This window comes from Aedes aegypti, chromosome 1 (genome assembly GCF_002204515.2).
Source record: "Aedes aegypti strain LVP_AGWG chromosome 1, AaegL5.0 Primary Assembly, whole genome shotgun sequence".
In the NCBI taxonomy this organism is placed as follows: Eukaryota; Metazoa; Arthropoda; class Insecta; order Diptera; family Culicidae; genus Aedes; species Aedes aegypti.
In genome coordinates this window covers 13,116,477-13,188,565 of record NC_035107.1, presented here as the reverse complement: position 1 = coordinate 13,188,565, position 72,089 = coordinate 13,116,477, and the positions used below count along the sequence as shown (strand labels likewise).

Below are 72,089 nucleotides of genomic sequence, written 5' to 3'. Positions count from 1 at the left end.
AATCGTAGGGCCCGTTTTGAAGTTACGCCCTTTTGATTGTATAAATCCACAATTTCATAGGACATCTGAGATATTTGAACGGATTTCTATTCGCCATGATTATCAGAAGCAATGAACCAACAATATTTAGTTCACAATCGGTATTTCAGTTACTTGTGACCTCTGGGTGGAGTTTTGAATAAGAAGATCGTCGAAATTTTGAGTTACGCCCTTTTTGAAGTGTAATTATTAAAATCACAAATTTAAAATAGATTAATTAGGCATTCTAATACCGATAAGCATGTTCAAATGTTATGAATGACACATTGCACTTACATGCCGTCAAATTCTTTCACGATTGACTGAATTTTCATAGGCTCAAGTGGCATAAGGCATTACGGAGCCAATTTTGAATTGTTTTTATTAGTCATAAAATATTTTTTAACTCACCTAGCTGTCCGGCTGTTATGGCTAACTTTATACTGCACCAGAACTTAAACCTGAGTTGCATTATTTGTCAAACTATGGTACTCTAGACCACTATTAATACTTTTATGGTCATTTCTATAATTTTAACGGTGACTTTCCCGGTATTCTCGACCTCACAAACACGTAAGACTCCTTGATAAATACAATATTGAAAGAATTGTGTAAATCAATCAACTCATTCTCAAGCTAACTCGTGAAGAGTAAGCCTCAATACTTGAAATACATTAACAATTCAGTCGTCGCGCTGTTATATTTTGTACAAGACCGCTGAAAAACCTCGCTTTTCTTTCACAACAGCAGCGCGCTGGTTTTAACAGTGGCAAATTACGCGACGTAAGAAATATTCGGTATTGTTTGGATTCACTGATTTTAAAATCATAACACTTGCAGAGCGAAATTTGATATGTCTATATAAAAAAATTATTGAATAAAACTCAAATCAAACTTCTCTTAAAAAGATTCTGCCTGAAACCCCAGAAATTCATTTCCCCGAATGTCACTAACCCGAGAGTCATCACGCTGAACGCATCATTATGCTGAATTCTATTGTCCTGAATTTATAACAACATTAAATGGCATTGCCCGTGATAATGGAATTTGAAGTAATGCCATTCTAGGAACTGGAACTCGAAGTTATGGTCTCCAGATTCATGGCATTCGGGGCAATGGAGCTCAGAGTTAAGGGTAAAATTTAAAAAAAATACTTAGCTTTCAGTTTTTGGTACTGAAAAATCTAAAATCTTAAATTCTGTGGCCGAGTTGTTTGCCTGCTTATCTATCTACCATAACAGGTTTGAATCCTTCTTCTTCTTGGCATGACGTCCTGGGGCCTTCCTTTGCCGAGTGGTTAGAGTCCACAAAGCAAAGCCATGCTGAAGGTGTCTGGGTTCGATTCCCGGTCGGTCCAGGATTTTTTCGTAATGGAAATTTCCTTGACTTACCTGGACATAGCGTATCATCATACCTGCCACACGATAAACGAATGCGAAAATGGCAACTTTGGCAAAGAAAACTCTCAGTAAATAACTGTCGAAGTGTTCATTGAGGTATGAATCCTACACAAATTGATGATTTATATGAACACTTTCAGTTTTTTCCGTTCGCAAACTGTGCATGTGAAGTTGAGACCCACCCGCAGCTCTTATCAATCAAAACACACGAAAATAAATCATACTTTGCTAAACAAAATTTTCATAGGTGACAAAAAGACAAATATTTAAAATTGAGCTCTGTAAGTGTTACGATTTTATATTCCATTTCACAAAATAATAACGGATGTTCTATACTTTGCATTATTTTTTCCATTGCTTATCACTTCTTTCTTCATCGTTAATATCTTTTGCTACGCGTAACCGAAAATTCAAGTCCAAAAGTATTGTTCGACGTCAACTTGCGCTTCGATATGCAACGTAAATTGCATGTTGAATAATCTGAATCGTGAGTTCATTGTTTCACTAAACTATCCAGATATTTTGTTGTTTAAACACTAATTTGGCTCCGTAATGCCTTATACCACTTGAGCCTAACTGTTTTTTTCAGTTAATTGTGAAAGATTTTTGACGGCATGTAAGAGCAATGTGTGATTGATAACATTTGAACACGCTTAACGGTATTATAATGCCTAATTAATAGATTGATAAATAGTGAATTTAATAGTTATGCCTCCAAAAGGGCGTAACTCCATATTTTGTTAATCTTACCATTCAAAACTCCACCTAGCTACAAATAACTAAGAACAGCATCCGTGTGTTGAAGACGTGGTGTTAAAGTGCAGTGGTTATAAAACGAAACCACCCCCCCCCCCCTAAGCCCTTAGCAGGAGCTAAGTGGGTGCAAGGGAAGAATTTAGGCTCAGGTAAAATATAAACCCTGTACAAGAGAAACTTCTCTAATTCCCCTGTGTCCAATAAGACCTCTTGCTCTTGTTTTGTTTCGCCATTGTTTCCGTCCAACACACGGCTCGGCTTGTGAAGCCATTAGGCTTCTGGGCCTAAATATTAAGGACCCTGTCCTCTAGTAGGACCAAGAACTCGGGCCGTTGGCCGTAATCGCTAAGGAGATCCCCCTCTCGGCCGTCCAAGGTGGCCATGCCACGGCCGGCCGATTACGTCTAAGAGGGAAGACGCCTGCATCCCACCGTCCAGCAACGCCCGCTGGTCCGTCAACGGACCGGAATACCAGCCCGTACATCCGCCCGCTTCGCCATTTCGGCGAGAGTTCCGGCCGCACAGCAGGATTGGTGTCGCTGTGTCGGCCATTCGTCTATCCAACAACAAACGGCAGCGATATGTACCGGTACGAAACATTAGAATAGGACACACTTAACAAATTTAACACCAAATTGAAATACACAGAACAACACGCACACGCCACAATTAGGGATTTTTAATAAATGTCCAAGAAAAGTGAAAGTTCTTGAGTTAGTTTTTGTATTCGCGAAAAGCCCTTGATTACCCAGTAGCTAGCCGACCCTGGGATTGCCGGAGAGTCTCTTGTGTCCTGAGTTGGCCTGGCACTTTATATTTTACCGTTCAGTTTCACAATCAAAAGGGCGTAACTTCAAAACGGGCCCTACGATTTTTTTTGAAATTTTGCCCAGACATGCAGCTTAGCTATACAAATCGACTGGTGAGTACAGATTTGATGGAGATTTTTTTCTGATAATAACGGTCAGGGGAGCACCGTGTTATACCATCATGTTCTAATTGATAAATTAATAGTGCTACAGATGGACTGAAACTGTATGTTGGTCACTGAAAACATTAATAGCGTGTATAATTACCACGTGATCACTCATTCTGCAGTGGTTATGATCTAGAGTGTGATGTCGCATCACTTCTCTTGGTTGTCAGATCAAAGTGATATTGATAGTTTGCAACTGATATTGATAGTTTTAGCAGGTCCGTCACACTCGGGCTCAGATTGGGTACCACTTCTAGTATTGCATTTGGTCCCTCGGTAGTGCAAAAGGTACCCAAGTTTGACAGATCGCAGTACACTTTGAACGGCATTCTAGATTACCTTATGAGCCATAAAATTTTGAGCAACTGCAAGGGACATGGGGGTCTTTAATTTGTCTTTGGTTTTAGTACATCAGTTATCAGCTGATATTATATAACTCTGGACGTAAGTCGGCTCTTAGGATAAAAAAAAGTTGACAACAGTAGACTTGATTCCATTTGAGATAAGCTCGTCGTGATTCACCCGACTCGCAGGATTAGCATGAATGAGCAAAATTACATCAAGTAACATCAACAGCGCATCGATTTTGTGGGGGAGTTTGGGTTTTCAGCTGGAATATCACTCGTCGCATATTGAAGGCTCGAAGTTTGATCAAGAAATTATAACGAATAAAGAAACAACGCAGATTTCTTACATTATATCATTTTGTTCCAGCATCAATCACTGTGTTCTAACGTCAAAATGTCACTCTGTACAATAATCTGAAAAATTCCTATTCAACCAAAAGTCCGTTCGACAAAATGTCCATTCGACCAAACGTACTTTCGACTAAACGTCATTCGACTAAATGTCATTCGACCAAATGTCAAAGAATGCACTCGGTGACGTCACGAAAATTCTCCTTCTCTATATGTCTCTTGCATCACGCTCAACTGACGACATTCACTGCCGGAAATGTTTAGATTTTTTATATGAAGTTGACATTCACTGCGGAAGTTGTTGACATTTTTTGTATGGAGCTTAAAGGTTATGTGAGGCATGCAACTATCTATAGATTCTGTCTAGTCGACATCAATCTATATCGGGTCCTTGAATTGAAGGTACGCTCATTTACGAGAGAGTTACTCACTGTCACTATCAACGCTTGAAATTCACTGATTTATACAATTCCGACTGCGATACAATTCTTATCAATCGATATCACATAAAAATCATACTGTCTACTCCATCCACAGTGCATTGATGGCGATAGATTATGGATATCACTGATGGGTTAAGTTTACCTTTTTTAGTTAAGCAAGTAAAATGGCAATTTATCAGTACGATATTCTTGATAGTGCTGCAGATGGAGTGAAACTGTGTGTTGGTCACTGAAAAACATTAATAGCGTGGATAATTATCGCGTGATCACTCATTCTGCAGTGATTATGATTTGGAGGGCAATGTCACATCACTGCTGTTGGTTGTCAGATCAAAGTGATATTGATAGTTTTAGTACATCAGCCATCAGCTGATATGACTGCTATTGTGCAACTCTGATTTACGAGGGCCGTTCACAACAATCCCAGTAAATAATATAACCATGAGCAACCATTGTCCATATGAAAGTATCAACACATTAATAGCTTCAAAATGAATTACAATACAACTCTAGAGAACAGCTCTCGATTGAAACAAGGAAAGAACGGCGTAGCTAGTAAGAACAGGCAATGTTTATAAGAAGGTAATATTCCTAATAATCCTCACGAAAAAAAAAATCCGAAAATTTGGGAAAATCAAAACGCGAGATTGGATTTTCTTAAAATTTCCCCGGACGTCAATGTTTTATAAGCATAAGCATTGATGACCGTACAATTCGTAGTTGCTACTCCGTGATTGACCAGAATAATCGAAGTTACAGAAGGAATCAATAGATGTAGTTTGGGCGTTGCTTGCCATCTTCAATGTGCACTTTCGCACTTCAAACATTAAAAAGTCAATAACTATTAATAAAATATAACAGCAATTACGAGACGAACTAGCACTCCATATGGGCACAGCAGTTACGCACGTGGGACAGACCCCATGTCCCGGCACCGGATACCAAAGCTGCGGTATTCCTACCGGCTGACGAGTGCAGTAAGCATCCTAAATCAGGATATTTTGCCACAGTACTTGGAAGCCGTGGAGAACCTTGAGGATCTGCAGTTTATCGTGTATTCAGCTGCAATAGCTGTAGTTGAGACGTTGGGATTGTGAACGCGTCCGCAAGGAGAAGATGGCACACGCCCCAACGCACAGAAACCCGTCTGGATGCGACGACTTGAGAGCCGAATCGCAACACTGCGGTCAAAGGTTGGTTGATTAACACAGTACAAGCAGGGGAATCGATCAACGAGGCTAGTTCGTCATGTTGCTGAAATTGTTAGGCCCGCAGAGCTCCGAGATCTCAGGGAAGTCGACATTACTGAGATCCTCGACACCCATGTACAGCGGTTGAGTGCTCTTGCGAAACGATTGCGACGTTACGGAGAATGTTCGAAGCGGAAGGAACAAAACCGGATGTTCAACATAAACGAGAGGGAGTTCTACAACCGTATCCGAAATGACAAGGTCGACTTTGGCGAGGGACTTCCAGAGATTGGTGACGTTACACAATTTTGGGCCAATTTATGGGAGAACCCCACCGAACACAACGGCGATGGGATGTGGTTAGCAGAAGAAGAGAGACAATGTGATGGAATTGGAGACATGGCCGCGGTCGTGGTAACCGCTCAGGATATACGTGAAGCTACCCGGTATACCAGGACCTGATTATGTGCACAATTTTTGGTATAAAAAAACTCACAACGATCCATGGGCAGATGGCGGAATGCTTCAATACGGTACTAGGAGACCCCACGCAGCTACCGGAATCCATCACCAGGGGTGTCACATTTCTTCTGCCAAAGGACCAATACACAGCTGACCCAGCGAAGTACAGACCAATAACGTGCCTTTCAAGTCTGTATAAAGTGCTATCGTCGGTAATAGCGAGGAGGGTACAAGCCCATTGCGACGCCAACAACGTGATGACCGAGGAACAGAAAGGGTGTCGCAGAAACACGCAAGGCTGCAAAGATCAGGTCATCGTAGATGCAGTCATTGTAGGGCAAGCTACCCAAAAGCAAAGGAACTTGAGTATGGCGTACATCGACTATAAAAAGGCATACGACTCAGTACCGCGCTCGTACCTTCTCAAGGTACTGCAGTTGTATAAGGTAGACGGGAACATCATCAGGCTAATGCAACACGTGATGGGGATGTGGAGCACATCCCTACGCATTACCGACGATACAGCTGTGTTACGGTCAAGGACTCTGGAGGGGGATTTTTCAAGGCGATACCTTTAGCCCGCTATGGTTTTGCCTGGCCATGAACCCCCTCAGCAAAGCACTCAACCAATGCAAGTATGGCTACCAACTGAAAAGTGGGGAAAGGAGCACAAAAGTTACCCACACCTTCTATATGGACGACCTGAAGCTATTTGCGGAATCAGTGCAGAGGATGCATCAGCTGTTGCAGCTAGTTACGACATTCAGTAACGACATCCGGATGGAGTTTGGTATTGACAAATGCCGGTCAATTCATCTACGTCGGGGTCAAGTTATGGATGCCAGCTGTTTCCGCGTCAACGAGCAGGAGGAGATTCGTATAAATACCTCGGATTCCTGCAACTTATTAGTATTCGCCACACGATGATCAAGAAGGAGCTACAGGAAAAGTTTCTGTCTCGTGTAAACTGTATTTTGAAGAGCTTTCTGTCTGCCGGCAACAAGGTTAAGGCGATCAACACGTTTGCTGTGCCCCTGTTGACGTATAGTTTCGGGGTGGTAAAGTGGACCAAGACTGACTTGGAGGCGATAGAACGAGCAGTACGAGTGGCGTTCACCAAGCACCGAATGCGCCACCCAAAATCGTCCATTGAGAGAGTCACCCTGCCACGTGCAGCAGGAGGAAGAGGCGTCACCGATATCCAGGCACTATGTGTCTCCCAGATCCAGCAGCTGCGGGCATATTTCGTAGAAAGCCAGAACCGCCACGAAATTTACCGCACTGTATACGAAGCTGACCACGGCTTCAGCGCCCTGCATCTGGCGCAGGAGGATTACCAGCTGAACTGCGACATCAAAACCGTCGATGAGATGATCGCAATGTGGAAGCAGAAGGAGTTGCATGGAACGCACCCCCATCAACTGGAGCTCGAGCACATCGATAAGGTGGCGTCAAACACGTGGCTGGTGCGGGGTGACCTCTTCTCAGAAACAGAAGGTTTCATGGTAGCCATCCAGGATCGGGTAATTGCGACGAAAAATTATCGGCACTACATATTGCACGAAGACGTGGAGGACCGCTGTAGGAAGTGCAATTCAGTAGAGGAGACTATCGAGCATGTCGTTGCCGGCTGTTCAGTACTAGCTGGATCAGCCTACCTCGATCGTCACAACGAAGTTGCCAAGATTGTGCATCAACAGCTTGCCCTTAAGCACAACTTGGTGGATCGATTTGTGCCCTACTACAAGTACCTGCCTGACCCGGTTCTGGAAAATAGTTGCATAAAACTGTACTGGGATCGCGAGATCATAACGGACGTCCTCATCCGTGCCAACCGCCCTGACATTGTAGTCTACGACAAAAGGATGAAACGAGTTACACTCATCGACATCGCTGTACCGCTGGACCACAATGTCCAATCAACGTTCTCTAACAAGATAGCGAAGTACCACGACTTGGCGGAGGAGTTGAAGCAGATGTGGCACCTAGAGGACGTCCGTATAGTTCCGGTAGTCCTCTCAGCGACCGTAATTGTCCCGAAATCTCTCCTAACGTCCCTAGACGAGCTGGAATTGAAGAAGGACCTACACAGCATCCAAAAAGCGGTGATTCTTGGAACCTGCAGCATAGTCAGACGGTTCCTGAACCACCATGACTGAGAAGCTCATCCAGCAGACTCATTAGGATAAGTAAACCGATAAATAAGATCCACAGAGCCTAATCCCCTTTGGCATACAGATTGCCCGAGGTAGGTGAAAGTTTCCAGCATCTTTTGCTGAGAAGTGCCAAAACTCTATAATAATAAAAATAATAAAGAGTCTAGGTCGACACTTACAGTGACGAAAGTGCTTGGATCTTCGGTTGATTTTCGGTGCGCCTAATTGCTTGATACAGCTTTGATTATCCTCATTGATTTTCACCGGCAATGTTGTAACGATCTTCAAATCGTTGAACAAACGCAGTATCCAGGTGAGTTCTTTACAGCAATCTGCCATGGCTACGTATTCGGCTTCCGTACTACTGAGTGTCACATTATCTTGCTTTCTTGCATTCCATCCAATCATTCCTCCAGCATAACGAAATAGGAAACCAGATGTTGACTTGCGATCCTTGGAATCTCCTGCCCAATCAGCATCAACAAATACTTCTAGTTGTGATGAATCGATGCCCAATACTAGCCTATGATCGATGGTTCCTTTGAGATAGCGAAGTACTCGTTTTGCTTCATTCCAGTCGTCTTGACTTGGGTTACTAGTTTTTCGTCCAAGGATAGACACTGCCACAGCTATATCTGGTCTGGTATTCACGGCTATGTACAGCAATCCTCCGATCAGGCTGGCGAACTGATGATTGTTTGGTAATCTTTCTGTTTCCTCCTCCTTTGACTGTATATAGCCGGGATCAAGTGGAATCTTCGAAGATTTTGCATCTTGTAGTCCAAATCTTGTCAAAAGTTTTTGGATGTACGCCTTCTGATTCAATGACACACCATCTTGCGAACGTATTACATGGATGCCGAGAAAATGTGTTATATCTCTCAGTGATGTTACTTTGAAGTGACTATTCAAATCCTTGAAAATAGCCTCATGCTCCTTCTCGGCAAACAATGATTAGGTCGTCCACATATACAGCAATGAAAGACATCGTACCATCATCGTTGTGCTTCGAATACAAACACGGATCGCTGTCAGAGGGCTTGAATCCAAGTTTTCGTAAAACTGAATCGAGCTTCTTGTTCCAAATATTTGGGGCTTGCTTTAATCCATATAGTCCTTTCTGAAGATGACACGCCAGACTTGAATCTTCATAATCACAACCAGGAGGTAGTTTCATATAGACAGTTTCCTGGAGTTCTCCGTTTAGGTAAGCCGTCTTCACGTCCACGTGTTTGATTAGCATATTCCTTTGGTGAGCCACAGACAGCAAAGTTCTAAACGTAGTTTGCTTCACCACGGGGGCAAAAACTTCATCGTAATCTGTTCAAAATTTTTGCGTAAAGCCTTGAGCCACCAATCTTGCCTTATAACGAACAACTTTGCCAGTTTCATATATCTTCCTTTTAAAAATCCATTTACAGCCGATTGTTTTACGTCCATGTGGCAGGGATACAATATTCCAAGTGCAGTTTTCTTTGTGCGACTGCAACTCCTCCTCAACCGCAGCTCTCCGAAGTTCGCTTTACGGACTCGCTAGCGCTTCTTTGATTGTGCGTGGTTCAGGGATATTCTACTTTATCATATCAGCAACTTCACAATAACGTGTGGGTGGTATACCCTTCGTACTTCTCTCCGAACGTCTTATATTCTTGGGTGGTGTTTGCATGGTTACTAGTTCATCTTCCGTATCGATTCCTTGACTACAGTCCAGATAAAATTCATCTGACGTTGATTGATTATCTTCCGTTTCGAATTCTTGATTACCTTCATCAATACTCAGATCGTTTGAAATACTTGGCTCTAGAATTGATTCGTACTCCACTAAGATGGAAGGCTTCGAAGAAATTTTCAACGGTTTTCCTTCATTCACAAATCGTACATCTCTACTGTGATAGACTTTGTTGGTTGCCAGATCCACGAAGTGGTATGCTTTTTGATTATGGGATGGTACACAAATTATGTCACGCTAAATTTCAACTTTTTCGACACACCCCCCCCCCCCCCCCTTTGTCACACTTTTTGTATGAGTCCTCCGAAAATTTTGTAAGGCTTGTCACGCTTGGCTCGACCCCCTCTCCCCCCTTGGAGCGTGACGTAATTTGTACATGACCCCTTATCAGAATATCCTACAAACGTAAGCTTGATTCCTTTTGGCTCCAGCTTAGTCCTCTTCTGGTCAGGAATATGGACGAACGCACTGCTCCCGAATATATGTAAATGTTTCAAATCTGGTTTCTTCTTATACCAGGCTTCATATGGTGTTCTTGCAGTAGATCTAGTTGGCAACAAATTTTGGATGTGTGAGGCGGTGTTGATAGCTTCTGCCCAGTATTTATAATCCATACCAGCATCTATGAGCATACATCGCGCCATTTCGACTGGACTTCGATTCTTACGTTCCGCAACTCCATTTTGCTGAGGACTGTAGGCTGCTGTATATTGCGGAATGATTCCTGTGAAACTTCATTATTTAAGATGACAATCACCCAACATGAACTGTCCATCGCGAGCTGCCACACACGACCGGGCGTTTTCAGTGTCTCCTGGTGACTGACTGGATATAGTGGTTTTCACGTCCGATGGTATGGGTGCCCTAGTGTAGATGTGTTTGTGAACCTTAGAGGAAAACAATATGCACTCTGTCTCGAAAAACACCCAGAATCCGTGTATAAATTTTTCAAATTGGGTAATATTTCCATATGCATTTTGATGAGTCTGGAAAGCGTGTGCAAGTTTCTTTGAGGAAAACATAAACAAACTGTGTATGACGAGCGTATGCTAGTCTACGTGTGTTCAAATGTCACTAAGCTCTATGTGAGTGTGTTGAAGACATACATCAACACAGCAAGCCAAACGTGCCTTAGGCTGGTCCATGTAATAGACTGGCACACACCACACAATTCCCTTTTGGCGGTACAATCTGTCCAGGTTGCTTGATTTATATTCTCCGCCGCAATCGGATCGAATGATAGCAGGTGTTTTTCCGAAACGTGTTTCAACCATCTGGATGTATTCCTCCATCCTTTCTGTCACTTCCGATTTCTTTCGAAGAAAGTACACAGTGCAATATCGGGTAAAATCGTCTATAATCGTCATAAAATATCGGGCCTTACCCTCCAGGCAACATTCGCAGTCGGTGTCAACTTCACATTTCTGAATCTGAATACCAGTTACTAGATCATCACGTACCAGTTTACGAATGGCTCCTTCGTCTCGGTGCCCTAGGATTCGATGCCATTTATGAATACAATTTTCGGCATGCTTCGCTGACATAGCGGTTATCGATTTGCTGTTGTTCAATGTTTTCAGTTGATATAGGCCTGACTTCTTTACTGCAATAGCGGCAACGTGTCCATGTTTCAAAATTTTGCATGTTTCTCCAGTGAAAATCACCTCTGCATTCTTCTCAGTTAGCTTACCGACTGATACCAGATTTGCGTCCAACTTCGGAACGTGGAGAACATCGGTGATTGTTACTTGCGTTTCACGGTTGTCTACAGTACATTGCAGTGTTCCAGAGCCCTTTCCAGCAACACTAACTTCACTGCCATCGGCTAATGTGACGGTAATCCCTGAGCATGTCTTATATTGCTTGAAAAAACGTTTTTCTGCGCACGTGTGTGTACTTGCACCAGAATCAATGACCCAGGAGTTCATCGTAGTTGGCTTGTTACGTACCGTGAAACAGAACATTGAACTTTCTTCTTCTTTCACAGTTCTTGCTTTAAGCTAAGTATGCTGTTTTGCTCAAGAAAAGTAAAGAAATTCCTTGACTGAAAGGGTCAAGAAATTTCCTACAGAGAGCCCCCTTTGAAGTGACATTTCTTCTCAACTGCGTACTGCGATAAGAAAAAAGTGATTTTCTTGACCATTTCTTGGGAGAAATTTTCCACGCATCGAGATAGGCGATTCCTTTTCTTGTCAGTAGCAAACCGGCCTTTAGGTTTGAACTTCCGGCGGGATTCATCTACCTTTTGATAGGATTGCAGTTGACAGTCTTTCTTGACGTGACCAGGTTTTCCACAGTTATGGCAAAGAATCCCCGTGACGGATATTTTCTACGTTTCATGGATTCGTCCATCAATTTGCTCTTCACCCCATAGTTAACTCATCATCTGAGCGACTCTCAAGAGCCGTCGTGAGAGTGTCGTATGATTCTGGTAGACTTCTCAATACCATCGCGACCATCAACTGAGAATCTAGCTTCTGGCCAGCGTTTGACAGGCGGGAGAAGAGCCGTTCCATTTCTGATGATGCTTCTTCAGAACTTCCCAAGTTTCTCTCGAAGTCTTGCAATCCCGGATAATCGGAAATTGGTTGTCCACGACGAATAGAGCAATAGTCGCTCTGGCCTTATCGTCCCCTTGCTTCCATTCGCTTGTGACCGAATTAGGTATCTCCTCCGAGATGTGCTTCCACTATCCTTCACGAATCAGGAGCATTTCAATTCTGAATCTCCAAGCTTCATAATTGGCGTTATTCAGACGTTCCATCATGACCTTGCTAGCGCACGCTATGTCTGAACCAGACGATTAAAAAAATCGAATGTACATCGGATTTTTTCTCGTTAAAGTTTAGTATGTATTTGGGTTATATTTTCATAATCGGAAAGTTTTAAAATATTCCATCGGTGAAATTTTGATTTTTTTCACTTTTTAGCCATTTTTTATACTAAATCCCATGAAAATCAAGTTTTCGACGAATTTCCGCCCATACAAAATGTATGGAAAAAATTTCACCGATAGAATATTTTAAAACCTTCCGATTATGAAAATATAGACCAAATACAGATCTTTGGCGAGAAAAAATCCGATGTACATTCGATTTTTATAATCGTCTGGTTCAGACATTGCGTGTAGCGTACATCTTGAAAACAGATTCAAAACTCCGACCAATCTTTAAATTCAGAGTTCTTCAGAATTGAAAATCCAAATTTCAGTTTCTTAAAGGTCCATAACCTCTTGGTAGGTTTAGATGTCGTAGATCGAATTGAAACAACTTGTTAACTGTTCAACGGTCAAACAACGAATGAATAACTTTATTGTGCTCTCCTCTATTTATACCCATACATGACATTGTCTGTGTTAACTTGAACAACAAGACTTGGTAACTATGAACAAGTTTTTCGTCGCCTACTCAACTCCTTCTACAAACATATCCTGTTATCAGCATCAAGTTGATATCATAATTTGATATCAATTTATCATTATTTTTTTTAATATCATATTTTGATTTTGTTCTACAATCATTTTTTATTTTTATTAATGTTTTACTTTTATAAAATTATAAATTTACTCGTGATACATGTATAAGCACTATGAGAATAAACTTATAAAGCATTTATCTTGTCTCAGTTTCTATATCAAACAAAAATTTGTACATCTCAGTGAGTTCTTAATTTGCTCTGCATGATAACAGAAGCAGTCTTAAATTTGCTTAAACTGGAACATTTTTCTGCTCTTAGTTAAAAAAAAACGCTACAACGTCCAATATGACAACATATTGTCTGTTTCATTCACAACAAAACGCGCCGCCAACTTTCGAACAGACTGAAAAAAAAATCGTCGCCAGCAAACTAATCAAAGGAGGTGCTTTGCCTTTGTGTTGGCAAGACTGGTGAAACGTCAAATTCACAGCGGTTGCTAGGCCTGCGACGATTTTGGCGACGGTTTCACTGGCGACGATTACAAATCGTCGCGTCCGATAGGGTGCAAAATTTACAATACCGAGTTTTCAAACTCCGCGACATCACCATATCAAAATTAGTCAACAATATGATCTCAAGCTTTGCTCGGGTAGGGATCATTTATACCTACTGCTACAATTACCAGCTTCAAAGCTTTGGTACATTATGGCGAGTTTTAATTCCAGGTGAAGATGAATCGAAGCTATACATCAATTCTCAAGAGTACAAATCTGGAAAACCAGCTCAAGCGGAAAAGTTGAACGTTTGGTCACTCGCTGATGGCGACCAATAGATCAAATTTTCGGCTTGAACAGCTTTATCTACAGCTTAAATGCATCATGCTTAGAGGTTGAATGTTTAACTATAATTAATCGTGAAAATTGCAAATTAATTCTTCATCGAAAACTATGACAAACTGTTCGAATCACATACATTGAAATTAAACGAAGAAGTAATTTGCCTACCAAAAGTCACTTGCGCAAATCGCAAGTACTGACCTGAAGCAAACAGTGGGTGAAATGTCACTCCGGTCACCCATGTATAAGCTGAGCATCAACCAATGAATTTGATTAGCACCATTCACCTATGCAGCATCGAAAATGATGATGCTAATATACTGCTGGGGATGAAACCTGCCAACAACAAGAGAGAAGAAGATCCATTGTGAACCACCAAAGCAACCAATTCGGATCGCCCCAAAACTCGAAACGGGTTTTAACTTTCATGTGCACATTAAGGTGCACTGAAAGTAAAGAATCAAACATTTCGTGCCCATTGAATAAGTCTTCAAAACTCGTTTGCTTGGTAAATACTTATCCGGTTGGTGGCATGTGACTATAGTAATGTATACATTTCAAAATTATTCAATTATCCATTAGGTGGATCAATCAGTTTTTCCACGCATAGGGAAGACCGCATCTTCATAATCCATACGAGTGATGCAAGACGACCAAAGAGGGAGCTACTTTATTAAATTAAACTGTGTCAAATTCAAACGAGATGGGCTAAGAAGTGGTGTCCGCATCGCCTAACACATGAACCCAAAGAAAAGGATGAACCGAAAGAAAAGATCCATCCATTGGGCGGCAGGTGGCTAATGTTGCTGTTGTTGTCGTCGTCGATAGTGGTTGTCATTGGTCACGACAAATATTTGAGCATCATTACGAAATCACCATCAGCACCTCCATACCGAACGCATATCGTAAAAAGATGCTGCGGTTGGCTGTGACTGAGGATAGAATTGTAGACGCAGCAGGCGAGGCTAAGATGACACGTATGTATGTGCGAACCAAGTAGGCTTGAATGTCAAAATCTGTGCAAACGATTTAGAAAGAATGCAATTTGTTTGCAGGCAGTCAATGCCAACTGCGATGGCGAGTTCCATGGGTGGCCGCGCTTGGACGCCTTCAATGCAATGCACGCAGCATCTTTTCGCGATTCGCTAGCGGATCTTTAAGACGACCGCTTCAGCGACCTTGAAGCGAGTATCTACCGATCGGGCGCGGTAATCATTTATCTCAGCGTTCAATGCGCGCAAAAGTCGCAGACTTCCTGGGTTGGGCCTGGTGCTCAAGGATGCCTCCTTCAAGTGGTTTCTAAGAATGGAAAGTTTTTCATAAACGATGTGCTACGATGAGGCCATAGATCACTCCTGCTAGTCGCCACTTAAGTTACACGGACGTTGTATAACCCAAAACGATCATTCGATTGAAGCGTTGTTGTTTTTTTATGCCGCACTCGATCGGGCTCGCATGTCCAATTTCATCTGGTCACGAGACGAGGTAGTGGAAACGTCAGTTTAAATTCAGAGCCCGTTTTTGCATATTTGGGTAGGGTTAAGTGGAGCAGATCGTTCATGTAACGACAAAACTGAGCAGGGGAAAGTATAATTGTAATATGAAAGGTTCTGTATTTAGTCATTAATTTTAAGGAAATTTCTGCAAAATTAGTTTGTTTGATTTTGACATACCTTATTGTTAACCATGATATACATCTTACCCCTAAGCACGATCTTTGGTATGTGGTCCATTTTCGCTTCAGCAATTAGCGCATCTTGAGTACAGGTACTACACGCCTAGTAGTAGGCTGGTGAAGTATGCTAGCAACAGCTAAGGATTAAAACGAAGGCTTTGCCATGGTGACGACGAAACCTTCAATCAGCATCTAGATTGCTGTGATTGGTTCAGTTGGGTGAAGAATTCACGGCTCTGTATCGTATAATTGTGTGAATGGTTTACACAGGTTCCAAATCTATGATTATGGTGGGTGTGTATATGAATCACTTGGAGCTGAAGGCAAATCAACCGTGGGATTGCTGTAAAGATGGGATAGAAGGTATTTCCGGAGACTAAAGCTCCAAATCATACAACTTTCACTCGCAAATTTATATCGAATTAGGCAGAAATATGATAAAAATTAAATTGCGATGGCCGTAGCCACTGGAGGTTTGATATTTTTTTTGCGAAAAATGTCTGTAGCCAGGATTTGAATTCTGAGAGAATAGAGAATTTTTCTCATTTATCGCTCTCTGTTACAATCATGATCCGCAACACATCATTATAGGCTGTTTATTATCTCCGGCTACAGCTCTGACTTAATCGAGGGGATAACAGTGCATGATGAAACCCATCTAAACATTCTCCAACACTAAAATGAATTTTATTGTAGAAACTTCTGAATCCATGGTAAAATTAAGAACTGCACCAACGATTTTCAACCGATTACATTAATCTGTTAACTCTACCAAAACATAGTCAACATCACTACACAAGAAAATTTCTTCTGTTGATTTAACCAGAGTTGTAGTATTTTTGACTAGAAACATTCTTGATTTGAGAAGTTTAGCATCATACTTTTGACCACACTGTGTTGTACGGTGGGTGTCACGGATTGAAATATAATGCTTTGTAGTGGATGCTACTATGGACATAGTCAAATTTACTGCACTGCTCAGTGATTTTAACCAGATTACAGTAAACTTAACAGATTTTTGTAGTCGGTTGAAAATCGTTGGTGCAGTTCTTAATTCTACCATGGATTCGGTAGATTATACAACAAAATTTGTTTGCGTGAAACCTGTGGGCACTATTGCTATATGACGTTCAGGGATTGTTTAATGAGAACAACGGGTTTTATCATCTCTCTCTTTGGGGCTTTCGTTCGTTGTATCAAGCTTGTTACAATTTGCGAAACATTTCCGATCATGGACCGGTACAGATAGGATATTTTTTCCTCGCCAACTTTGATCGTGCTTCAACATCAAAAGAAACGAATTCGGCAATGCCTGCCTTAGAGTATCCATCTAGCATTCCTACAAATGACACTATCAGGCATTTTTTTTTTTTATATTCTTTTGAAAACTGCGTCAAGTATTCTCTGCCAATCTCTGAGTTGAATCCATAACGTCGGTAACGCTTGCCTTGCAAATCAAATGGAGCTGTCACTTTTTCGTACACGGAGAAAGTAGAAAACCCAAATTTGAGTATTTTTTAACTTAATTTTGACTTAACTTAGCCAGTAGGTTTTTTTTCGCATGGCTGCAAATGAAAACAACTTCTACCCCATCAACTCTAAATTAGGTTAACGAACGAACCTCCCGAATTGAGTGGAATGAACACACTTTTGAGTACTTCATTTTCTCTGTGTAGTGAACACCAAACACGATCAAAAGTGTCAAGGTTCAAATTTGGACCCACTTTTTAAATTTAAGTTTGATTCAAAAAAAAACAAAAAATTTAAGACCCTATTCTGCCTATAACTGCAAAACAGTCACATTCGACATTTTTGACAAAATGGAGTTAATACCATGGAGAGTCATCAAATGATAAATACTTTCGATCAACTTACTGAAAGCTGTGAGATTGTTCTAGAAAATTCGAAAAAAATACCAAGTTGTTTTGTCACATTGATAATTATAACCGCATAACAGTCACATTGAGATTACAAATGGGTCTCGTAATGTGATAGCAATGAAATTTCTATCAGAATTATTTTCTGACAATTCACCTAGTACGCGATATGAGTTGTACAAAATATCAGCCTCAAATAAGCACTTTTGAGTACCTGGTAATTTATAGAAATTTTAGTTTTCTCCCATACTGCCATAAAATGCACACTTGGTATTCCATTTACTCAATGCCTACTTTTGTCGAATGTTACAAATATGCAGTTATGGGCAGTATTGAGGGGTGGATTTTAAAAGAATTCTCAAGTATTGAATATATTTAGAAACATGTCTTCAAAGAAGCTTTCCAAGCTTCTAGTAAGGAGCTAGAAGATCTCCAGGCAAAAGATAGCAAAAGATCGCTGTCGTTCCACAGGTGATTAATTTTTATGCATATGGATTACCCAAAAGCGTAATTGAATTGCTCCTTACATTTACATAGATTGAATGCTTTAACCAATGGCAAGACGGATGGCGACTATCTCTGTGCTCCCGGTACTTTTCAACCTGCTGCAACTCGACTCTGTATGGTGAAACTGTGGAGACATGTACGAGGAAAGCGCAAGGATCAATTAGGACAATTGCAGTTGTTTAAGGTGAAGATGAATCGAAGCCAAACTTCAAATCTGGAGAACCGACCACCTGTTTGAGTAGAAACCTTAATCGATTGGTTACCACCAGTTAATGACTGATGGATTAAGTTTTCAGCTTGAACTAATGTTTGGTTCTTCAGATTTGAGCTTTTGAAAATTTGAGAATTGGCTTGGATTCATCTTCACCTAAAACTGTTCATTATTCAGTAGCTTCTCATTCCCATAGCATCTGTCTTCTAACATCAGTCAAAATTCTTAAATAGTTTTAGTAATATAATATGACGGACCAAAAGTTGAAGATAAAGCAAATAAACGTTGTTTTATTTCAATGAAAAATTGAGTACAAATTGTTTTACATATTACGCATACGTGTATCCGAGCTAATTCTGAGTGTCCATTTCCGATTCGTTCTGCCATTAGAAACGTTAAACAAACTAGCACCAACTCGGTTTGGGAGTTTTTATCCATCTCTTTTGTTTCAACGATTAGGATTTGGCTTCACTTACATCCCGCATTTCACTTTCAGGATACGAAAAGAAGTACAAAACAAAACAATCGTTTTGACACTTTGAGTACCGGTAGATTGCGCCAATAGAAAATCAAGGCTACTGTGGTTCATTCATTCCCATCAGTAGAAGCATTAGCCGTAGAAGGCTAATGTCGCGACTGTTCGTGTGACCAACATCTAGTTTACCACGCTCTGACAGCTTGAGTACCGTGTCTATAAGTGTCAAATCAATTTTTTCGACCAAAATAAAACATTCTCTACAACATGACACTAAACAAGCAGACAAAAACCTCAACAGTAAGTAATAATAAAATAATTCTATTTTGTGATAACAGCGCCACTAGCGTTCTACTACTTATATTTCTATTTTCCCATCTCAACCATCGTATGGAAGGAACAGCGCCTCTAGCGTTCTATAAGGGGAGATCCCCCAGTGCCGGACAGCACCCAATACCGGACAAAGTCGAAAAATTGAGAAATCATGGTCCAATCAAGATGGTGTATTAGTAGAAAAGAAAGCTATTATGTAGATTAATGTTCGCGTAGAATAACACATCCTTGAAATATGCATTCCTTTTTAAAAAAGTAGAAAAGTTTAAAAATCTTTAAAAAATTGACGTATTCTTTTAATTTTGAGCCTTTTAAGTAATTATTTTGAATATGAAAAAATACTTTGGATCCCGCAAGCATGATCGAACATAATCCTAATTTGATAGTATGAGTGTATTTTGTACCATAATTGAACTAAATATGGACAAATTACAATTTTCGTTAAGCACATCCTGTCCCTCAGTTTCGGACAGCTTGATTTGTTATATGATATCTTTGTAATTATTGCGTCATTGTCTCAAAATACTTTCATTTTTCATGGGTTCCGTCGATCATGGTATCAAACATGCAATAAAATTAAGAAGAATGAACATTCACAACAACATCGTAAAATGTACTATTTTCCATCATATATGGAAGAGGTTTTTGATAGGCATCTTGCAAACTAAGAAAGACTCAAATTATTCTTGTAAATGTTGCAAATGCATTGAATTGGTAATTATAAACTATTCCCATAGTGTACACATTCATTGATGTTCAAATTTGCAGAATTCGAGGCATTTCCAGATCGTGTCCGGTATTGGGTGCCGCCTTTCAAGATCGATCAATTTGGTACTAAAATACATCATCAAAATGCATTGTCAAAATTCATATTTATATTTTAAAATTTATTTTTGTACACTATAAAAAAGATAATATTTATCATAAATGGGTAACACGAGCCCATAAAATCAATAGTTTTCGAATTATGAATTTAGTGGCTTAAGTGTCCGGTACTGGGGGATCTCCCCCTATCTAATATTTCTATTGTGAAATCCCAGGCCCGTCCCTTTCCTCGTACTTTGTAGTTGTATATCTCTCATTTGCTTCTATCTTCCATTCTAAATCTATTACACTCAAACTATATCCGCTAGAACCAGAGACGGACAAGAAACCGTTTCCCTAACGCTTCCATTCTTCCACGCGCATTCCTTTCCTTACGCCTGATTCATTGGCAGTCTGCTAACCACAAAAGCAAACCTTTCTGCCATGCCTTTCCCCCAATCCAAACACTCCCGCATGAACTGGCGTAGATGCAGTGGTATATACGGTCTACGTGGGAGCCAGTATAATGCATCATCGATTCCTCCCCCTTCCCCTCATTGCTCTGCATTCTGACGTGGCAGGCACCATTGTCGTCTAAAAATAGAAGATCACCAGCACTTATACACTGAGGATGCCTGTTAGTCCCAAGCAGTCATTCGGTTGGTTCCTTGTGTAAGTGCAGCTGATCTGGCGATACTGGAGTAGCAACCACGGGCGGCCAATCAAGCTCAAGCTCAAGCTTAAACCAACGGAAATCATTTAAAAATTTAGTAGACATATGTTTCTGGCCAAAACTTAAGCGTTTGGTACTAAAATTGGGACGAGGCTTCAGGACCCTATTGTCAATTGTCCAGTAAATGATCCATACTTTCAGATGTACAATAAATTTTCTTGTTCCTTTTTGCCCCTAGAGTTGAAAATTTTATTTCCGTAATTCACCAATGAATCACCAATCCAAGTTTAGTTTAATTCATAATCAAATTTTATGTTATCACAGCCTTTTTATCTGATTGGAAGAGAAAAACAATAATTCGGACTAATTTCACAACCAATGGAGTCTTCAAACATTTTTCAATCTGTAATTGTCCAAGGTGTCAAATAAAGACCTTACTCAGCCTACAAATGCATATAGAAATTTATCTTATAATTTTCAATTTTTTTTTTTATAAACGATGGAATTATGCAAATTCAAAAAAAAACATATGATTGAAGCACGAATATATAACATCTGTCGGCCTCGAATAGCATTAGGATGACACTCATCTTAAAGCTTTTGTAAAATCGTAAAACCCTCGCGAAGCAACCTTGAGAAACCGATCAGAGCTTTACAATGTTTCTCCAAGCCAAGTCGCATATCACCATGGATACTAATCGAAGGAACCTGCTATCTGAAGACGCACCACGCTCGAGGTCATCAACTACCAGAAGACGATGTCGTGTATAAGATTTCTCTCTCCATCTTCTGCATCAAGGGGAGATGATCATCATCATCATCAGTGCCGCTTATCACACCCTACGCACCTCTACGCGCAATCCTGATCCATACCCGACCCTACTCAACCCAACCCGTTCATGGTCAACCTGGTCGGTCAACGCGCGTGTTCATCTCCATGAAGCTTGATGAGCATTTCCCCACTTTTCGCGCCCAACTCCCTGCTTCGGCTCGCGCTTATACCGTAAACTCTCGCTTTCCGTTCCCACTCTTTTGGCGGCGCGGCGCGGCGCGTCGTTCCAAACAATCACGTTTGAAAATTTTCAGACAAACTGTTCCAGTGTCGCTTGACATCAGGCTTGAGCCTTCTACAATATGAAAAAACCTGTTCGGAAAAGTACCATTATCAAATGCCTAGTGCGATGATTTTTAAACCCTTTAACGCCCAAGGTATTTCACAATTGGAATTTGTGCATTTCTGCATATTTGGAAATGAATCAACTAGGGCCAATGATTAACTTTAAGCAATGATGTTGCTTAATCGTGTGCACACTGTCAAGTCTCAAACGGAGAAGGGACTCTTTCTGTGGTGCGATGTTGGTCGCAGCCTACTTATGTGATATTTGAATATCTGTCGGTCAATGCTATCATGTGCATTGACTATGTTCGGAGGGCATGATTAATAAAGCAGAAGCCTTTATATTCGGCGGTCTATACACAGTAAAACGATCTATGTAAATGCATGCTGCACAACTCCCCTCTTCTTAAAAAAAAACCTACTAAGTTTATCTTATTCTCCTTCACTTCAAATCAATTGAAAGGATCTCTACATTTCAAAGTTCAGTACAAGCTAAAAACAGGTTGGTTTTGTTTCCGTGTTGATATCCTTTGTACTCATACACTGAGCCGAAAAATAACTTATAGGAATTTTATACATTGTGGCTTATGAACCATGAAAATTATGATTTCACTTAACCATTTCAAAAATATGATCGTAAGTTTCTATAAGTGAGATCTATGGATTCTTTATGAAACAGAATTAAAAATATTTTCAAAGAAGTCACTAGGATAACTCGTCCGTTATCAAAAATTGGTACTAGTTTGATTATTCTGGTCACATACTTGATTTTCATAGCTTTGGTTTGAGAAATTCAATTAAAAGACTTATGAAAAAAGGGGCCCAGATAGCTGTAGCGGTAAACGCGCAGCTATTCAGAATAACCATGCTGAGGGTCGTGGGTTCAAATCCCGCTGGTCGAGGATCTTTTCGTAAAGGAAATTTTCTCGATTCCCAGGGCATAGAGTATTTTCGTACCTGCCACACGATAAACACATGCAAAAATGGTCAATCGGCAAACAAAGCTCTCAGTTAATAACTGTGGAAGTGCTCATAAGAACACTTATCTGAGAAGCTGGCTTTGTCCCAGTTGGGACGTAACACCATAAAGAAGAAGAAGACTTATGGAAATAATAAAAAATCATAAGTTAATCTTACAAGCTTCAATAAACCTCTATATCGACACGAATGCCACATTAATGGTGAAGTGTCTCAAATAAATAATAATAATCATCGGAAAAGCTTACGACTTAGGCAAAAAAGGGAACAATTGTTGAATTTCACCGGGAAATCGAGTTGATTTCCAAGCGTTGTTGCAAACATGGTTTTGCAAAGAGTACAAATTCAAACGTTCAAGGAATGATCTGACCGAGATCACCTCTGCATCTGCATCGTTTTCACAGAAAGAAGTTTTGTTAGTGGAGCTACATGATCAGGATTCACCTTAGTAGGTGATGTGTTTCAAGTAATCTCAGTTTGAAAAGCTACCTATCAGTGCGTCGGCACTTTCATGACATTTTCAAGACAGTCTACTAGCGCCATCTAATGGATACATTCCAAAATCGGAATATTTTGTAGTACTACGCACATCTAGATAAAGAACTTTATCGACGATGATAAAACAAACTATTGATACCGGATGTCCCAGTTGGTTCGACCGCTTTCATACTGAACACTTTTAAATATGAACCCCTCTAATATGCACATTGTTCAAATTAAAAATTGTTCAAACGACGCTCATGGAACGCAGTGAAGCGAACTGAAAAATTGTGAAAGGGAACGCAGATTCAAAATTAAACAGCCAAAAAGGTAATCAGAAACTGGATATCATATTATTCGAAAGAAGTTCTAATTAGAAATGAGTCCCGATGGTTTCGTTCAAATTTTTAATCTTTTACAGTTTGATCATTTTAACGTCATCTAATAAAATGGTAGCCCGCAATATACAAATCTCATCTAGCACGTTGTCGGCGAGTAGGGTGTGGTCCTTCAGTACCTAATAAATAAAGCGCTCTCAGCTAAGCATGGCATATACAATAGAGATCGTTGTAGTTGGATGGGCAGACCCGGATTTGGGGGGGGTGCCAAGGGGGCAAATGCCCCGGGCCCCCCGATCAAGGGGGCCCCTCGAGGATTGAAAAAAGTGAATTACAATTGAATGAATTAGATTTTAGATTTACCAAATCAGATACGATTTTCAACAGAGATATTATGAATGAGATTAGTAAGTTAGTAGTAAATTACTACTAATTGAATTACTTTAATTGAAATCCTTCTTTTACTAACGAAAACCATTTAGGTTGTATAAAAATCTTTAAAACTCTGGGTTTCTGGTAAGATTCTGCCAAAATTATAGTGCTCTATGGCCTAGAACGATTTTGAAAAAATGTTGAAAGTTGATGAAGGTTCTGGGTAATTTACGCCTTTCATGATTTTACCATCAGGGTACTGAAACTACAATTAATCAAACGCTACATTCTACCAGAAATTTGATGTTTCCATACTCCACTGCACTTTTTTCCATTTGTAGGCCAGATTTTTTAAATTTTGTTCAAATATTTCTATGGTTTTGTTTGCATATTTCTATTTTTACTGAAAGTTTATAATTCACCATGCATTGTAGCATCATCTGCAAGTTGTTCTTTCAAACAGTTGTCCATATCTATAATAAAAATAAAAAGCAAAGGACTTGAAAATGAGCCTTGGGGAAGGTCCATATTACTGGAACTGGTTGAAGTTCACTGACAACAAATTGTACTAAGTAGTCCAATATGGCCAATACGTAGTACCTACTTCCAGCACAGCCTCCCGTATCGGTACACCTGGAGATCACCCCAACAGACTGAATCACAAATCGACCACGTTTTGATTGATGGAAGGCACTTCTCGGACATTATCGACGTCAGAACCTATCGCGGCGCAAACATCGATTCGGACCACTACCTTGTGACGGTTAAAGTGCGCCAACGACTCTCTGTTGTGAACAACATTCGGTACCGACGCCCGCCCCGGTACAATCTGGAGCGACTCAAGCAACCCGAAGTCGCAACTGAATACGCGCAAAGCCTTGAGGCAGCGTTGCCGGAAGAGGGAGAGCTCACCGAAGCCCCTCTTGAGGACTGCTGGAGTAGTCTCAAAGCAGCCATAAACAACGCAGCGGAAGGTGCCATTGGGTTCGTGGAAGCAAATCGACGGAACGGTTGGTTCGACGAGGAGTGTCAGACGGTTTTGGACGAGAAGAATGCAGCGCGGGCGATGATGCTGCAGCAAGGCACCCGTCAAAACGTGGAACGATACAAACAGAAGCGAAGACAGCAAACCCATCTATTCCGGGATAAAAAGCGCCGCCTGGAAGAGTTGGAGTGCGAAGAGATGGAGCAGCTGTATCGTTCTCAAGAAACATGAAAGTTCTACAAGAAACTAAATGCATCCCGCAAAGGCTTTGTGCCGCGAGCCGAAATGTGCCGGGATAAGGATGGAGGTATCTTGACGGACGAACGTGAGGTGATTGAAAGGTGGAAGCAGCACTACGATGAACACCTAAACGGCGCAGAGGAGGAAGATCAAGACAGCAGGAGGAATGGCTTCATCAGTACGGCGGATGAGGGAGACGTGCCAACTCCCACAATAGGTGAAGTTAAGGATGCTATCAAACAGCTCAAGAACAACAAAGCAGCTGGAAAGGATGGTATTGGAGCGGAACTTATTAAAATGGGCCTGGACAGGTTGGCCACTTGTCTGCACCGATTGATAGCCAGGATCTGGGATACAGAACAGCTACCGGAGGAGTGGAAGGAGGGAATAATATACCCAATATACAAAATGGGTGACAAGTTAGAATGTGAGAACTATCGAGCGATCACCATTCTTAATGCAGCCTATAAAGTGCTTTTCCAGATCATCTTCCGCCGTCTATCGCCACTGGCCAGCAGATTTGTTGGAAGTTATTAAGCCGGATTTGTGGACGGGCGATCGACGACAGACCAAATCTTTATGTTGCGGCAGATCCTCCAAAAGTGTCGCGAATATAAAGTCCCTACGCACCACCTATTCATCGATTTCAAAGCGGCCTATGATACCATCGACCGCGAAGAGCTATGGAAGATTATGGACGAGAACGGTTTTCCCGGGAAACTGACTAGACTGATCAAAGCTACGATGGATAGTGTACAGTGCTGTGTGAAGATATCGGGTGCTTTATCGGACCCGTTTGAAACACGCAAAGGACTTCGACAAGGCGATGGTCTTTCCTGCCTCCTGTTCAATATTGCGCTAGAAGGTGTTATGAAACGGGCGGGCTTCAACATGCGGGGCACGATCTTCAATAAATCCAGCCAGTTCATTTGTTTCGCTGACGACGTGGACATTGTCGGAAGAACGTTCCTGGTGGTTTCTGAACAGTATACCAGGCTGAAACGTGAAGCAGATCGGGTTGGATTGAAGGTAAATACGTCGAAGACGAAATATCTGCTGGCTGGAGGAACCGAGCGCGATAGAGCTCGCATAGGCAGACGCGTGACGATCGACGGGGATGAGTTCGAGGTGGTGGACGAATTCGTCTACCTCGGATCATTGATAACGTCGGATAACAACTGCAGCAGAGAAATTCGAAGACGTATCATCGCCGGAAGTCGTGCTTACTATGGACTACACAAGACCTTGCGGTCTGGTAAACTTCACTTCCGTACTAAGTGTATCATGTACAAGACGCTAATAAGACCGGTAGTTCTCTACGGGCATGAGACGTGGACAATGCTCGAAGAGGACCTGCAAGCGCTAGGAGTTTTTGAACGACGTGTGCTTAGGACGATCTTCGGCGGAGTATGTGAGAACGGCGTATGGAGGAGAAGAATGAACCACGAGCTTGCGCAACTCTACGGTGAACCCAGTATCACGAAAGTCGCCAAAGCTGGAAGGGTACGATGGGCGGGACACGTTGTGAGAATGCCGGACAACAATCCCGCAAAAATGGTGTTCAACTCAAATCCGGCCGGTACAAGACGAAGGGGAGCGCAACGAGCTAGGTGGTTTGACCAAGTGGAGCAGGATCTTGGAAGTGTGGGGCGATCGAGGAATTGGAGGTTAGCAGCCATGGACCGAGTTAGTTGGCGTAACATTGTGGCGCAGGTCATGTCTTGAAGGACGTAGAGCCAGCAAAAGTAAGTAAGTCCAATATTGTGCAGGTTTTAAGAGAATATTTGTATGAACACTGAATTGCAAATATCTCTTATATCTAAAAAATGAATATAATCGGCTATTAGTATATAAAATCGCAATTAATCATTTGGTCATGATTTTAACTTGTGCGCTTCGATTGAGAACCGTTCAATCTATATTCAAATTCATAAACTATTATGTAAGTTCAAATTCTCCCTTTCTCGATATTCTGTAACTCGATATTTCCCCTATCTCGATGGTATGCGCGGTCTCTTCAATCAAGCATGCTTTGATACCTCTGTAAGTCGCAACTCTCTATCTCGATGTTCCCTAGCTCGATGCTATCTGTTTCAGTTTCCTGTGTGAGTTTACCTCTCTAACTCGATGTTTTCATGAAAAGTTCTAAATATCCCCCAAATGTTAATGAATTTCATGAACTTGAATATTATGATTAAATTGAAAGCAAAATTAAAGTTTACAGCCCATTTAAATTTTTACAGACCATTAGAAAAGTGTCACGTTCAAATGACTATTTTCATTGTATTTTGTCAAAATAATGAATAGTTAATTATTCACGAATATTCACGATGTGATATGTGTTTTCGAGTTTAAGTACAATTACAAATTTCTGGAGCATCTAAAGATTTTTTTTTTAATAAAACTAAACTTTTCTATACATGGTGGTTTCGGCTCATTTTATACCAAGGGCCCCCTTCAAGAAATCTGACTCGGGCCCCCCTCGGCCCAAATCCGGCACTGTGGATGGGTTGAAATTAAATTCAATTTAACATCTGCGTTCATGAGTCCTGGTCATGGTGTAGGGGCAACGTGCCCTATCTAGTGAACAGGGAGTCGTGAATTCGATTCTCACCGAGAAGACGTTTAAGTTACAAGTATGTGCTCAGAAACACTACATAGCTTGCTTCGCAGTCAAATAGACGTAACACTCGATTTATTTTCATTGTACAGCAACATAGCGCTAAATTCGAAAATTTGGTAGTTGTCCGACGGCTCACCCGTGGCACTCGTATCGATTTTGTTCGAGTTTGGCGTTTGCGCGCTTGATATTTGTTGGCCAAACACAGTATTTTCGGCTTTAATGTTTATGAATGTTTTAAATTGATAATTTATCAAGGTGGCACGTCTGTTTGCCTGTGCTTGTTTGTTTCAATACTTAACGAGATGGCGTATTTTGCAAGGTTGTGTATCTTAATGATGTATAAAAGTTCCGATAATATTCTAAATTTGTAACATAAAAAATGCGAAATGACGAAAAAAAAAACTCTGAAGGTTTTCTGCTGACAAGAAAAGTAATCGACTTTCTCGATGGGTGGAAAATTTCTTTCTAGAAATGGTCAACAAAATCACATTTCTTTGATGGCAGTACGCAGTTGAGAAGAAATGTCATTTTAAATGGGGCTCTCTTTAGGAAATTTCTTGACCCATTCAATCAAGAAATTTCTTTATTTTTCTTGAGCAAAACAGCAAACTTAGCTTTCGGGGTTATTACAATGCCCGTTCGATTATGGCGCGGTTTGATTTTGGCAACAAAACCTGTCGATTTTGACAACACGGTAATGCATATAAAAATGATCTTGGGTCAGTCACCAATCCTGTTAATCTCAATGTTTTTGTGGGTCTTTTTGAGGCTTATCATGTTCATAATAGGTAAAATTAATTTGTGGTCATTATTACGATGATAAAAGTTACAATAAGAACAACCGTTCGATTTTGACACGGTTCGATTTAGGCAACATGATTTTTTTAGTATGTTGCCAAAATCGAACGGACACTTTGTCAAAAAAATGTGTTAAATCTTAAAAAGTAATGACATTATGAACCAACGGTCTCCAACAAAGTTTTTCAAAACTGAATTTTCTACAACTTATGATAAGAGACCAACTTGTATGTATATCGAAAACTACAAAAAATGTATTTCTATCTCACTTTTAGAGGGATGGATCAAAATGCCAAAAACAGAAGCGCATTTACTTATTGAAAAACCTTCTAAGTAAAAGACTCTATAACCTTTGGAAGCATAATTAAGGCGTTATTCATAAAACACTTTAAAATTACGACAATTCTCACTGTGCATTGGGCGTATATGGGTTAAAATAGAGGTGTTTCCTTCTGAGAACGTATATGTTCTTTCTGATCGCACCATACTCACGCGCTTCTCCGTGAAGCATTCCACACGTGCATGGAACAAATCATCGCACTCTCGCTTTCGTTGCGTTGCGAGAGCGAGAGTATGTCCATTCGCAAGCACGTGTTTCGATGTTTCTACGCGCGCGCACATGCGCGAAGGAATGCCGGTTCTTCGATGCTGCCGAGGCGTTGCCCAACGGAAGGTTGATCGATCGTTGATGGAAGATGCTGCTCGATGCCCAGGGCCTGCTTTGCTCTTTCTCTCTCGTGTATGTGCGCCCGAATCGGGGGCAGGTACCCTACAAGTCCCGAGCAACAATGCAGTGCACAATGCGGCTCTCCACGGACGACGGTCGTCGAGATGCCCCGTCAGATGGGGTTATACAATTTTTCGGCAGCCCCCGGTATGTTTCGTATGTCCGTGGTATAAAATCCGTTGACAGCCTGGGACCGACTATCAGTGTGACTAGATTCGTGAGACGCGCAGCACACACGTGGCAATGAAGGTTGGTTAATTGTCGTCCTGGGTCAAAGGGACATTGGGTGGTTTTTTCGAGGATCAGCAGTAGCAGCAGACAGCAGATTTTATTGGATAACTTGCGGTGTTGAAAAATTTGTGTAAACCAGAGGGACAATCGATTACGTGTTCAGAACTCCGAGTTACGACTCGAACAAAAAGAGCGATATTCAAAGGAACGTAAAAGTGATTGATGGCTTGGGTTATTGGAACATAATTCATGTGACTAATGGCATTAGTGAACATAGACGATGAAAAAAAGCAAACTATTGAACTATGATCGATGAAGAGAAGTGTGAACGCTTTTTTTTCGGACACCAAATCACGAACCGCAATCAAAGTAGCCGATGTGATGTAAATTTGAGGGACAGTCCTACTGCGTTCGGCTCCAAGTGTGTGATTATAGTGATGAATACGGAACACATTCGCCTATTGGCCATCGAAGTAGGCAACGTGATGTGAAGCATTGCCTACTGCGAAAGGAACATTCACAATTAAAGTGCGGCTTCGCACAAGAAACAGATTGATTCGTGATCATCGTCGGTGGCGGCGCGATTAGAGCTATGCAAAATTGGATCGCGATCCTTGATTGGATCCGCATCTCTGACGGTGCCCCCAAGACGGAGGAAGTGTGCAGTGCGGTTTCCAAGTGGTGGTTAAGTGCACTCCAGTGGACTTGAGAGAGGTGGACTTATTAGCGCTGGAGAACTTTGCGAACGATAATGAACTTTGTGTGCACCAAGTCGCCACCGCTGGCTGAAGGAAAAACGAACGGAAATGGACAAAAGTATGGTTATTTGTGATTATGCGCGGATTGATTTGAAATTCAATCAAACTTACTCCGGGTGAGGTCTGGCGGAGAAATGAGTGCGAAACGGAACTCGGGCGATCCAAGGGCTGCTCGGATCGTGATTCATGATTGGCATTGGTGGCAAAGTGATGCATGAAAAATAGTAGGCGTTGATTAAATTACATAAGAATTATATGGAAAATTATTTTCAATACGTGAAATTGGTAGGTATGTTCTTGATCAAACAAATGACATTCGTATTTTTTTCAATTTCAGTGGTTTTATGGTTTCCTCAAACTTGTCCCTTTTTGTCGCCTACTTGCTAATATAAAAAAAACAATTTAAATTCAGCCGAAACGTAAAATTACAAAGAAAAAATATTTTCTCTTTATATAACATTATTGTACCAATTACCTTTTATAATTCTGATCAAATGTTGTCTTATACGGTATTTTATCAAAAGGTCATTTGAATTAGATCTTCTTTATCAGCACATTTTATATACTTCATTAAAAGTCAATCCCTGTAATATTTTATCACATTTCAATTAGAAACTGCCCATTACTAGTGTTTCACACACGCAATATTATTTTTTAACTCTTCCTTTTGTTTTGAACTCCAGTGTGTCATCCCAAAAAAATGACTTTTTAGCTTTTTCAAGTATGTGCTAGAACAAAGGCGTAAATAAAATGATCGCTGTCTCTTCTGTGAATAAATTTGCATCTTGTTAGCAGTTTTTCTCCTCAGGACGCAAGATTGCGTGGCTTCCAAGCGTTCTGAAGAAAATGGATGATAAAAAAACTTGCATCTTGTCACCTTTATTCACAGAAGAGAGGAATAATGGAGAGAAATCGATCATGTCGACCATGATACTTACGTCCTTGTTCTAGCACACGCTTAGTTTTAGGACTAATTTTAGGGATGCTCAATTTTCAGTCAAAGATTAATTTTAAATATTTTTCAATCAAAATAATGATGCATTTCAAACAAGACATCCCAATTTTTGTTTATTCATCCAGTTTTGAGTTACTTCATTTTAAAAAGGCCTATTAGTGATCTGTCTTTATAAGACCAGACAAGTTTGGAAAAAATCACTGCAATGATGAAAAAGATGCGGATCGAATAGTTTTGATACGGAACAAATCTGATGAGTTTCAACATCTTTGAAAAAAAAAATATCGACAGTATGATAGCTCATGCTTTTACAACGCCAAATCCCCAGATGACTTTTTTGTATAAATCCTACTCTAGTTAAACTTCTGTAAGAGAAGTTTCTCCAAGAGACCATCCATGATCCAAAGACTGTTAAACGTCGGCCTTGAACCGACGTAACTATCACAAATTTGGTTTCTGAGTTTTATTTTCAAAAGTTATCAAGTTTTCGTTTTATACGGTAGTTTAACGTTTTTCTGAAAACAACCGAGCACTTTTCCATTTTTTAGTACCTCCAAAAGACGACTAACGAGAAACCTTAAAATCAAATTTCACCATTTGAGAGACAAATACCATAATGAGAATGAACACCAAGTTGTCTGAACGAAGTTGAATAAGCTTTTCTTTGTGATTTTTAGCTCGTCAATATCATGTTTTCTTAGTCCGATAAATTGATTTTTTTTAACCACAGACGTAAGCATTTTTTATGTTAGAGTTTCCACACGCTTCATAGAATTTTAATTCGAATTATTTTATTCAGGTGCACAACGCTTTCTCAATGAATCCTCTTGATAAGTTCCTAGTTTTGCGACAAAAATATATCCACTTGTTTTCTCTCCAATCTGGAAATATTCATACAATTCTATCTTTTTTTTTTCAATGCTATGGCAGATCATCATTTTTTCATGCTTTTCCAATGCCAATAATTGAAAAAAATATATATATGGAACTTAGGAAATTTTTGAACAAAAAAATAATGAAAACAAATCTAATTTGTGGTCTACACTGAAAAAAAATATTCTCAAAACATAAAGTAAATTTAAAAAACGACAATTTTTTACTTGTTTTTAATTATGAATCGTGGTTTACGGCCAACCAGCCGAGTGGAAGTTTAACAACTACCGAAAAGCTAAACATTACATATAATTTGCAATTGGATTAGATGGACAAATTGATGTGAAGATTTGCGAAAAAGTTACACGTCTTCTCAGTGAGAATCGAACTCACGACTCCCTGATCTCTAGTTGGGGCGCGTTAACCAACCGGTTACGGAACATGAGTCCGCCATCGCCAAATGTGCCACTTTTAAGCAACAAACAGTGTCGCTTATAAAAAAAATTTCCTGTCTTATTTTTTCAGCATGCTAGGGGAAAAGCACTAATGACTGAAGAAACTCGCTATCTTCTTCCGTTCGGGAGTTATTGTCGTTTTTCTCACAAAAACATGCCTACTTTGATTGTGAATATCTCTGATTGGGGCAAACATAAAAAATATCTTTTGACGACATTCAGAAGATAAAATAAAATTGAATATTATATCAAAAAATTAAAGATGTGTTATTTTTGTAACTCTGATGAAATGTCCTGAAAACCAAAGGATTTTTAGCAGAAAAACAACAATTATGTTTGTACTACGTCAATATTTTTGCATGTAAATTTGTGTTTTGTTAAGTTCTAAAAGTCGTTCATGGACAACTTTGACGAGAAATCTAAAATAAGAAAGATAGGGCCCTAAAACTGTTTTGATGATTTTCATAGTATGTTTTTTTTTATATTTTGCATTTTGAGCATGAAAATGAAATTTTAGACAACAATAAAATTCTACAAAATTGTTTCTAAAAATGTAAGCTTCCATACTGTGTCATTAAAAACTAGGGTGGTCCACAATATCATATTTATAATAGAATCAACTTTTTTATTTGTAAAAATACTGGTATACACTCTTGGGCAAAGTAGTAAAATTTGTAATTTTGATCAACTTTGCCAAAAAGAGTTTTTCTGTAGCTCAAAATTTGACCAATCTAGAGTATTTTTCCCCAATTATCGCAGGGTGGTCCAACAAAAATAAGTTTTTCAACTCTAAATTTTTAATAATAACTTCTCGTCAAAGTTGTCTATGAAAGACTTTTAGAGCTTAACAAAACGCAAATTTACATGCAAAATGATTGCAGATATCTATTTTAGTTCAAAAGTTATTGAAGTTTTTGTGATAAAAAGTATTTGTTTTTCAAGGCATTTTATTAGAGTTACAAAAATAACACATCTTTATTTTTTTATTATAATATACAATTTCATTTTGTCTTTCGAATGCCGTCAAAAGATATTTTTTATGTTTGTCCCAATCAGAGATATTCACAATCAAAGTGGGCATGTTTTTGTGAGAAAAACGGCAATAACTCCCAAACGGAAGGAGAAAGCGAGTTTCTTTAGTCATCAAATTACGCATTTTTCAAAGCTCTAAAAGTGTTTCATAGACTACTTTGAAAGGATTTTTGGATTGAAAACGCTAGAGCCAGAAAACCAGTTTTGTTTGGACCACCCTATGTCATCGTAGGAAAAAAAAAACTCTAAATCGGTCAATTTAAGAGATACAAAAAAACTTTTTATAACAAAGTTGCTTGAAATTGAATGGTCAACAACTTTGCTATAGCATGTATAGTATAATTTCTACAAATAAGAAAGTTAGTTGCACCATTTCTATGAAAACGTGGTCCACCCCAATTTTCAATAACACCAAACAAAGGGCCTTACAAACACAAACAACTTTGTAGAATACCGTTTTCGTCTAATGTTTCATTCTAAAGCTCAAAATGCATCTTTCCGCGTAAAACTGCTATCTGGACCATAGTGGAATGGGTCGAAAATTGGTGCTCTTCCCCTATTTTCAAACAAAATTAAACATGTTAAAGTCACAATTATCTCATAAGTCAATTAAGCACAATAAGCGAGTCAATTTGATCCAATTAGTTGACTTTGAATTATCGAGAATTCCATATAAAAATTGTCTAATTTGTGGCATACACTGAAAAAAGAACTTTTTAAAATTTAAAGTTATATTGACAAAATTTACATTTTTACTTGGATGAAATTGTTTCTCATGACAGGTAATTGTGTTAACTACCAACCGTCCGTACATTGCGAGCCGGACACTTCTAAGGAAACAAAGTTTTTCTAACAAAAACTATTCATATCTTAAATTATTTTTTTAAGGTGCCATTTTCAAACAAAACAACTGAAAGCCACAATCGTTTCAAAACTTTATGAACCTCAATAAGCGAGCCAATTATGTCTTATCAGTTAACTTTAAAATATCGAGAATTCCATATAAAAAGGGCTCATGACGCGTTTCTCGCCATGTTTTATTCGGAGTTGGCAGCACTCTCTTCGAATACAAAAAAAATGGATACAAGACCTCATCGGAAACATTATTCCTGTATTGTTTTGTAAAGTTTCTAGGGAAAATGTGGTTACATGTGAGTAAAACAACATGATTTTTCATATTTCAAATATAGGATATCATTTCGATGTATCACCGATACCGATATTGAAAATATATAATAAAATGAATTATAAAAATCATGTTTTTTTGTCTCGTGTGTATTGCCCTTCTACGCCTACTTGTCCCATAATCTATGTAAACCTTATGGACCGCGGGACAAATATGCGTAGAACGACAGTGTAATCCCTCAGTACTAGACAAAACAACAAAGGAATAGGACCTTCGATTATCGATACAAAAAAGGACACCGATTTCCATCCTAAATCCTAAAGCGAAGTATGCACTTCAACAGAAACGTAATCGCCTATCTCGATGCGTGGAAAATTTCTTGCAAGAAATGCTCAAGAAAAGCATTTTTCTTTGATCCAGTACGCAGTTGAAAAGAAATGTCAATTGAAATGGAGCTCCCTGTAGGAAATTTCTTGACCATTTCTTGGGCAGAAATTTTTACTTTTCTTGAGCGGAACAGCATACTTAGCTTAAGACAAGACGTATCAGGTCAAAGTGCAAAAACGAAACCAATTGACTGTAAAAAAAGACTACTTCTCATTGGTCGTTTCAGGCCTACTTTCACATCGCTGAGTTGGATTGAAACAGGGCACGTTGTTGCTAGACTGGCCGTGTTGCTAGTTCGTAAATTAGAGTTTCCATCAGAAGTTCGGATATTTTACATTAAATCAATTGAGAGCAATATAATGAAAATTTGATCAATTTTCTCTAAAAATATCACAGGTTTCAGATATGAATCTAATTTTAAAAAATCTAGCGTTTATAATTGCATTAAATAAATGTAGCGTGTAAAACCCAACCAAAATGAATTTGTTCATAATATGTGCTTAAAAAGGATACTGGTAGCACTGGCTTTTGTATCTCCACATTGTCACATAAATAACACGGCACCGCTCAAACGTCAATGAGTGAACGCGTGCATTGGTCCATAGGCCTTTTCATGTGACAGGTCCGTCTATGCATTTGTTTACATCGGTGGAGGACCGGTGCTAACACGGGACTGTCATTTTCAAAGAAGAACTGTCAAAGTGCTTCCGGATCAGCCGATTTGAAACGTCATGTGAAAAGGCCTATGGTGCAGTCTTAGTTGAGCTGTCACGTCCTGTCCTAGCCTTAATCATGCACAGACTTGTTTCTTAGAGTGTTCTTTAAGAGCACTGTAGGTTACAGCTGCAATTCTTCGAGATTTTCGATTATTTGTAGGTACAGTTGATTACCAGCTCAAATATGAAATTGAGTTGTTTGAATCTTGAAACGCTACAAGGTCTCGGCTTAACCAGACATTACACCAGAGCAAGTGTAGTTGATGAGTCCTCAGTAATAGTACAATATGAGAAAGTTTCACCTAAAATGAAAGAACTATCTAATCCATAAGGAAGAGTTAAGATTTATCCTATTTTCCAGGCTACCGATGCAATTAGGTCAAAAAATCATGTGGCCCGCGGGCAATGGATGGTTTGCCTAAAATCATACAAAATCATTTTAAATTATAAAAAAATGGTAGATGTAAATGCAAAATGTTGAATTCAAAGATATTTTAGCTGCAAAACAAATCAAGTGAAAATTAATGACAGTTCAATCAACAAAATTCAATCATTGCTTACTAAGACTTAAAAATAAATTCTGTAGGCAAGCAATGTCAGAATCGAATCACACCTTGTTGATTTATACCGAGCGGCGTAAAAAGCTGGATACGCATGAAGCATCATGGCGGGAAAAAGTATACGCAAAAAATATTTTTAGAGGGTACAATTTCTCGAGAAAATTAATTAGATTCCATCCCGGAAATAAGATCTTTTGGTAATATTTTTTAAGTATTTATAACGAACTTTCTTGCAAAAATTTATTGAAGTTTTGTCAGATGTCGTAGAGGCGTGCGAAACATATTTTTGCGAAAAATGTCTTTGATGTATCTTGAAAAATTTCTGGAACAGTTTGTATGGAATCAGTTTTGGTAGAATTACTGAAAAATTCGTTGATGAATTTTAAAGCTTTCGGCGAAGCTGTCAGAAGCCATAATTGAAAAACTAAATAAGGAATCCTACTAGGTGTTCCTGGTTAAGTTCCTGTCTGGCGCATTTCTAAATTTCTGAAGCAATTTCTAACGAAACTATTGAGCAAATCTCACCAAGCTTTGAGATAAAATATTTGGAGCATTATCAAATGTCTTTAATTACTTTGGTTGGAGTTGAAAAAAAAAGCTTCACACTTATCTTCTGAAAGAGTTGTACTAGGATTTCTCAAAATGACTCGTAGATTCCTTCTGACTTTCTGCCGAAGATTGCTCTAGAATTTCTGTTGAATGTTGAACTAGCGTCAAGTGATGTAACACTTATATAAAGATTCTCACGCCGAGGACCTGGGATCGAATCCCATCCCCGACATAGTCACTTATGACGTAAAAAGTTATAGTGACGACTTCCTTCGGAAGGGAAGTAAAGCCGTTGGTCCCGAGATGAACTAGCCCAGGGCTAAAAATCTCGTTAATAAAGTCAAATCAATCATCAATCAACTTATATAAAGACAAAAAAGAAGACTGCTCTAGAAAATTTGCTAGCAATTTGCTCAGCAAATCTCTCAAAAATACGTCCAGGGTGCGAAAGCGAAACTTAGTTCAAATATCTCGGCAAAAAATACAGTCCCAAAATGGTTTCTGATTATTTTTTCAGGTATTTTACCAAGAGTTTCCACATTTCAAACATTTTTCCAAATTATCCAGAAATTTCACCTCCATTTTTGATTCTTTGATTTTGAGATCAGAAAAAAAAACTTTCTTATATGAATAATTGAATTCTTTTAAACATTACTGGAAAGCTAAATCAAAGTACAGTACAATTTCGTTCGTTGCACTATCTTTAAGTGGGCTACGTTTAATTGGGCTCCCGTTAGTTGGGCTATAGGCCTTTTCATGTGACAGGTCCGTTTATGCATTTGTTTACATCGGTTGAGGACCGGTGCATACACGAGGCTGTCATTTTCATAGAAGAACTGTCAAAGAGCTTCCCGATCAGCTGTTTTGGAACGTCATGTGAATAGGCCTATAGGCCTTTTCATGTGACAGATCCGTCTGCATTTGTTTACATCGGTGGAGGACCGGTGCTAACACGGGCCTGTCATTTTCATAGAAGAAATGTCAAAGTGCTTCCCGATCAGCTGATTTGAGACGTCATGTGAATAGGCCTATAGCCTACCTAAAACGAAGGCGAACGTCATTTTCTGACATAAGACGCTATTTACCAATGTTGGTAGCTTTGTATTCCTTTTGTTCTATGTTATTTGACAACTGGAAACTCTGCCTGATTTCTTTTACTAATGGGCTACAGGTTACAGTACAACAAACGAAAGTTGACTGTATAGTTTTATTATCCTCAGATTTCGAAAATAGTGACTTTAGTGACAATTTTTGTGAAAAAGTGACTTAGTGACTTTTTATTGCGAGTACATAGTGACTTTTTAGTGACCAGGTCCAAAATAGTGACCGTGTCACTAAAGAGTGGCTTACTACCATCCCTGCAAAAAACTATTAGTTGTTTAATTTCACGCTTCACAGAAACATGCGATAAGCGCAAATGGTACCCAACTTACTGCACTTGACGAGAAAGACGTCCGTTAACCAATGTAGTGAGAAAAACAACTACAACAGTTGACTCACCCCATCTTGCTATTGAGATATAAGAAAGAACACAGAATCAGTGCAAATTTTGTTTGAGGACCATCTGGGTGACCATGAAAACGAGCTTCCTATGTGATTCAATTGCTTCCTCCATAGTAACTATGCACCTGAATAGAACAGTAATGGCCTACTTCGACGCTTGAGTTTATATACTTTTCGGATTTTGGTCAAGGAAATTTTATCTTTGTACCTAAAACGAGTATGTCAGAGGAAATGTCATTTCAAATGAAGAGTGTTATATCTAAATTCTTGTCTCAAGCAATTGATTGTTCTCATCTGAAAGACATACCCATTGGTTTAGTAACCACTATGCAGTCTTTGGAAAGGTGTTAACGGAAGGGATATTTTCCCCCAATTTACTATTGTGAAGAGCTAGGTCATCGACTACAAAAAGTTTATCTTCGTTGTAGTAATGTTCTTACAAATTTTAAATGATGTATGCTCAACCAAATCTTTCAAAAAGTTTGAAATTTTGATACGAAGTGTCGTAATCAAATCAATAACCTACCCAAATAATGAAACCCAATTGGTACTACACTCAGTGCTCAACTTTGACAGATTGCAGCATTGTAGATTTCGCTCTATTACCTCACGTATCATAAAATGTCGAGTACTTGCAAAGGGCATAAATATCTTTATTTCGTCTTTGATGTAACGATTACCTCTATCGTCATTTCGAAATCAAGACGTAAAACTATCAAATTTGGATAATACTCTTTAGGTCCATTTGTTCACGAGTAATTACGTTCCCATCTGCTCTAAACTGAATTGAACTAATGCAAATCATTATCACGATTTCCAATGTCATAACTCAATTCTTCGAATAACGTTCATAAGCCCAAACAATTACCTCGTTCAGATCAAACAGCAGGGTTACCGTCAACCAAAACAAAACCTCTGCAATCAATCGCCGCATATCTCCAAACCTCCATGCCGTCGTCAACTGAAAGCGATCCTCCGTCTCGGGCAGCGTTTTCTTTTGATCTCTAATGTCTGCCCAGCACCCGCACCATCATCAATATGACGGGCATCATCGGTTGATCGACCGATCAAAGCATGCGCGCTGAGTGTTATGCCATTTCCAAACAATAACAGCACAGCAACAGGTCCATCACCATCGCAGTAGGCCACTGTGCAACTGGGGGATGCCACCGAAAAGCCCAAGGTTGAGCGATGATACAAACAGAGAGCGGAGAGATGACGGAGAAATTGCAACAACGACGCGCGGAGCTAATTGGAAAACTGGTTTTTTTTTCTCAGAGTGAATATTTTGTAAACGAAAGAAAACAAAAATGCGCAACGTAAATTGAGAATGGATTGCCGCCGCGTGACGCACGGTGTGCCAAAGGTTGACCCAGATCGCGGATGCACTGTAGTCAATGGGTTTGGCAACTTTGTCTAGAGCAAAGATGAAATGAAGACATAGTGGGCGGGCTTCGAATGGGCGCCACTTCCACACTTGATCCCCAAGTTTGACAGATCGCAGTACCCGCTTTTTTCACAACTTCTAGATTTTGCTCTATTAGCACATGCCACACAATTTTGAGTAGCTTAATTTCGTCTTTGACCTAGGGTGCAACCGCAGAAGATGAACTGTTCGTCCTGCTGCTACTGCTGAGAACTGCGCGGTCATGTCATCGTTCCTTCGATCACTTATATCCGATTCCCTTTGCCATTCGCAGGTTTTTGTAGTACTTTTCGCCCTCGTGGCATGCTCCTCGGCGACGTTTGATTCACTCTTCGGCGGAAAGGGCGGAAAGGAAGGCGGCGGCCTGGGTGGACTGTTTGATCTGGAAGGACTCCTCGGAGGGTTACTTGGCGAAGGAGGTGGCGGCAAGGGCGTACGATCCTCGTATGGTCCTCCGCCAAGACCCGTGTACGGACCACCTCCGCCACGTCCTGTCTACGGACCTCCACCACCACGACCAGTCTATGGACCTCCGCCACCACGTCCAGTCTACGGACCGCCCCCTGTAGCCCCGCCCCGTCCAGTTTACGGACCGCCAGCCCCGGCTCCAGTTCCAGGTTAGTCAGCGCTTGCTCTCTGAGTAGCGCTGTGCATGGATTCAAACCCGACATTTCATTAAGAGATCATTTATTAACAAAGTGCTAACTCATTTCTTGTACCCTTAACAGCATTTAAAGTTCCTCCATCCGATCGTTTTCCAGGTAATTATTAGTGCTCACCGCATCTTCCAGCGTAGATTGTCGATCTTTTATATTCTTGCTCAAATTTAATGTCTACTAAATGTACTTATTTTCACAAATCTGTTTAACTCATAACCATTTTTACGCTAACATCATAGTGTTACCCCCGCGACCGGTTAACCGACCACGATCGCCACCTCGACCAGGTAGGTTTCCATGGCAACCAAACCATCCATAATTCATAGCTAACTTCGATTGCTTGTTGTTCCATAAAATGTTTTAATCGCCCATTTCGTTGTAGTGTATGGACCTCCTCCAGTACACCATGCTCCTGCTCCGGTTCCAGCTCCAGGTAATTGCTACCTTACTCTCGGTCTCCTTGATCATTCATTATTACTAAATTCATACTTACAGTGTATGGTCCACCTGCTCACCATCCACCAGCTCCTTCTCACGGTAAGTAACTTGTCATACGATCGTCTTTCAATCAGAATCACTGAAACTCTCGTTTCTTATCTACAGCCTATGGACCTCCTAACTACTCTCCACCAGCTCCTGTGTTCCATCCTGCCCCGGCCCCAGCTCCCGCTCCAGTCTTCCACCAGCCAGCTCCAGTCTACGGACCACCGCAACATGCTCCAGCTCCCGTATACTCACCACCACAGCCAGTCTTCCACCAGCCGCCTCCAGTCTACGCCCCACCTCAACCTGCACCTTCTCCAACTTACGGAGTCCCGTCAGCTCCCGCTGCTCCCCAGGTGATCACCATTGTTCAACCCCCCCGGACTGAATACCTGCCCCCAGAGCAGATCCAGCAGCTTCCGCTCCAGGACACGAACATCAACTTCAGCGGCGTGAGCTCCAGTGCGGTTGCGTCCGGAAGTATCACGGCCAGCGGTGATTCCGGCTACCACTACGGCATTGGACACGGATCTGGTCATTGATCCTAGATCTAAGTCCAGCGGAGCAAAAGACAAACCCGAGAGCTATCTCGCTCTCTCTCATTTTAGCGGAGAGAGCGAGAGCGGATTACAGTGGCGCACATACACACACAAGAAATTAAGACACACTTAGCTAGGATTGTGCAATACCAAAAAAGGTTAATTTCAACATATTTTACGTTAAGAAGCCGAGTACCTTTCTCCGTTAACACCCGGCATTCAATTAACTTGACCGGAGCCCAGCGAACTAATAATGATTTCTGTCGGACTTTTCGATAAACCATCGAAAAGTCTCCTCCCTAGTCACTTATTCCGGCCCATAACCTCAGCGTTTTTCGCTGATTTTCATTTTAGAGTGTAGAGTACACACAAAATCACAAACACCCGACGCCAGCAATTAGTGACTATACTCAGAAAGGTAACTTTAGTTCAAAACAAATTCGATTAGCTTTAAACAAAAGAAGAAAAAACTCGTAAACTGAAACGCCGAAAATGAATCAAACCTTCGGAGGAGCATCCACCGCGAGATAGGAAATGTACTACAAAAAAAAAAAGAATCTCGTATAAACCTACGAAACACCCGATTTGCTCAATTTGCGTGCGCATCAGAAACCGTTCCTCTTCCTCGTGGTTGAGAAATGGTTTTGGCCCGTAATTAATGATAAATAGCTCACGAGTATCACACCGACAAGCGGAGCAAAAACACATACCCACTAAAACTGCTATAAATTAATTTATGTAATTGTAAATTAATCTTAGGACGCGCGTCGTAAATTGTCGATCAGAAAAGTTTTAAGTTTTTGTATCACCTTGTTTAGCGTAAGCAGTGGCGTTGCCGCCATCAGAATACAAGAAATCATATGCAACAGAACGCGAAGAGAAAGACAGAGAGAGAAAAATGAAGGTTCTCTTCCGTTTTTGGGAGAAAACATTGACCCAATGCCATATTTAAGATTGAAAGAACAAGAAAAAAAAATGGGACGACAAAAAGAACAGTAAAAAGTGAGGGCACGAAACACGTGCAATGTACAGAAGAACAAAATTGATTAAATGAGAAATTTTTAATAAAATATACGAAAAATTGAAAACTGCTGGGACATACTTCTTTCATGAAAGAAAAAAATCCACTAAGCCGTAACCTTTGACAATATATGACTTGATAGTAATCGTGAATTTGTTCAGTATAGAAAAATGTGGTGGTCATTGGAAAACATTGAGTGCTATGAAAATCACTAGTGATTCTGATAAAAAAGTCGGTGTAATTTCACTGCTGCGAGTTTGCTCCACACCCTTCATTTGAAGCATAATTCAGCTTCAAAAACTATTATTCAGCTACTAATGTTACATGGGAAGCCCTTCAAAATTAATATGGGAATTACTATAGGAAAACCAAGTAATTGATTCAATTGGTTATAACATCGTCCCATGCAGGGACGAAAAAAATCATGCTCACTATACTCAATTCACCAACATTTATGCCACCATCAAAGTAACCGCACTACCACCAATATGATTGTACCAATGAAGGTGGCACAAAAGTAGATTGGCAAAACAAACAACGATGCCCGTATGTCGTTGGTGTTTTTGATTATCAGAAGCAGAAGAGTGTCAGTTTTAGAAAATTGATTATCAATGAGGTTCATATTAATTAAAAAATATGCTGCTATACGGGTAATGAGCAATCCGATGCACGTAATCGATTATATTGACGCGTCTTCAGTGTGCCTCGTGCAAAAATTACAATTTGCCGAAGCGGAATGTAAAAAAGTCAAGCTAGTTAGAATGAATATCATTTTTTGTTTCTGTTTATCATAAAGCGGTTGAGTAGCAGCAGGTTAAAAGGAAACTGAAAATCTTGCGTAAGCGCTTTGCCAATCTTTGTTGTGTTGTCAAGGTGAGGATAAAAACAAATAAAAATCAACGAAGATTCTACCCAGCAAGTATCAATGTAGGCGAGGGTAGATTGAGTATTTTCGTCCCTGGTCCCATGTACCTTTGAGAGTTAGTAGGATACTATTAGACACACCTATTACTGCCCAAGTAACCAATAAGCCGTTAAAATCGGCACTAAGCCGGTTCTATAGTCGATTTAAAGGCTTTGTCGACAGAGCTAATTGGGTCCTAAAGCCCTGTCCCAATTTTAGTGCCAAACGCTTAAGTTTAGGCCAAAACCACATGTTTACTCAATTTTATAATGTTTTCCGTTGATTTAAGCCCAAAAACATTTTTATTAGATTTTGTCACATCCTTTGGCTTAAACTCAAATTTTGGGTGTATTTTGTTTTCCGTGTCCCTTACGAAATGTCAGATAGGAACAACCCCAGTGGTCGAACTAAAACCCCTGTGGTGTTTTTGTCGACTAAGCGAACGTCAAACATGATCAAAAGTGTCAAGGTTCATTTATTGACCAAATTTTTAAATTAAAGTTTAAACATGATATAGCCATTATTTGAGCGGAAAAAATTGCTAAAGTAATTACAGTAACATGCTTTTTCGTGTTATTAAATAAAAACAAGATTTCATTACAAATTTTAGGACCCAATTGGAACTATATCGTAATTTACGACTGTAATAAAGCCGCTTTTGGCGAATTATTTGGCTGATAAACAGCCTACTCGTACTTTGTCTCTGAAATGAGTGATGTCAAAATTTTATAGCAAGTGACAAAAAAAAAGAAAAATAATAATTGTTTATCTTTCGTGTGATTTTCTTTTCTTTCCCTTGCTCCCTCTGGATACATTTTTTTCCATTTTGCTGCGGGACCCAGGCGCAAACTGCTGTCGTCGAAGTTCATATTTATGATTCCCGTCGCATTTTCCATCTGCTCCATCGATGCACGAGTGGAATGAGATGCTTAACGTCGTGTTTAAAAGAGAAATGTTTGCAGCGATGTGTCTATTTTTATCCTGTCGAATCACGAGTGATGCTGGCGATGCCGGCAAGGCATTTGGCCATATAGCTATGTACATAGCAGTGTAAAAGAAGCAAAATTCACAGAAAAAAAAATCGATAATGGATCAACATTACCCCACCACAATCTTTTATAATCGATTTACGAATCTGTTCATATCTTAGAGCATCTTATATAAAAAAAACATTCATGGAACGCCATTCATCGCAGGTTCGTTTTGGTTGACTTTCGAGACATCCAAGGTCTCCTGATACATTGCTTTATTCGCTTTATTCTCTGCGGTGAGAGAAAAAGAGTGCGGAGAGATATGTTGCGCTTCATTCTATCGCATGTTGACATTTGCGTACGATCTTTTTCATAGGTGCAAGCGGGATATGAAATCTCTTTCAACGTCGTAATCCCGATTCAGTTTTGTTATGGTTGATAAACGTCAAGGCACTAGGCCGTTTAGAAGCATTGACGGTCGTTGTGTACGGCTTATTGGCACAGGGCTTACAAGCACTAAAATAAAGCGTTATATACTAATATACGGCCAATAACAGTGCCTGAGGGTCACAGTGCCTATAAGCATTCTAAAATATTTTATGAAGCTAGTAGGCACTGAAAATCCATTAAATGACTCATATACCGCTTATAACAGTGCTTGTTGGTTACCTGGGTGGCCGTCCACACCATACGGAGCTCTGGATGACGTTGAAGAAAAAGCTCAGGTAACGAACGATGAGTTGATCGTGGTGGCGAAAGCCTTAAAAATCAGGAAGGCTCCGGGACCAGACGCTATCCCCATCGTAGCTCTGAAAGCAGTAATCCAAGAAAACCCGGATATGTTCAGGATCGTGCTGCAAAAATGCTGGTGCTGCTGCCTAAACCAGCAAGCCTCCTGGAGATCCTTCAGCATATAGACCGATAAGTCTGTTGGACACAGTTGGCAAAGTGCTGGAGCGAGAAAACGGCTTGAACGACATGCAGTTCGGCTTTCGGAAAGGTAGGTCCACCGTTGATGCCATCCGAACGGTCGTGGAAGCTATGGAGACGGCATGGAAGCAAAAGAGGAGAGGAAATCGGTACTGCGGTCACTCTGGACGTTAAAAAATCTTTCAACACTACCAGTTGGGCTGCGATCGCTGAATCACTGCACAGATTGGAGGTCCCCGAATATCTTTGTAAGATTATGAGGAGCTACTTTCAAAATCGTACACTGATCTACGAAACAGACGCTGGGAAAAGGTGCACAACAGTCACGGCAGGTGTCCCACAGGGTTCTATTCTTGGCCAGACCCTCTGGAACGCTATGTATGAAGGAGTGTTGAAGCTGAGCTTCCCCCGGGGTGTGGAGATCGTCGGTTTCGCGGATGACGTGGTACTCGTAGTCATCGGCGAATCACTATAGAAAATAGAAATACTTGCTACTGAGTCAGTAGACGCCGTAGAAGAATGGATGCGAGGCAAGAAGCTTGTGTTAGCCAATCACAGAACCGAAGTAGTGATGATAAGCAACCGAAAGGCAGTGTAGCATGCGGAAATCTCAATTGGACAGTGTACCATCGACTCGAAGCGGGAAGTCAAACATATGGGAGTGATTCCTCAGACAACCAGAAGTCGCATAACAGTTAACGAACAAAGTCGTTAATTCATACAAATTGCATCACTCTCGCACTACATGGTGGATGAAATCGCTTGAACGATGAGTTTCCTCGCATAAAACGCTCTTTTAAACGAGTTCATATGTCCATTTAGTTTCGTCCCGTATACTCGTACAAGGTAAATCGGATCAATCCGTAGCAGCTGTCAAATCAACTTTGTTATCATAAATTTAGTCGCATAAAGGTACAGATTAATACGCAATAAAATCTGCACACTCGCATTGCATGCTATTTTTTTTATCATATAAAATATGCACGTATATCGCCTCCACTTTTGTACGTATAAGGCCTTTGCGCTACATCTTATATGTCAAACTTTGCACATGTAAGCATCGCAAAACGCAAAAGGTGATTTCGTTTTACGTACATTCTGGTTGACTGGGCCTGTCGATGTACACGCTAACAAATTTTATTGCATAATTTACCGATTCCATGGTAGAATTACCGACTACAAAAATCTGTTAAGTTTACTATAATCTGGTACAAATCACTGAGCAGTGCAGTAAATGTGACCATGTCCATAGTACACTGAGAACAGCGTTGCAGTTGAAATTACTATATTAGAGGGTTAAATTAAATACACAACGCCACTTGATTTGTGCAGACTAAATTTGCATTTATTTCAAATATTTTGTGCATTCAATTTTACCATGGCACCATTTCGACAGTAAAAATCACTATATCATGGTTAATAACTTGCAGCAGGCCAGAATCGAACCGAGGATCTGGCGATTGTCAAGCACGAACGCTTAACGCTATCGATGCGGTTGGATTGAGAGGGAACAAAACGCAAATAAAAAGCGTTCTTGATTGCTCAATCGTGATTGGAATAGTAAATTTAAAAACTTGTTCATGGTTCTCATTACTTCAATGCTTGTTTCAGTGTACATGTACACTGAAACAAGCGTTGAAGTAATGAGAACCATGAACAAGTTTTTAAATTTACTATTCCAACCAAGATTGAACTGCAATGAACGCTTTTTATTTGCGTTTTGTTCCCTCTCAATCCAACCGCATCGATAGCGTTGAGCGTTCGTGCTTGACAATCGCCAGATCCTCGGTTCGATTCTAGCTTGCTGCATGTTTTTAACCATGATATAGTAATTTTTACTGTCGAAATGTTGCCGTGGTAAAATTGAAAACACAAACTGTTTGAAATAAATGCGAATTTAGTCTGCACAAATCAAGTGGCCGTGTGTATTTAAATTAACCCTCTGATATAGTATTTTCAACCGCAACGCTGTTCTCAGTGTAGTAAATTGGTCTGAAATTCCATGGTAGTTTCAAGAATGGGCGTAGTCTGGGAGGGAGAAACCAATACAAAATTTCTGTACGTCATAGTGAGCCGGGATTCCGCTGTCACGAACTGTCACTGTGAGCCCAGATCTCAAACATTGGACTAACATGGAAAAAGCGCTTAACTGATTGAAACACAATTTCGCATTTCATGAAAAGTGACAAAAAATGAATGAAAATAAATTAAATCACATAATGCAAGTAATGTCACGTGAGCATCTTTCAACTGATTGAATATGAAGCATTGAAAAACGCATCGTTTTACTTTTTCCAATGAAAATTAATTAGTGCATAGAAAACTGTGGCCCTTTTTCCATGTTTGTCAGGAAAGATCGAAAGTACACAACAAAAGAAAACTAGCGGTTTTCTCCAAGCCTGCCTTGATTGTTGTTGGCAAGCTGGAGTTATCTTGCAGTTCAAACAACATTTATAAGGTTTAATCACCGCATGACTTTATTATTATTAAAATTCATTGGCTTTTTTCGGTGAATACAATATCTATACTCAGAGTGAAAGGGAGTAACGAAAGTAATGAAATGACAAGATGGATAGAATCGCAAGCGAGCAACGAGAGAAATGAATAGAAGTTGAAAATTTGTTTTAACAGAGGGCCATATGTGTGAACAACACAATCGAAACGACAAATCGTTGCCTAACGTCCTGGTCTTGAACGGCTAGATGTTGTAGTGTTGGTCACTACTGTAGTACCCATATGCAGAACAATAAATGTTTAAACTAAATTAAATAAAAAAATCTATAATTAAGAACGCCATAAATACTGGACTAATAAATGGTTGGATCAAATAAAATGAACTATAAAATATATTATTGAACCAGTTTTGAAATTATTGAATTGTTTGGCAGTTTACCTACATTGTGTTTATTGTGTATCGATTGCTTTACGATAAGTCCAACCCTGTGTTAGTAGCGAACGACAGCAGTCTCGATGCAGCGACGTTAAAAGCTTTTGAAATGAACGAAGACTGCGAAAGCTTCCAACCGCTTCGCGGAACGAAGGAAAAAACGATCATTCACTAGCGTAAATTCGGGCAGTAAAGTTGTGCGCGTATCTTCTGAAGAGTTTCGTCCGAAAACAAAATGGAGTCTCATAATTCCGGAGACCATCCGGATTCCGAAGATTACGACAACTACTAACACTAGACAGGCAAAAATTTGTCGCCTCGACCTGTTAACTATATTGTTCGGCGTATGTAACAGTTCTATCGATCGTTGGCATATTTTCGGAGATTGATACGAAATTGACGTTACTTATTGGATTTTTTCGCGTCTAATATCGCATACCCCTAATTTGCCCAAGTGATCATTCGAACTGAAGTTAGATTTCTTTGCCAATTATATTCTACATTTATAAGGTTTAATCACCGCATGACTTTATTATTATTAGATATTAGACGCAAAATAATCCAATAAGGCTGATACAAATATTAATTTTCTTTTATGTCACCCCCCCCCCCTTCAAAAATCCGAAAATTTTGAAGGGGAGAAAAAAAAAGATTCATCATTTTTTTGACATCAGTAAGGTTTTTTTAATTTTTAGAGTAAAAACCAGGCAAAATAATGATGCAGATGACGATTGGAAAAAGTTTAACAACTATCGTTAAAAATAAATATTCGAAAAAATAACTTTTTTTTCATTTTTAATTTTTTGTTCCTTATTTATTTTTATCCCCCCCCTCGTACCTTCCAAGTGGTTTCGGACATAAAAGAAAATTAATATTTGTATCAGCCTAAGTAACGTCAATTTCGTATCAATCTCCGAAAATATGCCTAATCCTTGGGTGACTAATCTGGCTTTATATCGCACGACGTCACCGGATTCGTCCTCCTTGCGCTTGAAGACCCACTTGCAACCAACTTTCTTGCGGCCAGCTGGTAGTGTGGTGATCTCCCATGTGTCATTTTCCGTCAGAGAACGGAATTCTTCATCCATCGCAGTCTTCCAGTACTCGCTCTCAGGACTTGCTAAAGCTTCTTCATAACTGCGTGGCTCAGCAATCGAATCCAACACCATGTCAATAGTTTCACGGTATCGTACTGGTGGTATACCCTTCGATTGACGATTCGATCTACGAGGGGTCGCAGCGGCTTCATCGTTCAACGTTGATTCATCAGCAGTGTCATAATCGCAATTTTCATCGTCCAGAAGATCCATGTCCGACGCATCCAACGGTTCTGAATTGACCGCCGGCGTTACTTCAATAGCGGTTGGCTTGATTCCTAACTCGAAATCGACAACATTCTCCGCTTCATGATGCCGATTGACATTCTCGGCTTGATCGAGGCGCTCCTCCTCAACGAAATTCGCATCACGGCTGATAATCACTCGTCGAGTCGACCGGTCCAGGAAGCGATATGCTTTGTGGTCCGGTGAGTACCCCACAAACGTTAGTTTCGTCGATGTAGGGCTTAACTTCTTCCTCTTCTGCTTGGGGACATGGACGTACGCCGCACTGCCGAAAACTTTCAGGTGCGTCACATCCGGCTTCCTTCCATGCCAGAGCTCGAACGGGGTTGTTGGAATCGATTTCGATGGCAAAATGTTCTGCAAATAAACGGCAGTACTTACCGCCTCAGCCCAGTAGCACTCTGGAAGATTGGCATCAAACAACATGCACCGGCTCATCTCGACCAAGTACCGATTCTTCCTCTCGGCAACACCATTTTGTTGGGGGGGAATAGCTTGCGGTGAACTGCGCTCAAATACCTTCACGTTTGTAGAAAGCCCTCAGCGCACTTCCTGTGTATTCGCCTCCTTGGTCGCTTCTGACTATTTTCGGCGGTCGGCCGAACTGGGTCTTCATCATGGCCACGTACTCCATTATCTTCTCTGGAACATCTTCCTTCTTTCTTAGCAGGTACAGGACACAGAATCTGCTGTAGTCGTCTATGATGGTCATAAAATAACGGCATCCAGACACCGACACGTTCTCAACAGGGCCGCAAACGTCGGTGTGCACGAGGTCGAGAACGGCAGTAGATTTCCTCTCCACCGATTTCGGAAATGGTTTCCGACTCATTTTGGCCTTCTGGCAGCAGTCGCATCCCTCTCGCACACCGCAATCGTACACCTTCAGCCCATTCACCAGGTCCTTCTGTACCATTTCTCCGAGAGCGTTGGGGTCACGATGCCCAAAGCGCCGATGCCACACGTGTTGGCAGTCCACGTTATGGTGATCTTTCGCAGCCATCAAAACTTCTTTCGAGGTTCTAACCTTGTAGAGTCCACTAGTCTTGATCGCGGCCGCTGCCAATTGGCCACCGACGAGAATCCGGCACCCTACTTCGTCGAACGTCACTGCGGCGCCTTTCTCTACGAGCTTCGGTACAGAGAGCAAGTTGATTTCCAAGCTTGGTACGAACAGCACGTTTCCAAGGGTTACCGTAGTTGTTTTTGTAGAAATATAGTAGTGACAGCCCATTGCAAGCGAATAATATGACAGTAGTATCACCCCCTTGGTCAATGATGACAGATGTTCGTGTATTTGTATGTGTTGATAAAATAAGACGAAGCATAATCGCTGATAGATGTAGAAAGTTGATTGTATTCTGTTAGTCCGTACTAGTTCGTTGTAGATAAACATGTTGAAAAAACGCATCCCTTGTTGATAATTTTTCTTCGCTGTATCACGAATCTCGCGACGGTAATTCGGTCTGGTGTCTACCGTGTCCGCTGCGCTGAGAATTCCATCAGGTCATGGGCTCAGATTTTGCGAAGAAAATGTTCTAAGAAAGTGTCCAGTCGTAGCGATCTTTTATTGCTTGTACGTTTGAGTAACGGTTCGAAAAAATGTCTGCGTTAATGTGAATTTTGCTGTCGGATAGCAATTTCTAGAAGAAGTGAATTTGTATTAATCAGCAAGAAGTAGAAAGGCGAATACGGACTATTAAGAGAGTGGAGCATTTGAACGAGGAGGAGGCAGCAGCTATTGTGTTGATATAGAGACTATACAGCGTGATTGTGTGTGAATGATAGTAGAATAAGGAAGAAAGTTGACACAGTGGTTCAAAACGGTATATTTTTTAAGCGGTATTTTGAGAATTGTAAGTGTTGGAAAATGGCAGAAACGAAGATTTGTTTTGACCGATTGAACGACTCCAACTGGACAACATGGCGTTACAGAATGGAGGTGATGCTGATGAAGGAAGATTTGTGGTCGACGGTCAAGAATGACAAACCAGAGTCAGCGGAAATTACGTCAGCATGGACAAGAAAGGACGAAAAGGCAAGAGCGATGATTGGATTGGCATTGGAAGACAATCAGTTGGTCCACATTATGGAAGCACTAAGCGCCCAAGAGATGTGGGAAAAGCTCAAGGGCTATCATGAGCGAGGTTCGTTGTCTAATAAAATCCATGTACTTCGGAGACTCTGTTCGATGCGGCTGGTAGAAGGCGGAAATTTATCAGATCATTTGATGGAGGCTTCTGAGTTGGTGTACCGTTTGGCGAGAATGGGAGAGTCTTTGAAGGAGCACCTGGTTGTAGCGATCCTATTGTCAAGCCTGCCGGATTCGTACGACCCTCTTGTCACCGCACTAGAAGGTCGTCCTGAAGAGGACTTAAAATTGGATTATGTAAAAGGGAAGCTAATGGGTGAGTGGCGGAGAAAAAATGTAAATCAGATACCGGAAACAGAGAAAGTTATGAAATCCTTTGTTCAAGTGGAAAACCCTAGAAATGTTCAAGTATGTCATCACTGCAAGCAAGAAGGACATTTTTGGCGGAGTTGTCCTGTTTTGATGGAAAAGATGCACGTAAAAGGAAGAAGACAGGATGAAATAAAATCAGTAACTGTGCAACGTTTGAGTCTGGATAGTGATACTAGTGACCGAAGAGTGTGCTTCACTGCGAAGGGTAGTGAAAACGTATTGAACGTTAACAGATGGATCATGGATACCGGAAGTACGATGCATATGACGGGTTCGACAAAGAGTTTCACAAGAAGAGTCCCGTGCAATGTGAATATAAAACTAGCAGATGGAAGAATGGTGATTGCTACAGAACGAGGACCAGGAAGCATAGTAGGACGTGGGCCAGATGGTAACTCTGTGCAAATAAAGTTGAAGGAATTGTTTTATGTGCCTGGTTTGACCGAAAATGTGTTGTCGGTCAGTCAGGTTACTAACGGAGGTTATTCTGTGGTATTTGGTCCGAAAAATTTTCGTATAATGGATGACTGTAACGTGATAGCTGTGGGAGAGAAAAGCGATGGCTTGTATTTTTTATAAAACGTTAAGTGTTAGTTGTTTATCCAGGAGGAGAAGATAATTAGGAAATGACGTGCGACTAAAAATATGATAAATGAGTGAGCTGCACCAAGGAGGAGTGTAGAAATATAGTAGTGACAGCCCATTGCAAGCGAATAATATGACAGTAGTATCACCCCCTTGGTCAATGATGACAGATGTTCGTGTATTTGTATGTGTTGATAAAATAAGACGAAGCATATTCGCTGATAGATGTAGAAAGTTGATTGTATTCTGTTAGTCCGTACTAGTTCGTTGTAGATAAACATGTTGAAAAATAACGCATCCCTTGTTGATAATTTTTCTTCGCTGTATCACGAATCTCGCGACGGTAATTCGGTCTGGTGTCTACCGTGTCCGCTGCGCTGAGAATTCCATCATTTTTACCGTTGTCATGGTAACATAACAATCGACCGGAACCGACACCTTCTACTTTCGCATTTTTTCCATCCGCCAGGCTGACAGATTTCACAGCGCTTTCTTCTAGATCTTCGAAAAATCCTCGTTCGCCGCACATGTGCCGGGATGCTCCCGAGTCCACAATCCACTCACCAGAATTCGCTTGGACACCGGCCATCAGGGCAAATGTCACCGCGTCTTCACTGCGTGCAGTTCTTGCTTTTGGTGAACGACCTTTTTCCGATTCCGCCTCCTTGGCGTACAACTTACACTCCTTTTGCTTGTGGCCAGTTTTCTTGCAAAAATGGCACACCAGCGGCTTCTTTTTCTTCAGGAAACTTGCCTTCATCGCTGAATCCGTCGATCCATGGTCCCGTTTGGCCACTTCATCCAGCAGCTTGCTTTTGACCAGCTCCAGCTTCAGGTCATCGTCGGAACGGCTTTCTAGGGCCGTCGCCAGCGTGTCGAAAGAATCGGGGAGGCTCCTAAGCACCAATGCAACCATCAGTGGCTCACCTAGGTCCAGTCCAGCACACGACAGCTTACCAAACAGCTCTTCCAGCTCGAATAGATGGTTCTGCATGTCGTCCCCGTCCTTATACGTTTTGTTGCAAATTCGCTTCAGAACTGCAACCTTCGAGCAGAGGGACGTCTTCTGGTGGTGTTTCTGGAGATTTTCCCAAGCTTCCTTGGCCGTCTTCGTATCGCGAATCAGGGCGTGTTGCTGATCCTCCACGAGCAGCGCAATCGTCGCTCTCGCTTTGCGGTCACCACCCTTCCATTCGTCCGTCATCGGCTCCGGGGCTTGATCTTCGATGTACTTCCACGTGTCCTCTCGAGTCAGCAGCATTTCAGCCTTGAACTTCCACACAGCATAGTTGGAATTATTCAGCTTCACGATCGAAATCTTGCTTCCCTCCATGGTACTCCTACTTCCAGAAACTTCTACTTCGGCAGCGAAAAGTGAAAAAAATTCAAATTCGCTCAAGCGGATTGCTTTGACTGGGGCCCACAACCTATTGGGTATTCGGAGGGCAAGAGAAGTTCGACTGAACGGATTGACGGTTGACTAAAGACTAATTTATTCGAGTAATCGTTACATTCAATATAATTCAATGGTTGCTACGATTCGTAATCTCTAACAGGAGGGCGGCTGTCAACTGGGAGTAAAATTGAAAAGCCGCCAACCTAAGTCCAGAACCAGTTTTAAGGCTTAACGCGGAAAAGTAAAAATCATTCTTCGCAAAATTACAGGTAATCAATGCGCTTGAAAGAAATTGTTTGCCAGCAGTTATTTGCTACGTGCTACTGTAGTGCGCTGTTGGCAATTTAATCAGAAAACTCTGCTAAATTCCCAAAATAGATGTTTGCAAGAAAATTGATTACGCCTTCACCATCGTTTGGTCGTTATTTTGTATGGTTGTTTACATTTTAGAACCAGCGACACGTCGGGGTAGCAATAAAGAGCCGCCAGTACCACCCTTGATTGGAACACGGATTTGTACACTGTAAGACTATGTTGAATGGTTGAATCTGAAAATAATCATATATAAATATTCTTCATAGGTCGTTCGATGATTTTAATTGATAGAAATTGAAAATACTTACCGTTAAATAGTAATTAAAATAGTTTTGAGGAACTTTTAAGATCTCACTGATTCGAAGTTGCGACTCCATTCGAAAGTATTTTTTCACTCTTTAATGAGTAAAGGTCCAAAACAAACAAGAGGGCAAAAAATACCCTCTTTTGAAACTTTTCAAGTACCCGTTATTTTGACAGCTCATATATAATTGAAAAAAGGGTATTTTTTACTCCTTAAAGGGTAATGCTGGGTTTACAGTGTATATGGAAATGACAGTTCGCCACTGTTCCAATTTTGACATTGACGCCACTCTTAGGGTTTATTCACAAATTTCATAACGCCAAAAATAGCCATTTTCGACACCCACCCATCCCCTCGTAACGCTTTTTGTATGAATATTTTATAAATTTTATGAAATTTGTGAATGGGCCCTTATCTAGATCCACTCTGGTTGTTCTATATTGTGCATCCAGATAAAAACCGAATTTCTAGGTTCGCTGAATGGGCTTGTGCCTTCGGCGAACTTGCAAGGTCCTTTAAAAGAGTAAGGGCATCATTGCAAATTCAAATTTCACCGATGTTGCTTGAATATTGATGAATTTGGTGCAACGCCTGAAAACGATGCATGAAATGATAACAAATAAATTATGAACAATAACAAAAAATGTCAGTGAAGAAACACCTATAGTTTCATGTGCAAATTATTATTTTATGAAAAGTTAATATTTAGCCTGTCAAATTCAACTTACCTTTCTGTTCACTAACCTTGCAAAGTTGTGTTTTGATTTGAGGAATGAATACTTACTGTTCACGGGTAAATATTTTCTATAGTTTTAATTTAAAAAATAGTAATAAAAGTGTTTCCAGGGATTACGAGAACGAGGAGTATCTTGACAACGATATCGATAGTCCGGAGGATTATAGAGGATGTTTCGAACGCGACGAACAAACCGTGGATGCAAATGATTCCGGAGAACCTCGTAGCCGTGACGAACAAATCGATGAGCAACCCGCAGGATTTGAGCAAACATTTGGTTGTCCACTTAGCCCACTTTCCGTTGAAGAGGGAGACGAGCAGGAACAAAATCTTGAGCAATTGGTGCCTGATGATGCGGAAGATGACTACGTGTTTTTCTTCAAAGGAATTTTCAGTAGACGCCTTTTTCGTACTCAATTACGTCCCAAGGAGTATTGTACAAGAAATGTGGGTGGAAATACACCGAAAGAAGTGTTTAACTCTATCTGGTTCGTGGCAGTAAAGCAGATTGAACGAAAAGTAATCTTCGATGGTGAAAAGGCAAGTTGGTCTGATCGGGATAAACCTGGAATAGATGATATCGATCACTATGTTACACTGCAGGATCCTTCGAAGAAGAAAACTTATTCAGTGTCTGCTGTTACTCCAAGAGTTTTGCGTACGTGGCGTGGAAAAATTATAAAAATTCATGTGTATGTTTATTCCACCAATGTGGAAACGAATGCACAATATCGTATTGTGCTGCGAACGTTGATCGCTCCGCAAAACCCAGATCGTGCTGGTGCTGATTCCACAAAAAATGATGCGGAATTGGCTGACCATCTGCGCAAGATTCATCCGGAGCTGGAGGGACACCACAGTTCATGGCTGCTGTGGGCTAACTTTGTCCATTCATCATCAGCACATGATCGCGAGCGGCTAAAAGAAGCGAAGGCACCTCCGTTAGAACTGGCGAAATACTTTCGATGGACATCCGTTTCAGAGGCGGCCAGATTGCAGTCAGTTCACAGAGGGATGAGTGTCGCGCAGACGGTAAATAGTGGATGGGCCCGAGAAGTGACAGAACTGAAAACCGATATTGATCTTGCTGTTTCAATTCTTCAAAGAGTGTCACAAAAGATTGATGCGATGATGGCCAAGGCAACATATGGTTCCGAGCTTTTCGAGGTTCTAGCGTCAGTGACCCAACTGGAAGAAACGGAATTAAGTCATCAGCTTGCCGCCAAAGTGACGGATTGTGCTGACATCGACCACGCATGAAGTAATGCAATCATCAATAAGTCTTATTTTGTTATTTTTTATTGTTGATTTTATTGAGTAGAATAAGTATCACAAAAATGCAACATGAATTTCTTTTAAACTTCTGTTTCGTGAAACAATAAAAACTGTTCTTGGTGTGATGAAGCTTGGAGTTTGCAAATAGAGAAAAAGAGGGATGACAGGAAAATTATGTACTGTTTCTAATCTTAATCTATTCTGGGGTAATATTAAAATTCATATTTTTAAGTGACCGGCCTAGGCCCTTTTCCGGTAAGAATACACCACCGGGAAGATAACCACAATGTTCAAATACTTTGGAACAAGGGTAAATCTTGAAACGATTTATTGCACCACAAACTTCCGATAGAACTGACCGTGAGTTTGACGAGTTTTCGCGATAGTATCGTTGTAAATCTTTCTTGATTAGTCCAAAAATAATTTCTATTGGGTTAAAAAATGGACAATATGCAGGGAGAAAGATTGGAATGATACCAACAGATCGAAGGTAACGAATAATATTTGCGTCACAATGAATCCTGGCGCCATCAAGAATCCATACTGAGTGGAATCCTGGATAACTCTGTACATGTGCGTTATGCATAGCGAAACTGCGGCAGCAATCGAAAAACTTACGACGATTAAATGTGCCTTCAGTCCAGAAGCTATCCAGCATTCCACCAGCACCTAGGAAACATAAACAAGAAACCCGTGGCTTTCTGCAGAATTCACCGCGAAATACTATTTTACGACCAACAACTCCATATCCTTTCCGGCGCAACATGTCTCTGCTGTCGAAGCTAACTTCGTCAAGGAACACTAAATTGTACAAATCCCACTGAATTGAAAGCAGCTCCCTAACAAATCTTACGATTTCCGCTTCCCTGATTTGAATGGCCCTTCTCTCAATAGTTTTCCAAGAAAATCCGGCTTCATGTATAATCACGCAAACTGAAGATATGCTGATATTCTTGTGGAATCTCTCTTGAAATTTTTGTTTCGCCTCATCTAAGAACAGAACTGGTTCCCGCTGGTAGAGTTCCACCAACCATTTTCGCATTTCCGTCCCAAATTTTTTATAAACTTGCTGGCGTTGCTTGCGTCGAAAAAACCCATCTCTCTCAAATTTTTTACACCATTCGTGGATAGTTGATTCGGACTTGCCATATATCACAGCCAAGCTTTTCCTCGAAATCCCCAGGAAATAATGACCATATAATGCATGGTAAACGGTATTGGCTCCTGCATGCTGGTGACGAACATTGTGAACAATGATGTTGGCCATCGTCTGCAAAATTATGAGTTTAAATAAATGGTAAATATTCGTGCGTGTTGGCTGCTACAATTCCCATAGTAATTTATGAGAGACATACCTAGTTGTTAGGCTATTCTTTATAATATTTAAATTCGTTTCAAATAGTTCAACGAAAACAAAACAGAAAGCTGCAGCGAAAAGGATAAACAAGGGAAACAGTTTGACAGAACTGGTCGTCACGAGCGCCGTCATAAGAAATGACAGTTAGTTCGTTAATGAACTTCGCTTCGGAAGTCAAATGAGCGAACTCCGATTTGGTGCTGCGAAGTCAATATTTCGTGTGTAGTATCGGTGCCTCCCTCCCAGGGCGTAGTCAGCTAAAATGGCTAAAATAGTACACAGGATTTTTTCCCGTGTAGAGATGTGAGCAGTACTTTTGAAATCGCCGCGGTGAACAATTCTGCATCTATTTTATGTTTTCAAACAAAACCAAACGTCAAAGTTGCAGCAAACAAAGCGCGTTTGTTTTGCTCCGGTGCAACGCGAATCCGTTCCAAAATTCCCATTCCAAGTCGATTATTCAACTTGATAATATTATTATAAGTGATACATTGCCAGTTCGCTGCCTCTTTATGGAAGACCAGAGCGGTTGCTTCGAGCAGGTGCTGCAAGATTTCCACAAAAACGAAAACCACATCCGGCTGATCAGCCAAGAGCCGGAACGCCTCGACGATGAGGGGTTCGTGCAAATTTGTCTTTCGTGCGAAAGCGTTGGGATTGGCGAGCTTCCGAGTGCGTTGCAACCGTTGATGGAACGCCTGTTGGCCACTAGTGATGGCGCAAGTGACGGCCAGATGCTTCCGGACGTGATGGAAGAGAGGGGCTCGATTTTGAAGGAGGTAGGTGCCCAATGAGATTCAATGTTGTTGAATGGTTTCTTAAAACTATTGAGATTTTCAGACTGTTGCGGAAATCCTGGATCGGATCGACGAATTCAATACTCTGGACCAGTACATATGGCTGGTGAAGTTTTCCTGTGGATTGTGCTTATTGAAAAATCTTCCCATTGGGATGAGCTTCGAGATTAACAAAGTGATTCGTTCCGTCGCCGGTTTGGATACGGAACAGTACGAGTTTTGTCCAGTTACGGTATGTATAGCATGGAGATTTCTAGTTAGGACAGTATGCATTTGGTTATCTGTCTTTTAACCAGAGCGGTATTGATTATTAATAAATTTAATCATAATTAATAATTATGATTATATATAATATACCAATCATTTTTCACCAAATTTATTGGCTTTTATATATAATCATAATTTAAATTGATAATAATAATTGCAATATTAAATTTTAATCAATAATCAAATGTCTAATCGTTCATCAATCAAGATCAAGAAGTAATGAACAACTTTAGCAACTTTCCAACATGTGTCTTTGTTTCAACATTTATGCATACATTTTTCTTAGAAATTCGCATTTTAAAACTTTAAAGCTTTTTTATATGCTCCTTTTTACTTGATAGAAACTTTATAGTTTAAAAGAGTTCCACTCGATACTCTATGTAACATTTTGTCAAAGTCAGGATTGGTAGCGACTGTCTTAAAAAAAAAGAGACCAAACAGAAATCAAGCAAACAAAACGAAACCTAAGAGAAATAACAAACTGTTTGATTCCTCATAGAATCAGACTAGACATTTCTCTGAGAATATTTATAAGATTTCTTTTAGAAATTCTTCGTGACATTACAACAAGTAATAAGGCGCGTATTACTGTATGCATTTTTTCGCAATTTTCTGTAGGACTTTCAACATTTCAGATATTAGCCAACTATTCAGATATTACTCCGAAAATTTCAGGAATTCTTTCTCAAGAATTTTGTTTTGGATATCTAAAGAATGTAACCTGGACTTTTCAAATGATAGTTACAGAGATCACCTCTGAGATTCCTTCAGGAATTCTTTAGAAGATTCTTTTGAATATTTTCAAGAAATTCCGAAGTCCTTCAGGATTTTATCCGGTTATTCTTCCATCAACTTCCCTGTAGAACACTTCAAAAACTCCAGTTTAGAAGATCTCTTTGAAAATTCAATCACAATCTTTTCCAGAGGTTCCTCCGGGGATTTAACACTTTAAGTATGAATTTCTCTAAGGATACCTTCAGGAATTTCCCCAGCATTCTTGAGATACTTCTCAAGGAAGTATGTAAAGATTTGCCGAGGCATTCTTCCAGGATTTTTTCTATGCATGTCTCCAGGGAAATATCAAGATTTTTTTTTCAGAAACTAGCTCATGAGTTATGTCTACAGAAAATCTGAAGTACTCACTAATGAAGCTTGTATAAGTTCTAAATTCATCCTTGATATAAATATTTCTAAAAAATCTGATGAGCTTTTGAGGAAGTTCTAGATCGGAGGATATTCTGGAACAATGCTGTAGTACTTATTAACTGATATGCAACTTTGAATAAGTTTTGAAGATTACATGAAGAGAACTGTTTGGAAGAACTGCAGGAGTAATCCTTGGATGGAATGCAGGAGAAATTTCTAGAAAAAAAAAAGATTTTCTTGAATAATCCGTAGAGAAATCTTTGGAGCAATTGCAGGGTTTTGCAGATTGTTTGGGAATAATTTATGTAGGAATCTTTGTAAGTGACAACTGAAGAATTGTATGTGGTTGAAGTGGAAACAAATCTGAAAGAAGTCATAAGATAGTCTCTGAAAAAAAATGGAAGTAATCCCTGATCAAATTACTGGAGGTAGTAGCATTGAAGTGCTTACGGATGTTCTGAAGCAAATACTGGCAGGGTAGCCACCGAACCGGGAAAAAGACGGGAAGTTGATTCCACCGGGAAAAAGACGGAAAAATCGGGAATTTGAGATGGTCACCGGGAAAATCGTTTTGAACGAACATTTTCAAGATTCAAATCTACAATCCACCAAAAATAAGTCGATTATATTGCCATGAGCAAGGATGGAAATCTAGTGATCATGATAAAACAAATAAATAAACCCTTAGTCGTCAAGCCATCACAACAAACTTCGCTCCGCGAAAAATGAATCGCTCGGCATGTGTGCTAACGATCAATTGTTCGCAAACCGAATTCATAAATTTTGGAAGATTTTAACGCTTTCACTCTGCGATATGACTTCTAGCATACCATTTTTGATCCTAAAGTCAGTCGTGCATGGAATGTGAGAAAGTTTATCCGTGAATTTAAAAATGATTCGCATTAATCGCAACTTGTTACAATATCCGACAAACACTTTTTCCTACGACAAACAGTTTATCGGATGCTCGATATATCTATGATTAGCGCGCGTGGTGAGGTGTTCAAATCATGTTGCTGCAAGAGCGATGGCCCTCTTGGACCGTTCAAATACCGTGTTGTTTGTCGTTAGAGCTGATTTTTTCCGTCCTTGGCCATGAGGCATTTATGATTTTGGACAAATTAGTTTAATTGAAATGTATTGCAAATTGATGATTTGAATTTTAGTCTTGAAAGGATTCAAGAAAATCAAGAATGGGTGTTCCGGTAATTGCAAAATAATATAGTGCAGAATGCAAGGCAGGACGACATGATATTTAGTTTCTGGAGCAATTTTTTCGTCTTCTCTGGAGGATTTCCATTGTACCATGAATAGATTTATTTTACTGTCTCATTTGTACTTCAGTCCATTCCTGTCAGATGCCTGGCCAGGTGTACACGCATTGCGGCAATGTAACGTTTATTTAATCGTTAAACAAAATATGGATGGTTTGTCACTATAAGTGTCGGCTTAAGTACTTATTATTTCTGGTATATAAGGTTTTGAGAGGCATACATATTCTTTAATTAATTTTTCGCAATCACTGAAAAATAACCTCTGAATAGTTCGATACTGAAAATATCAAGCAATAATAACTATTTTTTTTAAATTGATGCTACATTAATCGCACCACTTACCAAGGTAAATCCTGATCATGGAGCTTTTGAACCTTTCCACTAAAAAAAACTCCTTCCTGTAAAAACCATGTAGATGCAGAGGTGATCTCGGTCTTTAGTAGCAATAGACGTCACGCTAACATTCCTTCCCTTCCCCGATGATCGTAAGGACATGGCCGGCGCCGTTATTGACATTACCAAGTTTGGAGTTCTCGAAATTGTACATTGAAGTTGTATGCTACTCCCGAGCTACTTCTGTTGATTCCCTGTACAATTTTGATTATTCCGGTCAATCACGGAGTAGCAACTACGAATTGCACGGTCATCAATGCTTATGCTTATGCTTAATGTATTCAAAAGTGATGATTTAATTTCTACTTTACTACACTTCTTAGTAAGGTTTCACTTTTCTCAATTTTGCAACAATGTTTCGAAATATTTACTTCAATTCTTTCCTCTCACTGATAGTGCTATTTTTTTTAACTTTTCTCTAACTTTTTGACTGGGAGTTTTGAATCAAAGTTTAATAGTCTAAATTAATCTTTTTTGCTCTCAAACACATTGGATTAAATATTGCAGAATATTCATACCATAATAAATCCGAATTTACAAGGAAATAATCTTTTATTTATAAAAGTTTCTAATATGTCATTAATCAACTAATTGATTAAGAATTGGATAGGTAATATTGTTGATAAATAGCAGTTGAGGCCTTCCTTAGCCTTCAAAGCAAAGCCATGCTAAAGGTTTCTGAGTTCAATACCAGGTCGGTCCAGGACCTTTACGTAATGAATATTTCCTTGACTTTCCTGCCACAGGATGAACGAATGAGCAAAATTGTCACAAAGACAAAGAAAGCTCTCAGTGGAAGTGCTCATAAGAACACAAAGGTGAGGAGCAGGCTTTGCCCCAGTGTGGGCGTAACGCCAAGATGAAAAAGAGGCATTCACAAAACCCCTGTGCTGAAATTAATGAACTGTCGAGAATAATGAACTGTCCTATGAGCGCAATTAAAAACCGGGAAAATTTTGATAATTATACCGAGAAAACCGGTAAAAAAGCGGGAATTTGTAAATGAAAGTTTGGTGGCCACCCTGTACTGGAGAAATTTATCTAAGCATCCTTTGAAAAATCGCCGCAAGCATTTCGAGGAAAATTGATAGAGTAATCTCTGTAGAAGTTCCTGACCAAATTCCAACAGATTTTTCTGGTGGAATCTCTAGGATAATGTCTGAAGCATTTCCTCTGAGAAGAAATTAATGAAGAATCAGTTGAATAGTCGCGTAAAGAGACCTTCTCTTTTTTTTTGAGCCTGTAGAATTTTGCATAAGAATTCATTGCAAGTAGAATAAGAAAAAAAGAAACTTTAGAGACCATTTTGGTAAAAATAGAGCCTTCAGAAGAGCTTTCATCAAAAATAGAGACTTTTTATTTTTTATTTTATTGATGTACAAGGGGGTCAGGGGCCATGTCTCCAGCATAAGTTTGAAAACTCACACCGTCCACTCACACCGAGGGGGTTTTGGAGTTTGGGAAGTAGGCAACGCAACATCTTTGACCAGAAGGTTCTTTAAGTTTTGCTTCTACTCTTGACTTCCAATACACGTATGAATGATGCAAGGCCAAAAGAACATGAATCAGTCATACATATACTGCCCATAAACGCATAATTGTCCCATGTGAATAGGAAATCCAGCAAACATGGGACTGACATGCGTTTACGGGCAGTATAGCGGTAGTGACGTGTTTTGCCTAAATATATGCAAAGGAGGAATTTTGTGTGTTTTTTTTGTAAATAGCTCTGTGGAACAAGTTTGTTATTCGTTTAGTAGTAATAAGGAGCAATTCTCGCTGAAACCAGGCCGCCATCGGCACCCATCGTTAGAATTCCAATTTTATGTCACGGATCGCTAGTTTTCGATAAAACTTAAGGGCGGTCCTTTCTGTTTTCTCAAATTGGTGGACCCCTCGTACGCCAGATAGCTGAACAGTTTGCGAAAAAGCCCATTTTTTGATAAATCTTGGGTATTTCTTCACGGGATATGTCTCATATTTCGCTTGGAACACATAGCAAACTTAGTGGCATCGTATAAAGAAAGGATTTAGCTTTCATTTAAACTTGAAAAAATTTTGGCGGCCATTTTGAATTTGGCCGCCATCTTGAATTTTGTTAGAAAAACCGATTTTTAACCATTAGCGCACCGCTAGTTTTGAATTCTGATACCACCATCAGAAAGCTGAGGAAAAATTGCGTAAGATAGGCTACAGAAACTAGGTGAGCAATGGTATTTACCCTATCAAATGAACGATTTTCTAAATCATGTTATACGGTTTTGACGTATTTGGCGAGTGCAATCAATACAAACATCATTTTTTGAACAACAAAGAAACAAGTTTTCAACCTTTGGTGTTTTATTCGAGTCGAGTAAAGAATAAAAATATTATTTTTAGTGAAAAAATCTGGCGGCCATCTTGGATTTTGACGCCATCTTGATTTTTAGGAATTAATTTTTCACCTTGATAGCACTCAGCATGTCGAATTTAGAGGCTACCAATGAAAAAAGGTTACGTTTACTCTTCTGCTTATTATTCTTCATTTTACTGACGTTACGTCCCTACTGGAACCAAGCCTGTTACTCAGCTTTATTAGTTATAAATCCAACATAATAATTCTTCGACATATCTTTGAATTCAGTAATAATGAATAAATAAATTCAATAAATGAAAACCGTCAAAAAACATTGATTGTATTAAACAAACATTTTTTTACCATATGCATTGTTGTTCATTGTATGAAGTTTATAGATTGCGTGTCGGGACATTAGTAAGGCTTGTGGTAATATCTGTAGCTCTAACGTAAAACATTGACAAAAGTGCATTATTTTTAATGAAAGTCTCAAATTTTGAAGCAAAAAACATCCTTGAATTTTTAAGTCATAAAGTATCGTTTTTAGTACCGCCCAACATGCATGTGGAAAATAGCGAAATTGAATGCTGAGAAGCAGGTTTTGTTCTAATGTGGACGTAATGCCGAAAGGCAGGTGTATAATTTCGAGGTTAGAAAAACTGGCGGCCATCTTGGCTTTCGACGCCATCTTGGTTCTTAGCAGTTGCATGATTTTTAACCATCTCAGTGTTCATCATATTGAATTATAAGGCCTCCGTTAAAAAAAACAATCAGATTCTATCTTTTCTCAGCTGTTCAACTGATTGTTCATTTGTATCAATGGTTTTAGACCAAATAAATAAAAGAAATAATGCTATTTTACAACTCGAAGATATGCAGAAGAATCATTCAGGTAGCAAATAAGCGTTAAAAAATCCTATTTGATAATTTGTTTTTAAAACTAGTTAAGCTGAAGGGTTGGCTCTGTTCCAGTAGGGACGTAATGTCAGGAAAAATAAGAACAAGAAGAATAAGTGTAACGGTACACACTAAACACACTACGGTGAATTTTACCGTAATCTCAACAGCTGAACAGTTCGGTGAAATAAAACACCGTATTTCGTCGGAATTTAACGGATTACGGTGATTTTTTACCGAATACTGTGAAAATTTACCGTACTCCGTTAATTTATTTCACCGAACTGTTCAGCTGTTGAGATTTCACAGGAATCCGTAAAATAATTTAAGTGTGTAGCATTGAAATTCAACATGTTGAGTGCTAACAAGGTGAAAACTCATTCTACTACCTAAAACGAAAATGTCGTTAAAATCCAAGATGGCCGCCAGATTGTTTCACTCAAATTAATACTCCTATTCTTCATCTGTCTCAAATAATACACCAACGATTGAAAACTTGTTTCTCTGTTGTACAAAACATTATGTTTGCATTGATTGCACTCGCCATATACGTCAAAATAGTAGAACATGATTTAGAAAATCGTTCATATCATAGGGTAAATACCATTGCTCACCTAGTTTCTGTAGCCTATCCTACGCAATTTTTCCTCAGCTTTCTGATGGTGATCTCAGAATTCAAAACTAGCGGTGTTCTAATGGTGAAAAATCGGTTTTTCTAACAAAATTCAAGAAAGCGTTGTGTTTGGATGGGCATCTAATTCTTCCGAAAGAGGTGCACTTTGCGAAAAAGGACCACGTGATTATTGAGCTGAAATCGAATTCAGGTTAACTTCTGCATTCATGAGACCTCTCATGGCGTAGTGGTAACGCGCCCCAACTAGAGATCGGAGAGTCGTGAGTTCGATTCTCACTGAGAAGACGTGTAACTTTTTCGCAAATCTTCACATCAATTTGTCCATCTAATCCAATTGCAAATTATATGTAATGTTTAGCTTTTCGGTAGTTGTTATTGCAAAAGTTTTAAGCACTCAAACATATTGGATTCATAATATTCTTTAGTTACTGAATAATACATCGAAAAATCTGAATATTTTTGACAACAATGCTTTATTTACAAGAGCTTCTAATGTATCAATCGTTATCTAATCGGCTAAAAATTAAATAAGTAAGGTAAGACACATGCTTCAACATGTGAATCTTTGTTTCATCTTTAGCTTAAACTTATTTACTTAAGTAAACACTTTATTTTTATAAAAAAAAATCGAAAGATTAGGAATTGAAATACTTTTAAATAGGCTGGTAATAAAATGTACAAAAAAAGCATATCTACACGCAAATAAATACGTTCCGATATACGTGAACAAAATGTCATGGGAAACGGAACGGACTACGTATGCCGATTCGTGATTTAGTCCCCGTAAGCGTGATTTAGCACATTTCATTTCCATGAACTTTTTCACTGGTTTGAGAACAAACTTCTTGGCTCCAAACTGGCATCTTCGGATCGTAACGCTTCCAATACCATGATTCTGAAATCACGATATTGAAAACCTCTAAATTCATATTTGTGATTTGGTTCCAGCCTGTTCCAGCTAGCGCGAACTCTGTTCATGCGCGCTGTCAATAATAATAACGCATGCGTAGTAGCACTCAACAAAACAGACTCGAGAGTGAAGATGCCATTCATTTTCTGGCAAAATCTTTTTGTTTTCCAGCAGATTGTTTAGTTGCAAGTAAATTTTAATTGAATTGGTCGCCTATCCCGACGTTGCTTCTGCTAAAAATGAAGCCTGCTACTCAAATGGACTGAATATGCAACTGATAGCAGATATTTTTCCTCGAGAGCGTAGCTGCTTCTACAACGGGGCGAACGATGGGAGTTTTTCTTTTGCAACTCAACCAAATTTTGCAGTTTTCGGGGAGGTTTTCATATGTGCAACTTGTGAATTCTCTGCTATGTTGCCTTAATGAAAACATACAATAGCTTCTCTTATTTCGGAAGAAAATTCCCCAAAACTTTTCTTGAGAAAGTGAGCTAAATGATGGGGTTTTTAAAGTTGTCATTATAATCAAAAATATACAGAACGCGATCCAGAACAGTGTTCTTGTATACGTGAAAGGAGTTCTCGTTAACCAGAACAAATATCGCGTTTCCATGATTTCTCTGAGCTGTCAGTGATCAGTGAGCAGGCGTTACGCACGATTTGTGGAACTTAGTTCCCGGATTCGTGATTTCTATTCATGGTGTATTTTCGTAAAGCGAAAATCAGCTTGTTCCAGAGTTCATGACTGATAGTGCTCATTTTTAGGAACGGTTTTATTTGCGTGTATATGAACTAAATTGGAATGGTGTTTGTATGCCACGAGTTGGCTTGAGAACGTGACGATCGATGTGAATAATCGTGCTTATTCTGCGCGGCGTGTGAGTCGAGACGACTCGCTCTCACCGCGAGTGACGTGAGACGACTTATGTTAATCAAATGGGAGCGAGTCGACAATTGTCACCTCATTCGACTCGTGTCACCTCACACGCCGCGCAGAATAGGCACGAATGCTTTCACTTTTTTCATCAAGGACTCCAACGTGTGTTTGAAGAATAATATTTTTATTAATCCTCTGAGAATGTTGAAAAAACGGGAAATGCAAATTGGACATAAACTTCGGGATTTTTGTCAAAACCACTATGGCCTACTCTTCCCATAAAGGCATAACTGTCCCATATGAAATTAGTATGCATTGAGAAAACAACGCTCAAAGTTTTAAGTTTGCCATCTCATACAAATCTTTATAATTTTCTAGATATTTTCTGGATGACATTTTCATTCAACACCAACACACAGATTACTCATTTTGCTTCTATTGATCAACAAAAAATATAAACTTAGACATAAATCCAAATTCGCAGTTGATTTTGGGCTTGAAAGTTCATATAGCGATTGTTATGCCTTTATTTTTCAATATGGAACTACACCAACTTCATATTTTTCCACTACATTTTCAAACAAAATGTGTTAAGTTTTATATGTTTAGTATAGTATATAGTATAACATGAATGTTGCGATGTAAAAAGGTGTTGGTTCGAAAATCAATATGGGACAGTTATGCTTTTATGGGCAGTACTGGTCAATATAACGTTTGCCAGGACAGCTGACAGCTGATAAATATGGACTTGGTAGCTTTTAAATAAACCCATGTCAAAATGAATCAAAAGTACCAAGAGTAGAAACCGTCCTATTCGCACAATTGGGGGGATTAAAAACTCAGTTTTGAGACAATCGACTTATTTTTTTTTTGTTCCATACTAATTTTACGGGAGCCAAAAAAAAGCCAATCTTTTACGAATAATATAGTTTTTTTTTATTGGATGAAAAAATCAGTTAATTTTTTAGTATATTCAATTAAAAACCGGCCAAAGGGTCACCCTTTTGCGTTTGGGCTCCTCAATTAAAAACCGGGAAAATTTAGAAAATTATACCGGGAAAATCGGGAAAAAAGCGGGAATTTCAAAATGGATATTTGGTGGCCACCCTGTGTTCAGCTATCTGGCGTACGAGGGAAGTTTTTAGTGATATTCTCACAACGGCCATTCAGAATGGTTCGACGGATGTAGATAAAAGATCATTATGATTAAATTAACGCGACAACATGTTAGTAAGCTCAAAGCGATTATTGTAGTTGCAAATTTTAATTTAAATAGTTAAGTTAAGGGTCAGTTATTGTATATAACTTTATAGATAAGCAGAAGTATAGCACGAACGCGAAGTAATGACCTTCCATCCCATCTTCAAGTGCTCCCCACAAGCACAACACTTCATTCTGGCACTTTAGAACGTCCATGTTGTAACTTGTTCACACAAGAAATCTGCCTCGACCGAGTTGGCAGAACGCGCCCGTACCCCTTTCTGAACCAAAGGACAGGGTTCTTTCATCAAAAATAGAGAGACAAGTCTTTCTAGGGCTACCAGTCCTGCCAAGTAAAATATTTTGAACTGATCGGAAATCGAACCCAAACTCGTTCAGCTTGATTTTGCTTTACATTCGCGAACGTTATAACAAAGCCAAATAAGGCCATGAAGCATTACTAGAGTGTGCATCCCGGGACTTTCCGGGACAAAAAATCCCGGGATTTCCCACATTCAAGCTATAAAATATATAGATAGAGAAGCATCATGAAAGAGAGATGATAAGTTTTTTTTATCTTTATTAATGAGATTTTTTGCCCTTGGCTAGTTCATCTCGGGACCAACTGCTTTACTTCCACGAAGGAAGACGTCACTATAACTTTTATATTATAAGTGACTATCGGAAGTCGTCACTATAACTTTTATGTTATACGTGACTATCTCGGGGATGAAATTCGATCTCAGGTCCTCGGCGTGAGAGGCTTGTGTTCTAACCCCTACACCAGGTCCGTCCCCAAAGATGATTGGTAATTATTTGTATTGCAAAGGTCATTCGTGGTGTTTCTCCTCAACATTAGTCGTTTGTATAACCCTAGACTGAGAAAATAAATCTGAAAGCATCTCAATTTTTAATTGTCAATTAACTCTTCGTATGATTCAAAACAGAACTTTCGATGTTTTGTTCTTCTCAATTCTGATGAATTTTCTGAATCAAACGTTTGCCATACTTTCGTTTATGTTAGTTTTTTTTTTTTGCAAATTTCCAACATAGGTACCCGTAATTAATCAAAGTGAGCTTCATTTTCTTTGGCACCCGTTAATCATTAACGCTCTGGTTTTAACAGATTCACACCATCAGCAAGAGCTTATTCGAGGATATCCCCCTGAAAGGCATGAATCTGGTTCACGTGATCAAGAAACTGACCGTTCTAAACCAGAAGCTCTTCTACTACGTTTCGATCACGTTGGTATTCGCCGGGATCCGTCACTATAGCGCACCAGCCGAATCAATTGCCATGTACCGGCTGTTCGGGTTCGACGATGTCCTCTCGCAGCTCGGCGCACTCAAACTGGACTGCATCAAACAGAAACGGGACATGCGGGCGTTTTTCCTGATTCTGAAGTTGCTGTCGTCGTACCAAAATGCTGCCATCTTGCGGCACAGTCTCTGCAGCTGGGAGGACCTTCAGGAGCAGCATAAAGGTTTTGCCGAGTTTTTCCGGATCACCGTCGAGCAGAAGAAGGCGTTCATCCAGTGGTTGGTTAAGGCGCGGAACATCGTTTCCAACGTGAACTCGCAGTCCGGAATGCAGGACATAGGACTGAAGGAAGATTTGATGCTGGTGAGTAGTTGAATGATCTGTTAGTATAATCATAGTTCACACATGTTCGCTATTTTAGGTGACGGAATTGATCGATCTTGACATGATAGCCCTCATGGAGGACGATATCGAAGAAGAATCTCACTAAATGTAGGTGCATTTAATAGTTGGTATAGTTAGTATTATTTTATCGCCACATGACGTGCATTTTCCAAAAGCAGAAAATTGTGATAACCAAATTGAGTTGGCGTCGGTGCTGCTCAATTCCGATAGAATAGTTATTATTTTGATTAGAAAGACAAAGTAAGCTCGACTCAAATATAGCAAAATGATGTTTCGCTAACGGCTTGTGTTAATAGATCAATGGTAATCTCACTGCCTTATGCGCGTTTTGTAAAGGTACATTTGGTGCGGGTATGAAACTTTTTTGACCGCTGCTTCTTGTGGAGGCTATGTTAAACCACTGCGATGATGCGAATCTGTATTTCACGGCTAACGTTATTATCAGCCGTCGGCACGGATCCACGGTAGGCGAAGTAGTCGACCACCACGAACGTGTTAAATTCAAACCTCTGTGATGCAGCCCTGCAGCTGCTTTGGCAGTCAGTCTCGGAAACCAAGACTGGCGTGGTGTTACTATCGGACCCATACCACATACCAGCCAACAACGGGAACTGGGTGGCGGATAGGTCTAAACAGCTAGCTGCTATAGGGACGACAGGACGATACCCAATCCAAGAAGTAGTCTCTATCTTAAATGACGGTTTTGCGATAGCAAAAATCAACGGCGTGTTCTATTGCAGTTGTTACGTGCCTTCAAGGTGGTCGATTGAGGAATGTTCCCACATGGTCGACAGGATGATAGCCGAACTAGCTAATCGGCAGCCAGTAGTGATAGCTGGTGACTTTAATGCATGGGTAGTGGAGTGGTGTAGCCGCTACATCAACCCAGGAGGCAAATTTTTGTTGAAATCCCTGGCCGCATTAAATGTAGAGCTGGCAAATGTGGGTACAGTGAGTGCCTTCCGCAGAAATTGTGCAGAATCGATTATCGACGTAACGTTTTTGATGGAATCTAATGCGGACAGGGCTGGGAGAAATGACCAGGACACGGGTTCTAACAATAACGAACAAGGTTTATTAACAGGAAACGGTCTGTACACTTCGGTGTCTTGATGTGGAATGGGGTTGAAAAGATTGCGCGGGCGCTCACGTCAGTAAACCAACGGCTACTACGTTTACACCCCCTCTCGTTGGGACACTCCTAGCTTCTTCCGAAGTTCCTCAAATCGTCCAACGTCCAAGGCCTTTGTGAAGAAGTCAGCTAGTTGGTTTACGCTTGCAATCGGTTCAACTAGCAACTTCCCACCAGCAAGATCTCGCAGAAAATGATGCTTGATGTCTATATGCTTCACTCTCTTGCTCTCCACGTTCTTGGCCATACCGATACATCCACGGTTGTCTTCGAATATGGTCACTGGTTCGATCGTCTTCTCACCTAAATCACTGAGGATTCCGGCCAGCCATACTGCTTCCGATGCTGCAGCACTCAATGCCACATACTCTGCTTCACTTGACGAAGTGGCCACCGTCGTTTGCTTCTTGCTTGACCATACAACCGTCGATCCATACACTTGGAAAACGAATCCGCTAACTGACTTCCGGTCCTCTGTGTCGGTAGCCCAGTCTGCATCCGCGAATCCGATCAGGGGTAGCGCTCGG

At 40.0% G+C, this 72,089-nt stretch overlaps 3 protein-coding genes across 6 annotated transcripts; 2 read left to right on the top strand and 1 right to left on the bottom strand.

Annotated features, from left to right (window-relative positions):
* Window positions 1–29,394: 29,394 nt before the first annotated feature.
* Window positions 29,395–42,627, top strand: LOC110674745 (pollen-specific leucine-rich repeat extensin-like protein 3). Of its 4 annotated transcripts, none has more exons than XM_021838960.1 (7): window positions 29,395–29,543; window positions 40,140–40,482; window positions 40,594–40,626; window positions 40,764–40,811; window positions 40,907–40,957; window positions 41,020–41,061; window positions 41,128–42,627. In XM_021838960.1, exons 1-7 carry the CDS (start codon window positions 29,538–29,540, stop codon window positions 41,547–41,549), a joined length of 945 nt encoding a protein of 314 aa, XP_021694652.1. In that variant the 5' UTR covers window positions 29,395–29,537; the 3' UTR covers window positions 41,550–42,627. The 4 variants fall into 4 exon arrangements, with proteins under 4 accessions (XP_021694652.1, XP_021694655.1, XP_021694651.1 ...); XM_021838959.1 differs by lacking the exon at window positions 29,395–29,543 and adding an exon at window positions 38,459–38,552; XM_021838963.1 differs by lacking the exons at window positions 40,594–40,626; window positions 40,764–40,811.
* A 14,223-nt stretch (window positions 42,628–56,850) lies between these two features.
* LOC110674744 lies at window positions 56,851–58,168 on the bottom strand. The gene is made up of 2 exons (XM_021838958.1): window positions 58,033–58,168; window positions 56,851–57,947 (listed from the first exon to the last, which is right to left on the bottom strand). The coding sequence occupies exon 2, from the start codon at window positions 57,942–57,944 to the stop codon at window positions 56,874–56,876; it is 1,071 nt and encodes a 356-aa protein (XP_021694650.1). The 5' UTR covers window positions 57,945–57,947; window positions 58,033–58,168; the 3' UTR covers window positions 56,851–56,873.
* A 236-nt stretch (window positions 58,169–58,404) lies between these two features.
* Window positions 58,405–70,710, top strand: LOC5569467. The gene is made up of 4 exons (XM_001658503.2): window positions 58,405–58,813; window positions 58,875–59,063; window positions 69,891–70,388; window positions 70,447–70,710. The coding sequence occupies exons 1-4, from the start codon at window positions 58,547–58,549 to the stop codon at window positions 70,513–70,515; spliced, it is 1,023 nt and encodes a 340-aa protein (XP_001658553.2). The 5' UTR covers window positions 58,405–58,546; the 3' UTR covers window positions 70,516–70,710.
* Window positions 70,711–72,089: the final 1,379 nt, after the last annotated feature.

Excerpts from the sequence above, each read along its gene's own strand:
- LOC110674745 (XM_021838959.1), top strand. The coding sequence starts at position 38,511 with ATGAAAACGAGCTTCCTATGTGATTCAATTGCTTCCTCCATA. Across the intron at positions 38,553-40,139 it reads ATTCAATTGCTTCCTCCATA|GTTTTTGTAGTACTTTTCGC; the intron begins GTAACTATGCAC and ends TGCCATTCGCAG. Across the intron at positions 41,062-41,127 it reads TCCACCAGCTCCTTCTCACG|CCTATGGACCTCCTAACTAC; the intron begins GTAAGTAACTTG and ends TCTTATCTACAG.
- LOC5569467 (XM_001658503.2), top strand. The coding sequence starts at position 58,547 with ATGGAAGACCAGAGCGGTTGCTTCGAGCAGGTGCTGCAAGATTTCCAC. Across the intron at positions 58,814-58,874 it reads GGGGCTCGATTTTGAAGGAG|ACTGTTGCGGAAATCCTGGA; the intron begins GTAGGTGCCCAA and ends TGAGATTTTCAG. Across the intron at positions 70,389-70,446 it reads TGAAGGAAGATTTGATGCTG|GTGACGGAATTGATCGATCT; the intron begins GTGAGTAGTTGA and ends TCGCTATTTTAG.
- LOC110674744 (XM_021838958.1), bottom strand. The coding sequence starts at position 57,944 with ATGGCCAACATCATTGTTCACAATGTTCGTCACCAGCATGCAGGAGCC.